Below are 72,089 nucleotides of genomic sequence, written 5' to 3'. Positions count from 1 at the left end.
TTGCCCATATCACTCGCAGAAACTGGCCAAATCACTCGCAGAGACAAACTGGACAGACTCACAGAAAGCGATCGGGGCAGATAGGCCAAGCGATCTGCCCAAATCACTGCCCCTATCACTTTGACAGCAGAAAATACAGCAGAAGCGGGAAAAGTGCAGAAAGTCAGATTTTAATTTGGAGAAGTCCAAATCCATCTCAAACACCACCAGATCAGTCCCAAGAGCCACGCCCTTCACTTAGAGAGTTCCATTCTCAATCAAACACAAAATCCAAGGAGGAATCAAAGACTACAAAGAAGACCAAATCAACTTGGGATTTGAAAACCCTAATCAAATTGGAATTGGGAAAAACTCCAGCTATAAAAGGGAAGCATTTACATCATACCGGGGGATCTCAAAAAAACTTCAGAAATTCTCCAGCACATACAGCAGCTTTCTTTCTTCTTTATTTTGTGTATTTTAGTCACCATGAGTGGCTAAATTAATTCTTTTCTAGTTGAAGTTGAGAATATTCAGATTTGTGATGAATTGGGAGGTTTAATACTCCATTGTTGAACTCTTGTTGGTTTCAATATTTATGCAATCTGATCTTTTCTATAATTATTACTTTGTTTTTAGAATCAATAAAGGCCCAGTGGTTTTAAATTGCTTGAGTGATAAATTGTTTGAATGATTTAGGTCCGTAATTGCTTAAATTATTTGAACATAAATATAATCAGTTGCATAACCTAGCCTTGACCACGCGGTTGGCAAGGATAGAATTGGGTTTCTCTAAGTCTTAATGCGGTCAACGGTTGTTCGATGCTAAATGCCCCAAGGACGTTCCTTGGCAACTTGTTGATTAGTGTTTGATTAGCGAACGTTTCCTAATCAAACTAGAAATAAGGAGGAATTTGGATTGTGAGAAGCGTCTTCCACAACCAAAACTAATTTATTGAAATCAAATAGGAGTCTTTAATAATCAATGATCAATTCTAAACAAACTGAATTAGACTCACACTTCGACTATAATCTCTTTCTCATTGAAATTCCCTTTTTATTAAATTATTGTTCTCTTTTGCTTTTTAGATTTACAGAAATCAAAACAAACCCCCCTCTTTTACTTATTTGTTAGTACTTGCCTTAGTCATTATTAGGAAAATATTTGGTGTCAATTCCCTGTAGTTCGACCCTATTGCCACTATCTGCAAATTTATTTGTTGATTGATCATAGGTTATTTTTGACGGCTTCGACAACCGTTATCAACAAACATTAGCATCATATGGTTCATTTGGAAACACATGAACCCACACATACGTAGCATATCATCAATGCACATGCATAAAATTATGGCATTTCACATCATCATCAAGACAGGACTCTACATCCTATCCTAGTGGACATGATTTTTCCTATTGTGCTTGCCCTTCTATGACCTCTATGAGCCCGACACAATCTAGGTCTGACCATATGAACCTAGGGCTCTGATACCACTCTGTAACGACCCGAAATCGGACCGCTACCGGCGCTAGGATCCAGATAGACTTAAGGTCGCCGGGACCCGTAGCAAGCCTAACATACAACCTGTCCTACCTGATAAATCCCATACATAATCACACATTTTCATAAAAACTTTAAACTTTCACATATACCAATCTTGACCTGTGCATGCACTATACTGTAAACATAAAACCCCTTACTGGAGCCCTCATCAAATGCTCCAGTTGGGTCAACATCTCATACATCAAGCTTGGTTCAACATACCATAACATTAAAACATTTACATCAAGATCATGTACAACAGGGATTAATTATAAACATTAGGGCCAAGCACAATACTAATCATCATTACATTACTTTATATTACATCATTTTACAATTCTTTACATTACATGTCTTTTCATCATGTCCACTACTATTCTATTACATAGACACCTCTTTTACTCTTGACGACTTCCCGGTCTATCCTGAACCTGCAAACCTGGGGGTTAGGGGAAAGGGGTGAGCTACTAAAGCCCAGTGAGCATAACAATAAAAATAATTTATAAAGATATGCCACAATGAAATGCGTCACATCACAAGTAAATCACTTTAAGATGGTATTGTCACCAATAGCCCTCTACATATCCAATAAATGCCCAGCTCTCGACGGAACTCCTCAGGACTTCCTCTTAACATAACATAACATGTCCAACTGTGCCAGGGGTGATTAGGCCACACCTGGTCTTCTCTTACACTGTGCCAGGGGCAATTAGGCCACACCTGGTCTTCTCTTACTCTGTGTCAAGGGCGATTAGGCCACACTTGGTCTTTCCATCTCATATCATATCATATCATATTGAGGACTAATGGATCATCCAATGTCCATCCACAACAATAATAAATAATGCAATGCATCATATTCGTGAATTCTAATGCAAAACAACCTAATACATATCATGGCATTCGTGATGCATGAGTCATGCTAAAAAGATTTCATTTCTTTAAAATAAACAAGTTGTGTTCTACTCACCTCTGGCTGACGCTTTACTGACTCTGTAGCAGCTAGCTCACTGCTGTCCTCTTCGGTTTCTCAGGTCCGATCCTACATAGGTGGAGTCAAATGAGGGACCAAACATACTCTAACATAACTCTAAACATCTCCCCAAAAACCCCCTAAAACACCACAAAACGACCATAGAAAACATGCAAAGGAAGGCTGGACAGGACACTTTCGGCGGCATGTTCGGCGGCCGAAAGTCCCTCCAGAGTCGAAACTCAGGCACCTTCGGTGGCCGAAAGTTCCTTTCAGATCCGAAACTCATGCACTTTCGGCGGCAGGTTCGGCAACCGAAACTCCCCTCCAGAGCCGAAAGTCCAACTTTCGGGGGCGAGTTTAGGCGGCCAAAACATGCCACCACAGGCAGGTTCGGCGGCCGAACATAGCTTCGGCTGCCGAACCTAAGTTCTTCCAGAATGGGAGAACTCAAGCCTCACACACACACATTTGCCTCCCAATTCTCTAAACTCATAACAACACTCCCAAGCATGCATAAACATGTATTCAAGCATTTAGGGGCTTAAAACTAGCCTAAACCCCAACAAACATTAACATAGCAACACATTTACCATAAAGGGTACATAAACCCTAACACTTTAGATCTACTCTAAACATACATCATATACCCTTAAAACCCCTCAAAACTTATTTAAAACATAAGAGAGGGTGAGGATCTATTCTTACCTCTTGAAGATCGAGAGGAGAGGCGATCCAAACTTGGAGATGTAGAGAAACGAACTCCTGAGGTCTCCAAGCTTCAAAACCTTGATCTTAGCTTTAAAATCTTCAAAACATGGTAAAAACTCATAAAGACTCTGAGAGATTTGAAGGAAAACATCAAAACTAACCATGGTAGAGCATGGACTCATCTTTGCTCGAAAATGAAGAAAACTCGCCCATTTTTGGACATGGGGCCTTTTATAGGTGGCTGGCCAGACCACCTTCGGAGGCCAAAGGTGCTTCCACAACTCCACCACGTTCGGCGGCCGAACTTGACATTCGGCGGCAGCAAAAGGGAGCCACTTTCGGCTGCCGAGCATGAGGTTCGGCGGCCGAACCTAACATTTCCCTTCAAAACTTTCTTTTCTTTCAAAACTCAATTTTCTTTCTTGATCAAACCATAAAAACATGTAAAAACATTTTAGAAGACCTTTATTTTACCCTTCTAGAAGATTTCGACATCCAAGAAATTCCGGATTCCAACAGAGATTCCGCCAGAAGGTAGGAATTTCGGTGCCGGGGTCTAGCCGGGTATTATAATGGCCTTGTATGATAACGACGTGTTATACTGTGGCAGAACTGCAATTACGCATCACTAAAGGATAAAAGGGAAAAGAATAAAGGAAGGAAGGTATGAACCATCCAGACTAAGTTCACACATATACACCTTAATCCTACCCTTTACTGAATAGTGTTAAAGAAGCAGTTGGATAGTGTTAAGAAGAATTGGGCTGCCGAGCTACATAGCGTTCAGTGGGCATTCCGAACTACGCCTCGGACGCTAACAGGGGAGACACCATTCGCGTTAGCGTTTGGAACAAAAGCTATAGTCCCTATAGAGCTACAGATTCCTACTCACCGAGTCCAATTCAGTGATGAAAGCACCAATGGGGAGAAGTTGAGAAGCAATCTAGATGTCTTTGAAGAGATTAGAGATGAGGCCCAAATAAGAACAGCTGCCACAGAAGGCAGCCTAGCATTACAAACAAAAAGTCCGAGAGAGGAACCTGAATGTTGGAGACCTGGCTTTGAGGAGATTGGAAGCAACGGGAAAGAGGGCAGCTGTGGGGAAGCTAGCGCTAACCTGGAAAGGCCCCTTCCAAATCACCAAGGTAAGCAAACTTGGGGTGTACTGAATTGAAGACCTGCAAGGAAATCTGAAGCCTCACGCCTGGAACATCCAACACTTGAAGAGGTATTTCCCATAAAGGCATGCAATGTAACCTACTATTTTTTGGAAGCATGAATAAAATTGCCATCTTTCTCTTCCTATTAGTATCTCTGAGCAGGTACAGAAGCCCTCACTAAGGTAGGTAACCGGTCTTGGAAAATGACCGCTGGCACCACAAAATCTGTAACGACCCGAAAATCGAACCGCTACCGGCGCTAGGATCCAGGTCGGCTTAAGGCCGCCGGGACCCGTAGCAAGCCTAACATGTAACTTGTAAACCTGTTTAATCCCATACATGATCAACAACATACATAAAAATTAAAACTTTTCTTTCATACATTCTCACATATACCAACCTCAACCTGTGCATGGACTGAACATAGTCATAACTATACACATTGACCCCTCTGTGGGATCTCATCAATGCCCCAATGGGCGATACATCATAAGTTGAGTTGGTTTACATAATCATCATAAAACATCTAGGATCATGTATTAAAAGGGATACCTTATACATAAAGTCAAGCACAACCTCTAAACCTTAATATCATTACACATAACATGACTATTCAACTTTACATCATCTTACAATTTATCATGTCCACTTTCTATCTATTACAAACATATGACTTTACTCTTCTTGACTTCTCTGTCTAGCCCGTACCTGCAATCCTGGGGGATTAGGGAAAAGGGGTGAGCTACTAGAGCCCAGTGAGCAGAATAATGAAAAACAACATTTAAAATCTCATGCCATCATGTAATGCAACACATCACAATAAATCACATATCGGATGGTATTGTCACCAATAGTCCTCTACATTCCAAAGTGCCGGGACGTAGAATGGGTACAACCGGTCTTTCTCTTAACATAACATATCATAACATTCCAATGTGCCAGGGACGTAGAATGGGTACAACCTGGACTTTCTCTTACATAGTGCCAGGGACGTAGAATGGGTACAACCTGGACTTCCATACCATATCATGCCATAACATCATCATACCATATGAGGACTAAAGGATCATCCAATAACCAATCCACATCAACATCATAAATGCAATGCAACATATTCGTGAATTCTAATGCAAACAACCTAATTCATCACATGGCATTCATGATGCATGAACATGCTAAAAACTTTATAATTTATTCGCTTTAAAACGTAAAGGTTTATTCTACTCACCTCTTGGATAGCTCTGACAATGACTGAAGCAGCTGACTCACTGCTGGGGTCCTCGGTTCCTCGAGTCCGAACCTACACAGGTGGACTCAAATGAGGGACCAAACAACTAGAACATAACTCTAAAAACATCCCCCAAAAACCCCCTAAAATACCTCAAAACAATCATGTAAAAACATGCAAAGGAAGGCTGAACAGGGCACTTTCGGCGGCAGGTTCGGTGGCCGAAAGTCCCTCCAGAGCCGAAAGTCAGGCAGGTTCGGCGGCACCTTCGGCGGCCGAAACTCCCAGACAGAGGCGAAACTCATGCATGTTCGGCGGCACTTTCGGCGGCCGAAACTCCCAGACAGAGACGAAAGTCTCCTTTCATGGGCAAGCTTCGGCAGCCGAAGGTTGCTTCCATAAGCATGTTCGGCTGCCAAAAGTTCCTTCGGCTGCCGAACCTGGTTTCTCCCCTAGTGGCAGAAACTCAGCTCTTCTATGCATAAACGCCTCCCATTCCATCCAAACATGCATAAACCTATTCTACAATACACATACACAAGCATACAAGCTCCTAGGGGCTTCAAACTATCTTAAACCCATCTACAACACATCAAACATGCATTGGCAAGCCACATTGTTCAAAAACACAACATAAACTCATAACCCTAACTATAAGCTAAACATGCATTCTACCCCATAGATCTTCATAAAACTTACTTAAAACATGGAATGAGTTCAAGATCGGCCCTTACCTCTTGAAGATCGAGAGAGGGACGACCAAAACTTGGAGATGGGAGATTTTCAACTTCCTTGGATCTCCAAGCTCAAAACTTGCTCAAAGCTTGAAAATCTTCAAAATAAGGTGAAAACTAGTGAAAAACTTGAAAGATCTGAAGGAAGAACTCAAAGATTGGTGAGGAACGGCGGAGAGCTTACCTTGGCCGATAATGGGGAGAAAAGCTCGCCCGTTTTCGGCTAAGGGACCCTTTTATAGTGGCTGGCCAGGCCACGTTCGGGGGCCGAACGTGCCTCCGCATGCATGCCATGTTCGGCGGCCGAACTTGAGGTTCGGCGGCCGAACTTGAGGTTCGGCGGCCGAACCTGGACTTTCCTCAACCTATGCCTTCGGGGGCCTAAGGCACACCCGAAATGCCTGCATGTTCGGCGACCGAACTTGAGGTTCGGCGGCCGAACCTGGGTTTTCCTCCAAGGTTGTTTTTGTGCAAAAACTCATTCCCATCTTGCTTTAAAACCATAAAACACATTAAAACATTTTATGAAAACATGGTCTTACCCTTCTAGAGGTCTCCGACATCCGAGATTCCACCGGACGGTAGGAATTCCGATACCGGAGTCTAGCCGGGTATTACATTCTCCCCCCCTTAAGAACATTCGTCCCCGAATGTTCCTCAACTAGCACATAGCATGGCATACACATATCATACATATGAAGCACATAAAACTCACAAGGAACAAACCTCAGAAAAGATAAGGGTATTGCTGGAGCATGGACTTCCGTGTCTCCCAAGTGCACTCTTCCAAATTGTGGTGGTTCCACAGGACTTTCACCATCGGGATTTTCTTGTTCCTTAGCTTTCCGATCTGGGTGTCTATGATCTGTACTGGCTGTTCAACATAGGTGAGATCCTCTTGGACCTCCACATCAGGCTCACTAAGAACCTTGCTCGGATCTGACACAAACTTCCTTAACATTGAAACATGGAAAACCGGATGGATTCTTTCCATTGAAGTAGGCAAATCTAGCTTGTACGACACATTCCCAATCTTTTGCAAGACTTCAAAGGGTCCGATGTATCGTGGGGCCAGTTTACCTTTCTTCCCAAAGCGAACCACTCCTTTCATAGGAGACACCTTGAGCAATACCAGGTCCCCCTCCTGAAACTCTACTTGACGTCTGCGGATGTCTGCATAACTCTTCTGTCTGCTTGCAGCAGTCTTGATCCTTTCCTTGATTATGGGTACCACCCTGCTGGTAATCTCTACAAGCTCAGGCCCTGCCAAGGCCTTTTCTCCTACCTCTTCCCAGCAAACAGGTGATCTGCACTTCCTCCCATATAAAGCTTCATATGGAGCCATCCCGATGCTAGCATGATGGCTGTTATTGTAGGCAAACTCCACCAAAGGTAGATGCTGCCTCCAAGAACCGCTAAAATCCAGCACACACATTCTGAGCATATCCTCGATAGTCTGGATGGTCCTTTCTGACTGTCCATCAGTCTGGGGGTGGAAGGCAGTACTGAAATCCAACCTGGTACCCATGGCATTCTGCAGACTCCGCCAAAACCTGGAGGTGAACTGGGGCCCTCTATCAGACACTATTGAGACAGGAACCCCATGCAGCCTGACGATCTCATCAACATACACCTGCGCCAACTTGTCCACAGAATAGCCACTTCTGACAGGGATGAAGTGAGCAGATTTGGTGAGTCTGTCCACAATCACCCATATGGAGTCCAATCTGTTGGACGTCGCCGGTAACCCCACTACGAAGTCCATAGCTATATTCTCCCATTTCCACTCTGGAATAGGTAGCGGGTTAAGCATTCCAGCCGGCTTCTGATGTTCCAGCTTCACCCTCTGACACACTTCGCAGGCTGACACAAACTGTGCCACTTCTTTCTTCATAGCTGGCCACCAATAAACTTTCTTCAGATCTTGGTACATCTTGGTGGCTCCGGGGTGAACGCTGTATCTTGCATTATGAGCCTCTCTCATAATGTCTCCTTTTAGCCCTATGTCATCTGGTACACAAAGTCTGCTCCCACAGCGGAGGATCCCCTCATCCTGTTTTCTGAAAGGCAGCACATAACAAGCAAACATTAGCATCATATGGTTCATGTGGGCACACATGAACCCTCATCACATATCATTAATGCACATGCATATAATCATGGCATTTCACATCATCAATCAAGACAGGACTCTACATCCTATCCTAGTGGACATGATCTTCCTATTGTGCTTGACCTTCTATAACATCTATGAGCCCGACACTCTAGGTCCGACCATATGAACCTAGGGCTCTGATACCATTTTGTAACGACCCGAAAATTGGACCGCTACCGGCGCTAAGATCCAGGTCGGCTTAAGGCCGCCGGGACCCGTAGCAAGCCTAAAATGTAACCTGTAAACCTGTTTAATCCCATACATGATCAACAACATACATAAAAATTAAAACTTTTCTTTCATACATTCTCACATATACCAACCTCAACCTGTGCATGCACTGAACACAATCATAACTATACACAATGACCCCTCTATGGGATCTCATCAATGCCCCAATGGGCGATACATCATAAGTTGAGTTGGTTTACATAATCATCATAAAACATCTAGGATCATGTATTAAAAGGGATACCTTATACATAAAGTCAAGCACAACCTCTAAACCTCAATATCATTACACATAATATGACTATTCAACTTTACATCATCTTACAATTTATCATGTCCACTTTCCATCTATTACAAACATATGACTTTACTCTTCTTGACTTCTCTGTCTAGCCCGTACCTGCAATCCTAGGGGATTAGGGAAAAGGGGTGAGCTACTAAAGCCCAGTGAGCAGAATAATGAAAAACAACATTTAAAATCTCATGCCATCATGTAATGCAACACATCACAACAAATCACATCTTGGATGGTATTGTCACCAATAGTCCTCTACATTCCAAAGTGCCGGGACGTAGAATGGGTACAACCGATCTTTCTCTTAACATAACATATCATAACATTCCAATGTGCCAGGGACGTAGAATGGGTACAACCTGGACTTTCTCTTACATAGTGCCAGGGACGTAGAATGGGTACAACCTGGACTTCCATACCATATCATGCCATAACATCATCATACCATATGAGGACTAAAGGATCATCCAATAACCAATCCACATCAACATCATAAATGCAATGCAACATATTCGTGAATTCTAATGCAAACAACCTAATTCATCACATGGCATTCATGATGCATGAACATGCTAAAAACTTTATAATTTATTCGCTTTAAAACGTAAAGGTTTATTCTACTCACCTCTTGGCTAGCTCTGACAATGACTGAAGCAGCTGACTCACTGCTGGGGTCCTCGGTTCCTCGGGTCCGAACCTACACAGGTGGACGCAAATGAGGGACCAAACAACTAGAACATAACTCTAAAAACATCCCCCAAAAATCCCCTAAAATACCTCAAAACAATCATGCAAAAACATGCAAAGGAAGGCTGAACAGGGCACTTTCGGCGGCAGGTTCGGCGGCCGAAAGTCCCTCCAGAGCCGAAAGTCAGGCAGGTTCGGCGGCACCTTCGGCGGCCGAAACTCCTAGACAGAGGCGAAACTCATGCATGTTCTGCGGCCGAAACTCCCAGACAGAGACGAAAGTCTCCTTTCGAAGGCAAGCTTCAGCAGCCGAAGGCTGCTTCCACAAGCATGTTCGGCGGTCGAAAGTTCCTTCGGCTGCCGAACCTGGTTTCTCCCCTAGTGGCAGAAACTCAGCTCTTCTATGCATAAACGCCTCCCATTCCATCCAAACATGCATAAACCTATTCTACAACACACATACACAAGCATACAAGCTCCTAGGGGCTTCAAACTATCTTAAACCCCATCTACAACACATCAAACATGCATTGGCAAGCCACATTGTTCAAAAACACAACATAAACTCATAACCCTAACTATAAGCTAAACATGCATTCTACCCCATAGGTCTTCATAAAACTTACTTAAAACATGGAATGAGTTCAAGATCGGCCCTTACCTCTTGAAGATCGAGAGAGGGACGACCAAAACTTGGAGATGGGAGATTTTCAACTTCTTTAGGTCTCCAAGCTCAAAACTTGCTCAAAACTTGAAAATCTTCAAAATAAGGTGAAAACTAGTGAAAAACTTGAAAGATTTGAAGGAAGAACTCAAAGATTGGTGAGGAACGGCGGAGAGCTCACCTTGGCCGACAATGGGGAGAAAAGCTCGCTCGTTTTCGGCTAAGGGACCCTTTTATTGTAATACCCGGCTAGACTCCGGTATCGAAATTCCTACCGTCCGGTGGAATCTCGGATGTCGGAAGCCTCTAATAGGGTAAAACCATGTTTTTATAAAATGTTTTAATGTGTTTTATGTTTTAAGCATGAAAGAAAATGAGTTTTTGCATGAAAATAGCATTGGAGGAAAACTCAGGTTCGGCCGTCGAACATGCATGCGTTGCGGGTGTGCTTTAGGCCCCCGAAAGCATAAGTGAGGGAAGTCCAGGTTCGGCCGCCGAACCTCAAGTTCGGCCGCCGAACATGGCATGCATGCGGAGGCACATTCGGCCCCCGAACGTGGTCTGGCCAGCCACTATAAAAGGGTCCCTTAGCCGAAAACGGGCGAGCTTTTTCCCCATTTTCGGCCAAGGTGAGTCTCCGTCGCCCCTCACCCATCTTTGGCGTCTTTCCTCTAGATCTTTCAAGATTTTCATTTCTTTTAACTTTGTTTTGAAGATTTGAGCTTTTGAGCAAAGTTTTGGAGCTTGGAAGTTCAAGAACCCACTCTCTCCCACCTCCGAGTTTTAGGTCGTCTCTCTCTCGATCTACAAGAGGTAAGAGCCGATCTTAAGCTCATTGCATGTTTTAAGTAAGTTTTAAGTAGATCTATGGGGGTAGAATGCATGTTTAAGTTATGGTTATGTTTATGGGTATAAATGTATGTTCTTGAGCAATGTGGATGCTTGATGTGTTGTAGATGGGGTTTATGATGGTTTGAGACCTTTAGGAACATGTATGCTTGTGTATGTGTGTTGTAGAATAGGTTTGATGCATGTTTGTAAGGTTTGGAGGCGAAATGTGCAAAGGGAGCCAAGTTTCTGCCCTTTGGCAGAAACCAGGTTCGGCAGCCGAAGGAACTTTCGGCCGCCGAACATGGCTGGGGAGGCAGCCTTTCGGCTGCCGAAGCTTGCCCCCGAAAGGAGACTTTCGTCTCTGTCTGGCAGTTTCGGCCGCTAAAAGTGCCGCCGAACATGCATGAGTTTCGTCTCTGTCTGGGAGTTTCGGCCGCCGAAGGTGCCGCCCAACCTGCCTGACTTTCGGCTCTAGAGGGACTTTCGGCCGCCGAACCTGCCGCCGAAAGTGCCCTGTCCAGGCCTCCTTTGCATGTTTTTCTATGGTTGTTTCATGATGTTTTAGGGGGTTTTTGGGGAGTAGTTTAGAGATATGTTCTAGTATGTTTGGTCCCTCATTTGAGTCCACCTGTGTAGGTTCGGACCCGAGGAACCGAGGACCCCAGCAGTGAGTTCAACTGCTTCGGTGTTGTCAGAGTCAGCCAGAGGTGAGTGGAACTAAACTTAATCTTTTAAATTGAGAAATTGAATGTTTTATCATGTTTCATGCATCATGATTATGCAATAGGATGATTGCATTAGTTTTCACGAATATGCTGCATTGCATCGATTGTTGTTGATGTGGGTGAATGTTGGATGACCCAATTAGTCCATGACAGGAAGACCAGGACCCCATTCTACGGCCTGGCACAGAGTAAGGAAAGACCAGGACCCCATTCTACGGCCTGGCACGGTTATGGGACTCGAAGACCAGGAGCCCAGAGGAGGCCCTGGGGCAATGGTAAGTAATGTATGTTATGACAGGAAGACTAGGACCCCATGCTACGGCCTGGCACAGAGTTAGCTTGGACTAATTGGTGACAAGTTCACCCAACCCTTATGTGAATTGTTTGTGTTATGATGCATTTCATAGAGCATAGTGTTAATATGTTTTATAGTCCTACTCACTGGGCTTTTAGCTCACCCCTCTCCCTTTACCCCCAGGCTTGCAGGTACAGGATAGAAGAGGAGGTCGGTTAGAGTAAAGCTTGTGTATGTAATAGATAGAATGTGGACATGACAAATCGTAGAACGATGTAATGTAAAAGTACAATATAGTTATGTAATGATGTTCATGGATATTAGAGGTGTGCTTGACCATAGAGTGTTGTTATCCCTTCTAATACATGATCTTGGATCTTTTATGTCATTTATGCAATCAACTCAACATATGTTATGTCACCCTTTTGGGGGCACTGATGAGATCCCACAGAGGGATCAATGTTTATGATTTATGTTATTTACAGTGCATGCACAGGTTGAGTATGGTTGATGTGTATGGAAAGAAAAGTTTTAATTTTTATGTATGCTGTTGATCATGTATGGGATTAAGCAGGATGCATGTTAGGCTTGCTACAGGTCCCGGCGGCCTTAAGTGGACCCGGATCCTAGCGCCGGTAGCGGTCCGATTTTCGGGTCGTTACATTTATAGTGGCTGGCCAGGCCACGTTCGGGGGCCGAACGTGCCTCCGCATGCATGCCATGTTCGGCGGCCGAACTTGAGGTTCGGCGGCTCGGCGGCTCGGCGGCCGAACCTGGACTTTCCTCAACCTATGCCTTCGGGGGCCTAAGGCACACCCGAAATGCCTGCATGTTCGGCGGCCAAACTTGAGGTTCGGCTGCCGAACCTGGATTTTCCTCCAAGGTTGTTTTTGTGCAAAAACTCATTCCCATCTTGCTTTAAAACCATAAAACACATTAAAACATTTTATGAAAACATGGTCTTACCCTTCTAGAGGTCTCCGACATCCGAGATTCCACCGGACGGTAGGAATTCCGATACCGGAGTCTAGCCGGATATTACAAAATCGACTAAGGAGAAGACCCTAATGAGGTAGGTGACCGGTCTCAAAACATGACTGCCGGCACCACAAAATCAATTAAGGATAAGAAGACCCTAGTGAGGTAGGTGACCACTCTCGGAATATGACCGTCGGAACCTCAAAACCGAATGAGGAGAAGAAGACTCTATTGAGATAGATGACTAGTCTCGAAATATGACCGCCAGCACCACAAAACCGATTGAGGAGAAAAAGACCCCAGTGAGGTAAGTGACCGGTCTCGAAACATAACTGTCAACACCACAAACCAGCTGAGGAGAAGAAGACCTAGTGAAGTAGGTGACCGGACTCAGAGCATAACCGTCAGCACCACAAAACCGGCTAGGGAAATGAAGCCCTCAGTGAGGTAAGTGACCATTCTCGGAACATGATCGCCGACACCACAAAATCGGCTAAGAAGAAGAAGACCCTAATGAGGTGGGTGACGGGTCTCGAAAAATGACCATTGGTACCACAAAATTGATTGGGGAGTAAAGGCCAAAAATGAAGGCCCCAAGTCAACAAAGGATATAAGCCCAAAGAAGAAAAGCTGAGAAATACACAGCCGACCTAAGAAAGGACCTTGGCACGCATAAGGCTCAACAAACAGACAAAAACTTGGCTCTGACTTCACAAAAAGAGCTCGGATCATACAGAAATAACAAACAAGAACTTGGCTCCGACTTCACACAAAGGCTTGGATCACAGGAACACAAGTGAAAAACTCGAATCCGACCTCACTAGATGACGCATATTGCAATAATACCAATAGAAAGCTTAGCTCCGACCTAGTTAAAGGGCTAGGACCACTGGAAAATGAGATCCTGATCTCACAAAAAGGCCCAGCATATAAAGAAATTAACCTAAGGCATCATAATGCCCACTTCATAAAACAATATTGCCTACTAAAAAGCTAATTAAGGCTCACAGAGCCAAAGCGCCATGCCGACCTCAAAAAATGAGCTTGGTGCCCTTGAGGCCCATAGGCAAACGAAACCAAGGCAAAATTAAGAAAAATAAGCCTTATTGCTAAGCTCCTTAAAAAGGCACACGAATGATAGAAAAATACGCGAGGAAACACACGAAAACTTGAAGGCAATACTATTTGAGAATTAAAAGACTCAGTTAGCTAAAGGGCAGAACGAGCTGAAATAAAGAGCTGTAAGAAAACCAACCTTGCCCAGATAAAGGCTTCAAGAAAACAAAAAGCGAAAAACGCTAAGGCCTTCAATAAAAGGGAGAAATAACACAATAAGAAAGGTGCAGTACAGATAAAGTACGATTAACAAGCTAACAGCCCGACAAAGCTCACAAACTATATATATAAAAACAATCTAAGTATATAAATACAAACACATTACGCTAACGAGCTGCCAGCTCGGTAAAGTCCACAGGCTATTCACATAAAAACAGCCTATAACGACCCGGAAATCGGACCGCTACCGGCACTAGGATCCAGATCGACTTAAGGTCGCTGGGACCCGTAGCAAGCCTAACATACACCCTGTATACCTGTTAAATCCCATACATGATCATACATATACATAAAACTGTAAACTTTTTCTTTCATTTACCAAGCTTAACCTGCATACTCATAAATATAAACCTCACACTGGAGCCCTCATCAAATGCTCCAATGGGGTGATATATCATACATTAAGCTTGGTTTGCATAATCATCATAAAAACATTACCTAGATCATGTATAAAGGGGGTTAACTAAAAACATTAGGGCCAAGCACAACTCTAAACCTCAATATACATCATTTCATAACTTACAATACTATTCATTACATCACATTCTTTCTCATGTCCACTACTAACTATTACATACATAAAACCTCTCTACTTTAGCTGACCTCCCAGACTGTCTCTGGCCTGCAAACCTGGGGGTTAAGGGAAAGGGGGGTGAGCTAAAAAGCCTAGTGAGCAGAATAATAAAACATATACAAAAATCATGCTTTCATGGAATGCATCACAACACATACATTTCACATCACATATGAACTTGTTACCAATAACCCTCTACATATCCAATGTGCCCGGCCCTCGACGGAGCTCCGCAGGACTTCCTCTTAATCATAACATACAATGCCAAGACGCGTGGACATGGGCAGCCCTGGACTTTCATTAATCATCATACATATAAAATGCCAAGACGCGTGGACATGGGCAGCCTTGGACTTTCATTAATCATCATATATATTGAGGGCTAATGGATCATCCAACATTCATCCACATCAACAACATAGAATGCAATGCATCATATTCGTGAGATTCTAAGGCAACAACCTAAAATGCATCATGGTATTCGTGATGCATGAACATGCTCAAAACTTTGTTATTTTAATACATAGTTCAGTTCTACTCACCTCTGGCTGACTCCGATCTAACACTGAAGCGGCTAACACTGAGGGCCTCCTCGGATTCTCGGGTCCGATCCTACACAGATGGACTCGAATGAGGTGCCAAACAAACTCAAAATAACTCTAAACATCTCCCCCAAAAACCCCCTAAAACACCTTAAAACAATCATGGAAAACATGCAAAGGAAGGCTGAACAGGGCACTTTCGGCGGCAGGTTCGGCGACTGAAAGTCCCTCCAGAGCCGAAACTCAGCCACCTTCGGCGGCACCTTTGGCGGCCGAAAGTCCCTCCCAGAGACGAAACTCATGCATGTTCGGCGGCACCTTTGGCGGCCGAAAGTCCCTTCCAGAGACGAAACTCATGCATGTTCGGCGGCACCTTCGGCGGCCGAAACTCCCCTCCAGAGTCGAAAGTCCAACTTTCGGGGGCAGGGTTCGGCAGCCAAAAGCTTGCCTCCACAGGTAGGTTCGGCGGCCGAAAGTCCTTTGGCTGCCGAACCTGAGTTCTTCCATAGTGGCAGAACTCAGCCTCCTCATGCACATTTTGCCTCCCAAACTTCCCAAACATGCATTTAGCTATTCTACAACATGCACACACACTTCCATAAGCATATAGGGGTCTCAAACTATCCTAAATCCCAACAACAACACATATACAGCATACATTATCCATATACTCAACATTAATCCTAACAAAAAAACAACTAACCTAAACATGCATTTCTACCCCTTAAACATCATAAAACTTATTTAAAACATGGAATGAGCTAAAGATCTACTCTTACCTCTTGAAGATCGAGAGGGGAGGCGACCTAAACTTGGAGAAATGGAGGAAAATAGCACCAGGGTCTCCAAGCTTCAAATCTTGATCTTAGCTCCAAAAACCTTCAATACAAGGTTAAAACTAGTTAAAAACTTGAAAGGATTGAAGGGAAACCTCAAAACCAACCATGGAAGGGCATGAACTCACCTTGCCCGAAAATGGAGAGAAAACTCGCCCATTTTCGGACATGGGACCTCTTATAGGTGGTTGGCCAGACCACCTTCGGAAGCCAAAGGTAATTCCAAAACTCTACCAAGTTCGGCGGCCGAAGATGAGGTTCGGCGGCCAAACCTGGATTTTTCTTCCTTGGTGTTTTTCTTTCAAAACTCAATTTTTTTTGTTCATTAAACCATAAAAACATGTGAAAACATTTTAGAAAAACATATTCTTACCCTTCTAGAGCATCCCGACATCCGAGATTCCACCGGACGATAGGAATTCCGATACCGGAGTCTAGCCGGGTATTACATTCTCCCCCCCCCTTAAGAACATTCATCCCCGAATGTTCCTCAACTAGCACATGTAAAGCATATAACATAAACACATAACACTCACCTTAGAAGAGATAAGGGTACTGTTGGAGCATAGACTCTCGTGTCTCCCAAGTACATTCCTCGATGTTATGGTGATTCCAAAGGACTTTCACCATCGGGATTTCCTTGTTCCTCAACTTTCTGATCTGCGTGTCAAGAATCCGCACTGGCTGCTCAACATAGGTGAGATCTCCTAGGATCTCCACATCAGGCTCACTAAGAACCTTACCCGGATCTGACACGAACTTTCGCATAATGGAAACATGGAAAACTGGATGGGTTCTTTCCATAGATGCTGGCAAGTCTAACTTGTACGATACATTCCCAATCTTCTGCAAGATCTCAAAGGGTCCAATGTACCGTGGAGCTAGCTTACCTTTCTTTCCAAACCGAATCACCCCTTTCACAGGAGACACCTTGAGCAATACCAAATCTCCCTCCTGAAACTCTACATGCTTCCTACGGACATCTGCATAACTCTTCTGCCGACTCACAGCAGTTCTGATTCTTTCTCTGATAATGGGCACTACTCTGCTGGTGATCTCTACTAACTCAGGCCCTGCTAAGGACCTCTCTCCAACTTCTTCCCAACAGACAGGTGACCTGCACTTCCTCCCATACAATGCTTCATATGGGGCCATCCCTATGCTAGCATGATAGCTGTTATTGTAGGCAAACTCCACCAAAGGCAGATGTTGCCTCCAAGAACCGCCAAAATCTAGCACACACATTCTGAGCATATCTTCTATTGTCTGGATGGTCCTCTCTGATTGTCCGTCCGTCTGAGGATGGAAAGCAGTGCTGAAGTCTAGCCTGGTACCCATAGCATTCTGCAAAATCCGCCAAAACCTGGAGGTGAACTGGGGTCCTCTATCAGACACTATTGAAACAGGAGCCCCATGCAGCCTGACCACTTCATCAACAAACACCTGCGCCAATTTATCCACAGAATAGCCACTCCTAACAGGGATGAAGTGAGCAGATTTGGTCAGTCTGTCCACAATCACCCATATGGAGTCTAATCTGTTGGACGTTGTCGGTAACCCCACCACAAAATCCATAGCTATATTCTCCCATTTCCACTCTGGGATCGGCAGTGGGTTAAGCATTCCAGCCGACTTCTGATGTTCCAGCTTCACCCTCTGACAAACCTCGCAGGCGGACACGAACTGTGCCACTTCTCTTTTCATAGCTGGCCACCAATAAACTCTTTTCAGATCCTGGTACATTTTGGTGGCTCCAGGGTGAACGCTGTACCTGGCATTATGAGCTTCTCTCATAATGTCTCCCTTCAGACTTACGTCATCTGGTACACACAATCTGCTCCCATAGCGGAAGATCCCTTTGCTGTCAAATCTGAATTCTTCATTTTTTCCTGCTTGAACTGCTCTTGTTATCTTTACCAACTATGGGTCCTCATGCTGTTTCTGAGCCACTTGCTCTAGAAACCCGAGTGCCACTCTCATCTGAGCTATCAAAGCACCTGTACCAGACAACTCCATCTACAACCCTTCATTGACGAGCTTAAAGAATTCCCTCACCACCGGTCTCCTCTTTGCTGCGATATGGGATAGACTGCCGAATGATTTCCGGCTTAGGGCATCTACCACAACATTTGCCTTACACGGATGGTACTGAATTTTGCAATCATAGTCACTGAGCAGTTCTACCCACCTTCTCTGTCTTAGATTCAACTCTCTCTGACTCAAGATGTACTGCAAGCTCTTATGATCTGTAAAGATCTCACATTTCACCCCATAGAGGTAATGCCTTCACATCTTAAGTGCAAAGATCACAGCTGCCATTTCTAGGTCATGTGTAGGGTAATTCAACTCATGCTTCTTCAGCTGCCTAGAAGCATAAGCAATCACCCTTTTGTTCTGCATTAACACACAACCCAGTCCCACACGGGACGCATCACAAAACACTGTGAAGTCTTCATTACTAGTAGGCAGAGCTAACACCGGTGCTGACGTCAACCTTTTCTTCAACTCCTCAAAACTTTCTTCACACTGATCAGACCACACATGTAATACCCGGCTAGACTCCGGTATCGGAATTCCTACCGTCCGGTGGAATCTCGGATGTCAGAAACCTCTAGTAGGGTAGAAACATGTTTTCATAAAATGTTTTAAGGTATTTCATGGTTTTAAGTATGAAAATTAAATGAGTTTTTGCATGAAAAGTCTTTGGAGGAAAACCCAGGTTCGGCCGCCGAAAGTCAAGTTCGGCCGCCGAACATGCATGCGTTTTGGAGGCACGTTAGGCCCCCGAAAGCATGAGTGAGGGAAGTCCAGGTTCGGCCGCCGAAACCCAAGTTCGGCCGCCGAACATGGCATGCATGCGGAAGCACTTTCGGCCCCCGAACGTGGCCTGGCCAGCCACCTATAAAAGGGTCACTTTGCCGAAATGGGCGAGCTTTCTCCCATTTTCGGCCATAGCTAGCTTCCGACCTCCCTCTCCCCAGATCTCGTGTTCTTTCTCCAAATCTCCTCCATTTTTCTTGAGTTTTCACCTCTCATTGCAAGTTTTGAGCATTTAAGACAAGTTTTGGAGCTTTGGGAACTCAGGAGCTCATTTGCTTGGATCTCCGAGTTTAGGTCGTCTCTCTCTCTATCTTCAAGAGGTAAGAGCCGATCTTAAACTCATTGTATGTTTTAAGTAAGTTTTAAGTTGTTTTATGGGGTAGAATGGCATGTATAGGGTTGTATGAGTTTTTAAGCAAATGTTATGTTTTTGAACAATGTGAGTTGCTTGTGTGTTGTAGTTGGGGTTTTTGTTGGTTTGATGCCCCTAGGAGCTTGTATGTTTGCTTGTGAATGCTCGGGAATGTTGTAGAATAGGTTTATGCATGATTGGTTAGTTTTGGAGGCATAAATGCATTAGGGAGCCAAGTTTCTGCCCTTTGGCAGAAACCAGGTTCGGCAGCCGAAGGAGCTTTCGGCCGCCGAACATGGCTGGGGAGGCAGGCCTTTCGGCTGCCGAAGTTGCCCCCGAAAAGAGACTTTCGTCTCTGTCTGGGACTTTCGGCCGCCGAAGGTGCCGCCGAACATGCATGAGTTTCGCCTCTGTCTGGGAGTTTCGGCCGCCGAAGGTGCCGCCGAACCTGCCTGACTTTCGGCTCTGGAGGGACTTTCGGCCGCCGAACCTGCCGCCGAAAGTGCCCTGTCCAGCCATTTCTTGCATGTTTTTATGTAGTTGTTTTATGATGTTTTAGGGGGTTTTTGGGGAGTATATTAGAGTTATGTTTATGTATGTTTGGTCCCTCATTGGAGTCCACCTGTGTAGGTTCGGACCCGAGGAACCGAGGACCCCAGCAGTGAGCCAGCTGCTACAGAGTTTGTCAGAGCTAGCCAGAGGTGAGTGGAATAAACCTTAAGTTTTAAAATAAATGAAATATGAATTTTGAGCATGATCCATGCATCACGAATGCTATGAGATATAGTAGGTTGTTTGCATTAGTATTCACGAATATGTTGCATTGCATTTATAATGTTGATGTGGATTGGTTATTGGATGATCCTTTAGTCCTCATATGGCATGATGTTGTTACGGCATGATATGGTATGGAAGTCCAGGTTGTACCCATTCTACGTCCCTGGCACGATGTAAGAGAAAGTCCAGGTTGTACCCATTCTACGTCCCTGGCACATTGGTATGTTATGATATGTTATGATAAGGGAAAGACCGGTTGTACCCATTCTACGTCCCGGCACAGTTGGACTATGTAGAGGACTATTGGTGACAATACCATCCGAGATGTGATTAGTTGTGATGTGTTGCATTACATAATGGCATGAAATTTTAATATATGATTTCACTATTCTGCTCACTGGGCTTTGTAGCTCACCCCTCTCCCCTAACCCCAAGTGTGCAGGTACAGGGTAGACCAGGAGGTTAGCCAGAGTTTTGAAGTATGTTTATGTAATAGTTAGATTGTGAACATGACAATTGTACTATGATGTAATGTAAGAGATTACAGTATGTTATGTAATGAGGTATATTGAGGTTATAGATGTGCTTGACCCTATGAGTATTGTAATCCCTTGTTGATGCATGATCTTAGATATTTGATGATACAGATGTTAGCCAACTCAACGCATGTATATCGCCCATTGGGGCATTGATGAGATCCCACAGAGGGGTCAAGTTTATGATTATGCTTTAGTGCATGCACATGTTGAGTTTGGTATATGAGAAATGAATGAAAGAAAAGTTTAAATTTTTATGCATGTTGTTGATCATGTATGGGATTATACAGGTTTACAGGTTATGTGTTAGGCTTGCTACGGGTCCCGGCGGCCTTAAGCCGATCTGGATCCTAGCGCCGGTAGCGGTCCGATTTTCGGGTCGTTACAACACAAACCTCTGATTCTTCTTGGTTAATCTGGTCATAGGAGCGGCAATTTTTGAGAAGTCCTGAACGAACCTCCTGTAGTAACCTGCCAAACCCAAAAAGCTCTTGATCTCTGTCACTGTAGTGGGTCTAGGCCAGTTAGCTACAGCTTCTACCTTCTTGGGGTCCACTTCGATTCCCTGTTCTGACACAACATGCCCCAAGAATGAGATGCTCCTCAACCAGAATTCACATTTGGAGAACTTGGCATACAAGCCATGCTCCCTCAGGGTCTGCAAAACTGTCCTCAGATGATGGGCATGCTCCTCTGCGTTTCTGGAATACACTAAGATATCATCGATGAAGACAATAACAAAGTGATCCAGATATTGACTGAAAACTCTGTTCATGAGATCCATGAATGCTGTAGGGGCATTGGTTAGCCCGAACGACATTACAAGGAACTCATAATGCCCATATCTGGTCCTGAATGCCGTCTTCGGCACATCTTCTTCCCTTATTCTCAACTGGTGGTACCCAGATCTCAGATCTATCTTAGAGAAACAACTTGTCCCAGCTAGCTGGTCAAATAGATCATCTATCCTGGGCAATGGGTACTTGTTCTTGGTAGTGACTTTGTTCAACTGCCTGTAGTCGATACAAAGTCTAAAGGATCCATTCTTCTTTCTCACAAACAGCACTGGAGCACCCCAAGGTGAGGTACTCGGTCGGATGAAACCCTTATCTACCAGCTCTTGCAACTGATCCTTCAATTCTTTCAATTCTGCTGGTGCCATCCTGTAGGGAGGGATAGAGATTGGTCTGGTTCCAGGCATCAGTTCTATTTCAAACTCTATCTCCCTAGCAGGTGGTAGTCCTGGAAGCTCGTCTGGGAAGACATCTGGAAATTCTCTGACTACTGGCACTGAGGCTGGTTCCCTGACCTGTCTATCTAGCTCTCTCACATGAGCCAAATACCCCTAACATCCCCTCCTAAGCAACCTACGAGCCTGTAGGGCTGATATCAGACCTCTAGGTGTACCCCTCCTGTCTCCTCTGAAGACGACCTCTGACCCATCCTGACCTCTGAATCTGACTACCTTGTCCCTGCAGTCCAAGGTAGCACTATGGGTAGATAGCCAATCCATCCCTAGAATGACGTCAAAATCTGTCAAATCTAGAACCACTAGGTCGGCTGGAAGGCATCTATCCTCAACAAATATAGGACTAAACCGGCTGACTGACTCTGCCACTGATGGATCACACTTGGGCCCACTGACCCAGAGAGGACACTCTAACCCAGAGACCATCAAACCCAACCTCTCAACTGCTCTCGGAGCAACAAAAGAATGAGATGCACCAGGGTCCATTAATGCATACACATCTGAACAACCAATGATAAGATTACCTAACACTACGGTGTTGGATGTGTTCGCCTCCTGCTGAGTCATGGTGAAAATCCGTGCTGGTGCTGATGGACCTTCACCCTAGGAACCTGCCGAAGAAGAGGCTGCCCCTCTACCTCTGCCTCTACCACTGCCCTGAGTCGTGGCTGGAGCTACTGGTTGAGCTACACTACCAGAACCTGTCTGCTGGGACTGCGCCATTGACAGGAGCGGTTGTCGAAGCCGGTCAAAAATAACCTTCTTGGTTACCTACAAATACAACTGTAGACAGTGGTGAAGGATCGTATCCACAGAGAATTGATTACCTATTTATTTATCTTAATCAAGACCAATCAAACCAATGGAAAGCACAAGTGAAGGCAGTAATTGCAAATAGAACAAAAGTAAAGTGCAAGGAAAGTAAAAAGGGGGGTTTTGAGATGATTTGATTAACAACTAATGAAAGCAATTAAAACAGCAAGTAACTAAAATAAAAGAGGAAATCAATAAGAGAAAGGTCTAGTTGAAGATATGGATCCACTTAGGTTGTTTGGGTTGATCATTGAAACATGGTAATCTTGATTAACTCAATAGGTTGGTTATGGGGGTGGAAGACGCTTCTCACCACCATGTCTTTCCTTATGAACAAATTGATTAGGGAACGTCCTCTAACCAATTACTAATCAACAAATTGCCAAGGAACGTCCTTGGGCCATAGGCATCAAAACAATTGCCAATTGCATGAAGAACAAGAAAGATCCAAACCCTAACTACTCAAACGCATGAGATGATGTTAGATCATGCAATTCCTTGGTTTTTACACCAAGTGTTCTTAGATCAGAATATTTCCAGCAATTACGGACTAACAAATATCCTAACCAACAATCAATTAACTTTGCAATCAAGAATCAAGTGGCCAATTTGATCAAAACAACAAAGCAATCTTTATAATTAAGCACAATTGCATGAATGTTGAATAAATCAAAAGCAAACACTTTATGTTCAGATCTCACAACCTTTTAAACAACCTTAGTTTCAACCAAACTTCAACTAGAAATAGGGTTTCAGCCACTCATGGCTGAACCAAAATAGAAAATAAAAGAAAAGAAGAAAGAAGATGAAGAACTAAGGTGAAGGAGCCTTTGGAGAGCCTTGATCAATCCCTTGATGGATGATTATGATTCTTGGTCTTCTTGAGGCCTTTAAATAGATCTTGAGAGGCTGCCTTTTTCCTTTTTAGTGTCCATGTATCTTTGAGTGATTGCCCCATAGTGCCCTTGAGTTTTCTTTGTGCATGTGTGGAGTTGCAAGCCCTTTTTGGTCTTTTGATTGATGTCCAAGGTGTGTCTAAGAAGATTCATGCACTAAAGAGGAAGGTGGAGCCTTGATTTGAATTTTGAATGAGCATGGCACTATGTAGGAAACATGTGATCTTCAAGATTTGGCTTATTAAATAGGGAAGAGCATGTTCGGGGGTAAGTTCGGCCGCCTAAGTTAAGTTTCGGGGGCAGGACTTTCGTCTCTGGAGCCAAGGTTCGGCGGCCGAAGGTGCCCCCGAAGGTGGGTGACTTTCGCCTCTGGACTGGACTTTAGGCCGCCGAAAGTGCCCCCGAAAGTGGGTGACTTTCGGCTTCCGAAAGTGCTTCTGAAGGTGCCCCCGAAAGTGGTTGAGTTTTGGCTTCCGAAAGTGCTTCCGAAGGTGCTTCCGAAAGTGGCTGTTTTTGGGCATTCTTTGGCACTTTTAAGAGCATTTTCTTCAAATTGTTTCTTCACACCTAATATTTACAAAACATGATTAAAACCACAAAATTAGGTAGAATAGGTGCAAATAAACATCAATAAGATCATGAAAATATGGAATAAAATATGCTCTATCAGCCATAAAAGCTGTTCTAGGACACTCCCGAGCCATGTGTCCTTCTTGCCCACATCTGAAACATGCAGTCGTCCCAGCCCGGCAGATTCCTTTGTGTGGCTTACCACACTTCATACAAGCAGAACCGCCCGAGCCAGAGCTTGAGCCACCTCCCATTCCCAGACCGGACTTAATCCTGTTCCAGAACTTGTTCTTCTTGGACTTGGATCTTTCCATCTTAACACTGCTCGGAGTCTTGGAACCTGAAGGCTGTGCCACTGACTGTTTAACTTTCCCCTCGATGATTGCACTAGCCTCCATTTTCCGGGCCATATCCACAATGGCATGGAAACTCTCCCTTTCTGCTAACTGGATCAAGGAGGAATACCTGGAATGAAACTTCATGATATACCTCCTAGCCTTCTTTCGGTCGGTTTCATAAGCTTGCCCTGCAAACGGCAACAGCTCCAGAAATCTGTCAGTGTATTCATCTACACTCATCTCTTCCGTCTGCCTAAGCTGCTCGAACTCAATCATCTTCAGCTCCCTAGAGCTATCAGGGAAAGCCCATCCTGCAAATTCATTTGCAAATTCCTCCCAGGATAAACTATCCACCCTTGGGTCCACATAGTTCTTGAACCAATCCCTGGCTTTCTTACATTTCAGCGTGAAACCCGCCATCTGAATGGCTCTACTCTCACTTGCTCCCAACTCATCAGTTATCATTTTCACCGTTTTGAGGTACTCAAACGGATCATCACCAGTCTCATACTTGGGAGCATCCAGTTTAAGGTAATTAGTCATCTTCACCTTATCCCCCCAGAAGAGCTAGGTTTGGGAATTTGGACATTTGGGGTAGCTGGCTCTGCTGGTGGAGGAGGAGGTGCAACATTCCCTGGGGTAGGGTTTGCTGGATTTGGATAGAAGGGTGGGGGTGGATACATGGGGTACTGAGAGTATGGTGGGTAAAAGGGAGGGTATGGCATGTAGGAAGGGTATGGGTTAAAGCTAGAGTAATCCGATGTACCTCCCATCGGATACCCTGAGCCCTGAGAAAAGGGCGGATATTGGGGTGGATAACCAAACCCCGAGGCCTGAGCGCCTCCTTGTGACTCCCTTGTACCTTCCTCAGACATGCTTACACCCAAGCTTCCATCTCTTCTCTGATCCACATCCATATCTTCCCTCACATCAGCTGAACTTCCACCCTGATCTGTACCCCTTCTACTAGCATCAAAAGACCTTCTAGGGTCTCTTGACACTCTTTCTCTACCGGTTCTGCAAGACATTGCCCTTGGCAATGCAGGAGGACGGGCATCCATGCCCTCATTCTTTGGTGGTACTCCAGTCAATTGTGCAGATCGACGAGTGCCTCTCATCCTGATTCTGAAAGCAACACAACATACACATAAACATCAGTATCAAATGGTTCATGTTGAAACACATGAACCCTCACATACATAGCACATCATCAATGCGCATGCATAAAATCATGGCATTTCACATCGTCAACAAGACAGGACTCTACATCCTATCCTAGTGGACATGATTTTTCCTATTGTGCTTGCCCTTCTATAACATCTATGAGCCCAACACACTCTAGGTCAGACCATATGAACCTAGGGCTCTGATACTAATCTGTAACGACTCGGAAATCGGACCGCTACCGGCGCTAGGATCCAGATCGACTTAAGGTCGCTGGGACCCGTAGCAAGCCTAACATACATCCTGTATACCTGTTAAATCCCATACATGATCATACATATAAATAAAACTGTAAACTTTTTCTTTCATTTACCAAGCTTAACCTGCATACTCATACTCATAAACATAAACCTCACACTGGAGCCCTCATCAAATGCTCCAATGGAGTGACATATCATACATTAAGCTTGATTTGCATAATCATCATAAAAACATTACCTAGATCATGTATAAAGGGGGTTAACTAAAAACATTAGGGCCAAACACAACTCTAAACCTCAATATACATCATTTCATCACTTACAATACTATTCATTACATCACATTCTTTCTCATGTCCACTACTAACTATTACATATATAAAACCTCTCTACCCTAGCTGACCTCCCGGACTGTCTCTGGCCTGCAAACCTGGGGGTTAAGGGAAAGGGGCGTGAGCTAAAAAGCCCAGTGAGCAGAACAATAAAACATATACAAAAATCATGCTTTCATGGAATGCATCACAACACATACATTTCACATCACGGATGAACTTGTCACCAATAACCCTCTACATATCCAATGTGCCCGGCCCTCGACGGAGCTCCGCAGGACTTCCTCTTAATCATAACATACAATGCCAAGATGCGTGGACATGGGCAGCCCTAGACTTTCATTAATCATCATACATATAAAATGCCAGGACGCGTGGACATGGGTAGCCTTGGACTTTCATTAATCATCATATATATTGAGGGCTAATGGATCATCCAACATTCATCCACATCAACAACATAGAATGCAATGCATCATATTCGTGAGATTCTAATGCAACAACCTAAAATGCATCATGGTATTCGTGATGCATGAACACGCTCAAAACTTTGTTATTTTAATACATAGTTCAGTTCTACTCACCTCTGGCTGACTCCGATCTAACACTGAAGCGGCTAACACTGAGGGCCTCCTCGGATTCTCGGGTCCGATCCTACACAGGTGGACTCGAATGAGGTGCCAAACAAACTCAAAATAACTATAAACATCTCCCCCAAAAACCCCCTAAAACACCTTAAAACAATCATAGAAAACATGCAAAGCAAGGCTGAATAGGGCACTTTCGGCGGCAGGTTCGGCGGCCGAAAGTCCCTCTAGAGCCGAAACTCAGCCACTTTCGGCGGCACCTTCGGCGGCCGAAAGTCCCTTCTAGAGACGAAACTCATGCATGTTCGACGGCACCTTCGGCAGCCGAAACTCCCCTCCAGAGCCGAAAGTCCAACTTTCGGGGGCAGGGTTCGGCAGCCAAAAGCTTGCCTCCACAGGCAGGTTCGGCGGCCTAAAGTCCTTCGGCTGCCGAACCTGAGTTCTTCCATAGTGGCAGAACTCAGCCTCCTCATGCACATTTTGCCTCCCAAACTTCCCAAACATTCATTTAGCTATTCTACAACATGCACACACACTTCCATAAGCATATAGGGGTCTCAAACTATCCTAAACCCCAACAACAACACATATACAGCATACATTATCCATAAACTCAACATTAATCCTAACAAAAAAACAACTAACCTAAACATGCATTTATACCCCTTAAACATCATAAAACTTGTTTAAAACATGGAATGAGCTAAAGATCTACTCTTACCTCTTGAAGATCGAGAGGGGAGGCGACCTAAACTTGGAGAAATGGAGGAAAAGAGCTCCGGAGTGTCCAAGCTTCAAATCTTGATCTTAGCTCCAAAAACCTTCAATACAAGGTTAAAACTAGTTAAAATCTTAAAAGGATTGAAGGGAAACCTCAAAACCAACCATGGAAGGGCATGAACTCACCTTTGCCCGAAAATGGGGAGAAAACTCGCCCATTTTCGAACATGGAGCCTCTTATAGGTGGCTGACCAGACCACCTTCGGAAGCCAAAGGTGACTCCAAAACTCTACCAAGTTCGGCGGCCGAACATGAGGTTCGGCGGCCGAACCTAGATTTTTCTTCCTTGTTGTTTTTCTTTCAAAACTCAATTCTTTTGTTCATTAAACCATAAAAACATGTGAAAACATTTTAGAAAAAATATATTCTTACCCTTCTAGAGCATCCCGACATCCGAGATTCCACCGGACGGTAGGAATTCCGATACCGGAGTCTAGCCGGGTATTACACAGCCTAAGTATAGAAATATGAATAAATTAAATTAACAAGCTACCTGCTCGGTGACATTCACAGGCTATACAAAAACAGCTTATATATAAGCATACAAGTAAATTCAATAAATATTAAAAACAAAAATAGACAGAGGGAAAATAATAAAAGATAAATCTTTATTAATTATTGGAGTGAGTTATAGAGGCAGCAGGGGAGGGGGAATAAGAGCTAACTAAATCATTTACAGGATTGTTTACAGTATCCTCCTCCCGAGGTCCAGAAGGCAAGCGAGGAGCATTTTTGGACAAAGGGTTGTCATCCTCTCTGTAGCACACCTTCTCGTCGTCAGAGTCCACTTCAGGGGCTCACAGGTCTGCCAACGGAGTGGAGGGGGCATCCTTAACGCCCTGATTGTAGCCTGAAGTGAACATGTGCAAGGCCTCATTGTACATTGTTTCTTTCATCTCCGCAGATGCCTTATACTCCTCCAGTCGTGCTTCACAGGCCTACTGGATCTTGCTTTTTAGCTCCGCAGAGTCATTATACTCTTGCAAACGCTCCTCATAAGCCTGCTGGACCCTATTCTCTACAGCTCGGGCATCCCTTAATAGTGCAAAACACCTCTCCTCTTAGAGCAGTGACATCTTGACGGAGTTGTTATTGCTATAGATGAGACTCCTCCGCTGCCGAAGCCATGCATTTCAAGTCCTTATCATGCTGGGCCCTAGCCTCATCGCGTTGACGGCATGACTCCTCTAAAGAGGGCAGTTGTGCTAAGGCCTTGTCCTACTGGGATTCAACTGCAGAAACTTGTTAGGAGGCCTAGACAACCTCCTCCTTCGTCTCCCTTAGTTGCTTGGTGAGGTCCTCAATAACCCCTTTGAACTCAATGATTTGTCTGCGGGCCTCAACAGTGGCAACGATGTTTTCATCTCGACGCTCCTCAGTAATGCGCTGTTCCACCGAGCTCTAAAAAGACCGGTTCCAAGCATCAATCTCAAGGAATACCCCAAAGGCCCGCCACAAGAAAAGAAAAACAAAGTTAAAAAAGCCAAAGAAGCTAGAAATACCCTTGAGAAAAATAGATGACTTACCATGAGGAACATCTCCCTCAAGCTATCCTCGAGGTCATCCAAATAACGAGTGTTGAATGCCACATGTTGCTTGGTGGAGCAGGCAAGGTGGCTGATGAGAGCCAGGAAATGAGGATCCAAAACATCCAGAGTCCACCCCAAACATTTTATCGCAGAGCATCTTGGTTGTTGAAGCCGGCATAGACTCAGGAGTCACTTCGGTAGCGTTTAAGAGCTCGTTGTCAGGAACTGAGGAAAACTGCTCCACTACCTTCTTCCCTTTGTCAGCAGAGGGGGGAGGGGCTGTCTTTGTAGGCTCCGTATTACGAGCTCACTTGGTAGCTCTGCCTTCAGTAGCAGACTCTGAGGTCTGGGCTCGCTTGCTAGCTGTTCCTCCAATCACAATGGCCCCCACAGCTTGGAGAGGTGGGACATCCAAAGGGGAAACCCCAGTGCCCTCCTTTGAACCGCTCTCGGCAGATTCGCTAAGGGAAATAGGCTCTTTGGAGGTCGGTTTAGGAGCTATCAGAGTTTTGGCTTGAGCCAATGTTTTAGCAGGGATGGAAGCCCTCAAAGTTGCATATCGAGAACCCCCTGAAGTAGGTACCAACGCCAAAGTCGAGGCAGGTACCAATGCCAAAGTCGGGGCAAGAGCAGTAGTTTGGTTCGCAGGGGCCACGGCTTGAAAGACCTCCCAAGTCACATCTGCCACTATCTTGCCAGCCTTGAAGGCGTCTAGCGTGGCTTTCATGCTTTCCCGGGATAAGGAGAAGTTATTCGAAAGCTAGATGTTATCCATAGGAATAACAAAAGTTGAAAAAGAAATGTCAATCCGATTAGACTTTAGAATAACAAAAGAAAATACAACAAGAAAGGCAAAAATATAATAGTGCCAGCTTTCTGGCAGTCCCGGAGGTTGGACATGAACATACACTTTTCGATGTCATACTTCTTCCATACAGAGGTCAGTCAAAGAAGGCAGACTTGGTCTAATAGGGTCAACCTAGGGAAGTCATTACAACCCTGAGGGACTTCCCCCCAAGAGAGATCAACATCCCAATTGATCCCTGAGCTCTCTTTCAACTTGACTACCATAAAGTCCTCAACCTAGCCCTTTATCGAGTCTTTATACCCAGCAAAAATGGACAACCCTCCCCGGTGATCAAAATAATAAAACTCATTATTGGATCTAACAAAGTGGAAGAAGGTAGAGAACAACGCAATAAAGGGGGCGAAACCCCAACACAAATAGACAGACTCAAAATAGCACATAAAGATAATAGAATTGGGGGACAACATACGGGGGGTCACTCCAAAATGACGGAAGACCTCGATGAAGAAAGGGGTGAAAGGGAATGTCAACCTGAAGTCGCGCTGCTTAACAAAGAAGACTAAGCTAATCCTCGCTGGACGTTTATTAAGCCCGCCGGAGATAGATTGGGAAGGACAATCCTTTCATTAGGAAAGGGAGCCCTAATCCCATAGATAGTGGTATCAACATACTCATAGGAGAATAAATTGGAAAGGGAAGATGGGTTAATGGAGGACACAAACCCACGACATCAGGGATTCTAACGAAATCCATGAGAAGAGTGAGACATGCCTTGAATCGGGAAAGTAGAGATTACAGAGAAGAAAGAGAGCAAGTTAGCAGAAGCAGTGCAAGAAGAAAAACCAATAATAAAATCAAAAGTATAAATTTGAAATGGGTAAAGGGGAAGAGAAGAAGTTTTGACAAAAACACTCCTAAAACCGCATAGTAATAATTGGGGTTTCAGAATTTACCCCTTCATTAATCATGGAATAATTAATGAGAGGGTAAAGAGGCACTTGATAACCGTTGAGTCTCAGATATCCAGGCCACAATTGAGCCCATGGGGGAAGACTAAGCAGCAACATCCATGTAAGCGCGGTCCAGATCTCTTCTAAGTAGGCTGGACAGAGCAAGGCTTGGGCCCAATTAAGAGGGATCCAGCTTAGCTGACTTGATAGGTCAGTGGGGCAACAGACCCCTGTACATCCAGGATCAGGTCTGCACAGGCGCCGGAGGAAATTAAATGGCCGCCTGACGATGGGAAAGGACACAGTACGTCCATACGTACGACCCTATATGATAATGACATGTTGTACTGTAGCAAGACTATGATTACGCGTCACTAGAGGATAAAAGAGAAAAGAATAAAGGAAAGAAGGCATGAACCATCCAGACTAAGTTCACACATACACACCTTAATCCTAGCCTTTACTGGATCTCAGAAAATCAGGCAACATTGATAATTACTCGAAAAGTGAAGTTTTTTTTTTTCCTTTCCCAACAAAAAGGGAAAATGACAACGTAATGAGCATATGCAACAAATTGATTTGCCCAATTAGTATGCCATTCCCACTGTAATCATGAATCAATCTAGGTTTACATAGAAATATATCGCCAAATAAATATATTAGTCACGAGCATCTATATTATTGCACACAAATCAAGTATAAATATAAATTCAAACAGAGAATTAAAATCCCATAAACAAATATTAAGATTCTAGGCTACCTAAAAAATTTTTAAAAAATCCTACTAGTGAATTCAAGATTCGAACATGTAAATTTGTAAAGAAAAGATAAAAAAGAAAAATAAAATTAAAATAATGAGTAAATATGAGATTTACTTGAGATAGTACAAAAAGGATGTAAAATGACATAATAACATATGGGAAAGAATGATTTTATTGCTTATGAATTATTCCCTTATATATACCTTCATGCAGTTCTCTAGAATTCAAAATATAAAATAAAACAATATTTAAAATACAAATATTGATACCAGCTATTTCATAACAAAATTGACAGCTATCCTATTCTACTTTTACAACTATGGAAATCAAAGGTGACATTAACAGCATGCTCTGGATTGAATTTGGAAAAGGATTGAAATGACAATGTATAGACCATCTCTTTAAAACTCTCCATTTCATTTAAATGTGATGTTATCTCCCTTTCAAATATTTCATTCCACTACTGTCTTCTTCATTTCCCTCCTTACGTTGGAGACGACTATAAGACACAAAGTCTCATCTTGCTTAGAGCTGTGAAATACTGAAGCTCCCAGAGATTTAGTCAATAGATCTATGAGTTAATTTTTCACGGAAGCATAAACTATTCTAATTAATACCGTAAAACCTGTTTCTTATTATATGATAATCAATTTCCAAGTATTTAGTTCATTGCTAAAACACGGGATTTGCTAATATGTGTTATGTGGCTCTGTTATCACAATAAAGCTTTCCAGACATAGAAGGTTTCAACTGACACCCTCGAAGAAGGTAAATAAGCCATTGTATCTCACATACCGTAGATGCCATATTATGGTACTCTTCCTCCATAGACGAACGACTAGCTGTATTCTATTTTTCGTCTTCCAAGAAACTACTGAAGGACCAAGGAATAAGCCACTACAAGAAAAAGGTTCATTAAAGAAAGAAAAATTTATCGTTAAATATTAAAAATTGATCATTAAAAATTATAAATAACCATTTTATTCGATCATCATCACTACGAACAAAAAGTGATTTAGTGATCAAAATTTTGATAGCTAAAAATATAAAAAAAAAAATTGATTGCTTTTTAGAAATAACGACTGTTCAACAACCAACACAGTGCTCGATGTTTAGCCAATCGCTAAATTTTTAGTGATCAATTTGCAATTAGTCTCAAAATTAACAACCAAGCAACGACCAATAGTTGGTCATTAATCTGGTATCATGACAAATTCGATATCAAAAATTGTAGTCGCTAAATTCATTATAAATTTATCATTGAAAATTGGTCGCAAAATGGTTGCTATAGAGTCTCTAATTCATCAGTAAATTAATTGTTGTATGAAAGATAAATATTATCATTTGGTTGCTCTAACGACCCGAAAATCGGACCGCTACCGGTGCTAGGATCCAGATCGGCTTAAGGCCGCCGAGACCCGTAGCAAGCCTGACATGTAACCTGTAAACCTGATTAATCCCATACATGATCAACAATATACATAAGAATTAAAACTTTTCTTTCATACATTCTATCATACACTAAACTCAACCTGTGCATGCACTGAACATAGTCATAATCATAAACTTGACCCCTCTGTGAGATCTCATCAATGCCCCCAATGAGTGGCATAACATGTGTTGAGTTGGTTAAACATCCACATCATAAACATCTAAGATCATGTATTAAAAGGGATAACAACATCCATAGGGTCAAGCACAACTTCTATTCCTCAATATTATTACACATAACATGACTATTCAAACTTTACATCATCTTACAATTTATCATGTCCACTTTCTATCTATTACAAACACGTGACTTTACTCTTTTTGACTTCTCAGTCTAGCCCGTACCTGCAATCCTGGGGGATTAGGGAAAATGGGTGAGCTACTAGAGCCCAGTGAGCAGAATAATAGAAAACAACATTTAAAATCTCATGCCATCATGTAATGCAACACATCACAACAAATCACATCTCGGATGGTATTGTCACCAATAGTCCTCTACATTCCAAAGTGTCGGGACGTAGAATGGGTACAACCGGTCTTTCTCTTAACATAACATATCATAACATTCTAATGTGCCAGGGACGTAGAATGGGTACAACCTGGACTTTCTCTTACATAGTGCCAGGGACGTAGAATGGGTACAACCTGAACTTCCATACCATATCATGCCATAACATCATCATACCATATGAGGACTAAAGGATCATCCAATAACCAATCCACATCAACATCATAAATGCAATGAAACATATTTGTGAATTCTAATGCAAACAACCTAATTTATCACATGGCATTCATGATGCATGAACATGCTAAAAACTTTATAATTTATTTGCTTTAAATCGTAAAGGTTTATTCTACTCACCTCTTGGCTAGCTCTGCCAAAGACTGATGCAGCTAACTCACTGCTGGGGTCCTCGGTTCCTCGGGTCCGAACCTACACAGGTGGACTCAAATGAGGGACCAAACAACTAGAACATAACTCTAAAAACATCCCCCTAAAACACCTCAAACAATCATGCAAAATCATGCAAAGGAAGGCTGAACAGGGCAGGTTCGGCGGCACCTTCGGCGGCCGAAAGTCCCAGACAGAGACGAAAGTCTCTTTTCGGGGGCAGGCTTCGGCAGCCGAAAGGCTTGCCTCCCCAGGCCATGTTCGGCGGCCGAAAGTCCTTCGGCTGCCGAACTTGGTTTCTGCCAAAGGGCAGAAACTTGGCTCCTCTATGCACATTTGCCTCCAAAACTTCCAATCATACATAAACTTATTCTACAACACACATACTCAAGCATACAAGCTCCTAGGGGCTTCAAACTATCTTAAACCCCATCTACAACACATCAAACAACACAAATCCAACATACATTGTCCATAAACCAACATAAACCCAAAAACTCATAAAACCCTACACATGCATTTCTATTTCAAGAATCAACTTAAAACTTGTTAAAAACATGTAGTGAGCTCAAGATCGGCCCTTACCTCTTGTAGATCGAGAGGAAGACGACCCTAGCTCGGAGATGGGAGAGATTTGAGTTCTTGAACCTCAAAGCTCCAAAACTCGCTTTAAACTCGAAAATCTTCACAACAAGATGAAAACTCATAAGAAAAACATGAAAACTCGAAGGGAGAAGCTCAAAACAGAGGAGGGGCGGTGGAGAACTCACCTTGGCCGAAAACGGGAAGAAAAGCTTGTCCGTTTCGGCCATGGGGTCCTTTTATAGGGCTGTCCTTACCACCTTTCGGCGGCCTAACGTGCCCCCACAACGCATGCAAGTTCGGCGGCCGAACATGAGGTTCGGCGGCCGAACCTTGGCTTATTCAAACAAGGCTTTCGGAGGCCAAAAGCGCTCCCAAAACCTCCCCATGTTTGGCGGCCGAACATGACTTTCGGCGGCCGAACCTGGCAAAGTCTCCAAAGCCCTCTACACTCAAAACTTGGATTTATTTTCATTAAAAACCATAAAATACATCAAAACATTTTATGAAAACATGGTTTTACCCTTCTAGAGGTCTCCGACATCCGAGATTCCACCGGACGTTAGGAATCCCGACACCGGAGTCTAGCCGGGTATTACATTCTCCCCCCCTTAAGAACATTTGTCCCCGAATGTTCCTCAACTAGCACATAGCATGGCATACACATATCATACATACAAAGCACATAAAACTCACAAGGAACAAACCTCAGAAAAGATAAGGGTATTGCTGGAGCATGGACTCCCGTGTCTCCCAAGTGCATTCTTCCATATTGTGGTGGTTCCACAGGACTTTCACCATCGGGATTTCCTTGTTTCTCAGCTTTCTGATCTGGGTGTCTATGATCCGCACTGGCTGCTCAACATAGGTGAGATCCTCTTGGATCTCCACATCAGGCTCACTAAGAACCTTGCCCGGATCTGACACAAACTTCCTCAACATTGAAACATGGAAAACCGGATGGATTCTTTCCATTGAAGCAGGCAAATCTAGCTTGTACGACACATTCCCAATCTTCTGCAAGATTTCAAAGGGTCCGATGTATCGTGGGGCTAGTTTACCTTTCTTCTCAAAGCGAACCACTCCTTTCATTGGAGACACCTTGAGCAATACCAGATCCCCCTCCTGAAACTCTACCTGTCTTCTGCGGATGTCTGCATAACTCTTCTATCTGCTAGCAGCAGTCTTGATTCTTTCTCTGATTATGGGTACCACCCTGCTGGTAATCTCTACTAGCTCAGGCCCTGCCAAGGCCTTCTCTCCAACTTCCTCCCAGCAAACAGGTGATCTGCACTTCCTCCCATACAAAGCTTCATATGGAGCCATCCCGATGCTAGCATGATGGCTGTTATTGTAGGGAAACTCCACCAAAGGTAGATGCTGCCTCCAAGAACCGCCAAAATCCAGCACACACATTCTAAGCATATCCTCGATAGTCTGGATGGTCCTCTCGGACTGTCCGTCCGTCTGGGGGTGGAAGGCAGTACTGAAATCCAACCTGGTACCCATGGCATTCTGCAGACTCCGCCAAAACCTGGAGGTGAACTGGGGCCCTCTATCAGACACTATTGAAACAGGAACCCCATGCAGCCTGACGATCTCATCAACATACACCTGCGCCAACTTGTCCACAAAATAGCCACTCCTGACAGGGATGAAGTGAGCAGATTTGGTGAGTCTGTCCACAATCACCCATATGGAGTCCAATCTGTTGGCCGTCGCCGATAACCCCACTACGAAGTCCATAGCTATGTTCTCCCATTTCCACTCTGGAATAGGTAGCGGGTTAAGCATTCCAGCCGGCTTCTGATGTTCCAGCTTCACCCTCTGACACACCTCGCAGGTTGACACAAACTGTGCCACTTCTTTCTTCATCGCTGGCTACCAATAAACTTTCTTCAGATCTTGATACATCTTGGTGGCTCCGGGGTGAACGCTGTATCTTGCATTATGAGCCTCCCTCATAATGTTTCCTTTTAGCCCTATGTCATCTGGTACACACAATCGACTCCCATAGCGGAGGATCCCCTTGTTGTCAAATCTGAACTCACTATCTTTGCCTGACTGAACAGTCCTGGCAATCTTCACTAACTCTAGGTTCTCATGCTGTTTCTGAGCCACTTGCTTCAGAAACACAGGTGTCACTCTCATCTGGGCCACTAAAGCACCTGTACCAGACAACTCCATCTGTAGACCTTCATCAATGAGCTTGTAAAACTCCTTCACCACTGGTTTCCTCTCTGCCGTGATGTGGGATAGACTGCCTAGTGACTTCCGGCTTAGGGCGTCTGCAACCACATTCGCCTTACCCGGGTGATACTGAATCTTGCAATCATAGTCACTCAGCAGCTCTACCCACCTTCTCTGTCTCAAGTTCAAATCTCTTTGACTCAAGATGTACTGCAGGCTCTTATGATCTGTAAAGATCTCACATTTTACCCCATAGAGGTAGTGCCTCCACATCTTGAGTGCAAAGATTACTGCTGCCATCTCAAGGTCATGTGTGGGGTCATTCAACTCATGCTTCTTTAGCTGCCTAGAAGCATAAGCGATCACCCTCTCATTCTGTATTAGTACACAACCCAGTCCCACACGGGACGCATCACAAAAGACTGTAAAGTCTTCATCACTAGATGGCAGAGCTAACACTGGTGCTGAAGTCAACCTCTTCTTAAGCTCTTCAAAACTTTCTTCGCACTGGTCGGTCCACACAAACTTTTGATTCTTCCTGGTTAACCTGGTCAGAGGAGCTGCTATTTTCGAGAAGTCCTGAACGAACCTCCTGTAGTAACCTGCCAAACCCAAGAAACTCCTGATTTCTGTCACTGAAGTGGGTCTAGGCCAGTTAGCCACAGCTTCTACCTTCTTGGGGTCCACCTCTATCCCATTTTCTGACACTACATGCCCCAAGAACGAAATGCTCCTCAGCCAGAACTCACACTTAGAGAACTTGGCATACAAGCCATGTTCCCTCAAGGTCTGCAGAACCAACCTCAGATGATGGGCATGCTCCTCTGCATTCCTGGAATACACCAAGATATCATCTATGAAGACAATAACAAAGTGATCTAGGTATTGGCTAAACACTCTGTTCATGAGATCCATGAATGCTGCAGGGGCATTTGTTAACCCGAACGGCATTACAAGGAACTCAAAATGCCCATATCTGGTCCTGAAAGCTGTCTTCGGCACATCTTCTTCTCTGATCCTCAGCTGATGGTACCCCGATCTCAGATCTATTTTGGAGAAACAACCTGCTCCGGCTAGCTGGTCAAATAGATCGTCGATCCTAGGCAACGGGTACTTATTCTTGGTAGTGACTTTGTTCAACTGCCTGGAGTCGATACAAAGCCTAAGGGAGCCATCCTTCTTTCTCACAAACAAAACTGGTGCACCTCAAGGTGAAGTGCTCGGTCGGATGAAGCCCTTTTCTACCAGCTCTTGCAACTGTTCTTTCAATTCCTTCAACTCAGCTGGAGCCATCCTGTAGGGAGGAATAGAGATCGGTCGGGTTCCAAGCATCAGTTCTATCTCGAACTCTATCTCCCTAGCAGGTGGTAAACCTGGCAACTCGTCTGGGAAGACGTCTAGAAACTCTCTAACCACTGGCACCGAGGCGGGCTCTCTAACCTGACTGCTAAGCTCTCTCACATGAGCCAAATACCCCTGACATCCCTTCCTAAGCAACCTACGAGCCTGAAGAGCTGATTTCAGACCTCTAGGTGTACCCCTCCTGTCTCCCCTGAAGACAACCTCTGACCCATTCTGACCTCTGAACCTGACTACCTTGTCCCTGCAGTCCAAGGTAGCACCATGGGTAGATAATCAGTCCATCCCTAGAATGACGTCAAAATCTGTCAAGTCTAGAACCACAAGGTCGGCGGAAAGGCATCTTCCCTCAACAAAGACTGGACTGCACTGGCAGACTGACTCTGCCACTGATGGATCACACTTGGGTCCACTGACCCAGAGAGGACACTCTAACTCAGAGATCATCAACCCCAACCTCTGGACGGCTCTCGGAGCAATAAAAGAATGAGATGCACCAGGGTCCATCAAGGCATACACATCTGAACAACCAATGACTAAATTACCTGCCACCACGATGTTAGATGCATCTGCCTCCTGCTGAATCATTGTGAAGATCCGCGCTGGAGCTAATGGACCTTCACCTCTGAAACCCGCTGAAGAAGAGGCTGACCCTCTCCCTTTGCCTCTGCCACTGGCCTGAGTCGTGGCTGGAGCTGCTGGCTGCGCTACACTACCTGAAGCCGTCTGCTAAGACTGTGCTCCAAAAGCTGCCCTAGGACACTCCCGAGCCATGTGTCCCTCTTGCCCGCATCTGAAGCAGGCTGCTGTCCCAGCCCGGCAAACTCCCCTGTGTGGCCTACTACACTTTGCACAAACTGCATTATCCGCACCAGAGCTCGAGCCACTCCCTAGTCCCAGACTGGATTTGACCTTGTTCCAAAACTTGTTCTTCTTGGGCTTCCTAGTGGTGTTACTCCACTTTTTGCTACCTGAAGCTGCTGCACTCAGAGAAGAAGAGCCTAGGGTCTTGGAACCAGAAGACTGTGTCACTGACTGTCTGACTGTTCCCTGAACGATGGCACTGGCCTCCATTTTTCGGGCCATATCCACTATGGCATGGAAGTTCTCCCTATCTGCTGACTGGATCAAGGAGGAATATCTAGAGTGGAGTTTCATGATATACCTCCTTGACCTTTTCTGATCCGAGTCAAGATTTTGCCCTGCAAATGGCAACAGCTCCAGGAATCTGTCTGTGAACTCCTCTACACCCATCTCATCAGTCTGCCTCAACTGCTCAAACTCTATCATTTTCAGCTCCCTTGAACTATCTGGGAAAGCCCATCCTGCAAACTCGTTTGCAAACTCCTCCCAAGACATGCTGTCCACCCTCGGGTTCACATAATTCTTGAACCACTATCGTGCCTTCTTGCACTTAAGCGTGAACCCGGCCATCTGAATGGCTCTACTGTCATCAGCCCCAATCTCATCTGTGATCACCTTAACCCTTTCAAGATACACAAATGGGTCATCCCCTTTTTCATACTGAGGAGCACCCAATTTCATGTAGTCGGTCATCTTGACCTTACTCCCACTGGCTGAGCTAGGTCTAGAAGGTTGAGTAACTAGGGCTGCTGGTTCTGTAGGTGGTGGAGGTGGTACAACATTTTCTGAGGTAGGGTTTGCTGGATTTGGATAGTAAGGTGGGGGTGGATACATTGGGTATTGTGAATATGGTGGGTAGTAGGGTGGGTATGGCATCTGTGTGGGATAAGGGGTGAAACTAGGGTAATCCAATGTACCTCCCATCGAATACCCGGGGTTTTGTGAGAAGTGTGGGTAGTGGGGTGGCTGAACAAATCCCGAGGCCTGAGTGCCTCCTTGGGACTCTCCCATTCCCTCTTCTGACATGCTAACTCCCAGACTGCCATCCCTCCTCTGCTCTACATCCATATGATCCCCCATGTCTTCTGACATTCCTCCCTGAACTGTTCCCCTCACTGATATGCTCCTACCCAGATCCAGAGACCTTCTAGGGTCTCTTACTGCTCTTTCTCTGTTAGACCTACTAGACATTGCCCTAGGCAATATAGGAGGACGGGCGCTCATGCCCTCATCCTCAGGTGGCACTCCAGTCAATCGTGCAGATCGACGAGTTCCCCTCATCCTGTTTTCTGAAAGGCAGCACATAACAAGAAAACATTAGCATCATATGGTTCATGTGGGCACACATGAACCCTCATCACATACATCACATATCATTAATGCACATGCATATAATCATGGCATTTCACATCATCATGCAAGACAGGACTCCACATCCTATTCTAGTGGACATGATCTTCCTATTGTGCTTGACCTTCTATAACACCTATGAGCCCAACACTCTAGGTCCGACCATATGAACCTAGGGCTCTGATACCATTCTGTAACGACCCGAAAATCGGACCGCTACCGGCGCTAAGATCCAGATCGGCTTAAGGCCGCCGGGACCCGTAGCAAGCCTGACATGTAACTTGTAAACCTGATTAATCCCATACATGATCAACAATATACATAAGAATTAAAACTTTTCTTTCATACATTCTATCATACACCAAACTCAACCTGTGCATGCACTGAACATAGTCATAATCATAAACTTGACCCCTCTGTGCGAGCTCATCAATGCCCCCAATGGGTGGCATAACATGTGTTGAGTTGGTTAAACATCCACATCATAAACATCTAAGATCATGTATTAAAAGGGATAACAACATCCATAGGGTCAAGCACAACTTCTATTCCTCAATATTATTACACATAACATGACTATTCAAACTTTACATCATCTTACAATTTATCATGTCCACTTTCTATCTATTACAAACACGTGACTTTACTCTTCTTGACTTCTCAGTCTAGCCCGTTCCTGCAATCCTGGGGGATTATGGAAAAGGGGTGAGCTACTAGAGCCCAGTGAGCAGAATAATAGAAAACATTTAAAATCTCATGCCATCATGTAATGCAACACATCACAACAAATCACATCTCGGATGGTATTGTCACCAATAGTCCTCTACATTCCAAAGTGTCGGGACGTAGAATGGATACAACCGGTCTTTCTCTTAACATATCATAACATTCCAATGTACCAGGGACGTAGAATGGGTACAACCTGGACTTTCTCTTACATAGTGCCAGGGACGTAGAATGGGTACAACCTAGACTTCCATACCATATCATGCCATAACATCATCATACCATATGAGGACTAAAGGATCATCCAATAACCAATCCACATCAACATCATAAATGCAATGCAACATATTCGTGAATTCTAATGCAAACAACCTAATTTATCACATGGCATTCATGATGCAAGAACATGCTAAAAACTTTATAATTTATTTCCTTTAAATCGTAAAGGTTTATTCTACTCACCTCTTGGCTAGCTCTGCCAAAGACTGATGCAGCTAACTCACTGCTGGGGTCCTCGGTTCCTCGGGTCCGAACCTACACAGGTGGACTCAAATGAGGGACTAAACAACTAGAACATAACTCTAAAAACATCCCCCAAAAACCCTCTAAAACTCCTCAAACAATCATGCAAAATCATGCAAAGGAAGGCTGAACAGGGCAAGTTCGGCGGCACCTTTGGCGGCCGAAAGTCCCTCCAGAGCCGAAACCCAGGCAGGTTCGGCGGCACCTTCGGCGGCCGAAAGTCCCAGACAGAGACGAAAGTCTCTTTTCGGGGGCAGGCTTCGGCAGCCGAAAGGCTTGCCTCCTCAGGCCATGTTCGGCGGCCGAAAGTCCTTCGGCTGCCGAACCTGGTTTCTGCCAAAGGGCAGAAACTTGGCTCCTCTATGCACATTTGCCTCCAAAACTTCCAATCATGCATAAACTTATTCTACAACACACATACTCAAGCATACAAGCTCCTAGGAGCTTCAAACTATCTTAAACCCCATCTACAACACATCAAACAACACAAATCCAACATACATTGTCCATAAACCAACATAAACCCAAAAACTCATAAAACCCTACACATGCATTTCTACTTCAAGAATCAACTTAAAACTTGTTAAAAACATGTAGTGAGCTCAAGATCGGCCCTTTTACCTCTTGTAGATCGAGAGGAAGACGACCCTAGCTCGGAGATGGGAGAGATTTGAGTTCTTGAACCTCAAAGCTCCAAAACTCGCTTTAAACTCGAAAATCTTCACAACAAGATGAAAACTCATAAGAAAAACATGAAAACTCGAAGGGAGAAGCTCAAAACAGAGGAGGGGCGGTGAACTCACCTTGGCCGAAAACGGGAAGAAAAGCTTGTCCGTTTCGGCCATGGGGTCCTTTTATAGGGTTGTCCTTACCACCTTTCGGCGGCCTAACGTGCCCCCACAACGCATGCAAGTTCGGCGGCCGAACATGAGGTTCGGCGGCCGAACCTTGGCTTATTCAAACAAGGCTTTCGGAGGCCAAAAGCGCTCCCAAAACCTCCTCATGTTCGGCGGCCGAACATGACTTTCGGCGGCCGAACCTGACAAAGTCTCCAAAGCCCTCTACACTCAAAACTTGGATTTATTTTCATTAAAAACCATAAAATACATCAAAACATTTTATGAAAACATGGTTTTACCCTTCTAGAGATCTCCGACATCCGAGATTCCACCGGACGTAGGAATCCCGACACCGGAGTCTAGCCGGGTATTACAGTTGCTGTTTTATCGCAAATACAGGCAGTGATAATGAGACAACGGGCTTCCTTATTGATGCCTTAATCAGCTAATCTCCATTTATCTCATGGATCCCCTGGTGATTTACATATAGATTAAGATGAGATTCGCTTTTCACTGGCTTGATATATTTTATGATATAAATTTATTATTTAACTGTTTTACTTTTTAGTACTTCTTAAATGCTTAAATTTCTTGACACTATTTGAATCTATTATGTATTTTTAATATTTTATGCTTTTTAATATTGGATTATATTGGTGTTTTGGTATTTTAGATTGCAGAATTATGGAATATAAATTTATTAAAGAAAAAAAAAAAGAGACAAATCATATTCAAATACAATCATTATTAATTAATGAGCAATCCATTAGAGACCAATTTAGTGGCCAATCATCCATAAATGTGAGGGGTTTCTTGGGTCTAGTTGGGTACTACAGACGGTTTGTGAAAGTGTTTTCACTTATAGCAGCTCCACTGACTAAGTTATTACATAAAGATGTTAAGTATGTTTGGGATGATAAATGTTAGGCAAGTTTTGACAGATTAAAGACTATGCTCACTGAAACACCTATACTTACACAACCTATTTCGGGCAAGGAATTTGTCATATACAGTGACGCTTCTCACAATGGACTTGGATGTGTTTTAATGCAAGAAGGTAAAGTGATTGCCTATACTTCTAGACAACTGAAGCCACATGAGAAAAACTATCCTACCCATGATCTAGAGTTGGCTGTCATAGTTTTTGCACTAAAGATATATAGACATTACTTATACGGTGAGAAATGTTACATCTATATATATCATAAAAGTCTGAAATACTTACTCACACAAAAGGAGTTAAACCTGAGACAGAGTGAATTGATTATGCCATAACTAATTATGTACTCAATGAAATTAGTTAAGAAAAGTGCCAAATGAATCTTAAGAAAAATACCTAAAACTTTATAAAAGACACTTAAACTTGAATTTGTATGAAAATGCATGAATCTGATATGTTTTGTGATACTATAAACAAGTACTAATACTGGACTGATTAAGACCTTATTGAGCAGTTTGTAAAGAAAAATTCATAACTTAAGATAGAGTGATCAGATTTGCATGAATTATACTTTGTTGGAAAGATAAGACATAAATGTACATTTGTTATGGATAAACTGAAGTCAAATTGTAATTCTAAACTACTTGAAAAGTTTATGCAATATATGGCAGATATAGTTCTCTCAAATTTGAATGCATAAAAATTGACATGTTTGCTTAATTGGTAAGAATTACACACGTGCTTGCTTATCGTACTTTATTTTTTCAAGTCCTTGATAATAACACCTATTTGTGCATAATGATTTGAGTAAAATTGTCATTTTTTACTTGTTAATATTATGATATGCAAGAAGTGACTTGACTTGACGTAATATTGGAATGTTAAGTCGACAAAGTTTTGCACTATTTGCCATGAGTTCCTCATCTTGTTAAACTTGGCATATGATATATGTACTTTGCAAATGATTTCAAGTAGTTTCAAATGACATGCATTTACATTGAATAATTAATATATTGAATTAATGATACTTGGTCATGGTAAACTTAATAGGAGTCGATGTTAGCTTAAGGATATGACATGTCATATAAACATACAGAGTTCGCAGTACTGCTACCGATACATGATCTATATTTGAGGTTACATATCAAGTACCTTATAACCATGGCCACAGAGCCTTGCTATCATAGTTTTGGCCTCTGAGCCTACTGTTTGGTACCCTGTGCCTACCGCTATAACTTCTTATCTACCCAGTTGACCCTACTATGTGTTTATAATGGCTAAGAACCTAATTAATATTGATACTTGATTTTGTGAAATTATCAGTGGATATTAACATGTCTGCATCTATTGCATACATTGAGCTATGGTGATTTGCTATAAATATAAAATGTGCAATAAAGGCAAAAGAAAATATTTTTATTGAATGTGAAGGAAATTCTTGTCATACACAAGGATACATATGTCACTCATATTTTATACCAACAAGTTTGACAAATATGTTTTGTATCATGTTAACTACATTTGACAAACTTGTAATTGTTTACTTAATTATTTATACACATGAATATATTTTCTCTATTTTATTATTTGTTTGCAATCATCCACTGAGTATTAGCTCAGCATACTAATTTTTATTTCATGCAGATTATAGATAAAGTACACACAGCGGAGGTCATCAGACATCAAGGCCATTATCATAGCTGATTGTTTTAAGTCTCCGAGTCATAGTACATTTATATTTTCGCATGTACATATTAAATAGAGTGGGTTATGTAAATCAAATAATGTAATTATGTATGCATAAAGAAAAAGAGTTAAGTATTTACATAAGATGATATCCATGGAAAAATAAGTGGTGATGTTATGAAATGTGTGCTAAATTAAAGAATAGTAAAATATCAAATGACAGTTGATGGTATAATTATAAGTGTGATTTTCATATGTATTATAGGTTAAAATGCTAATGAAACAGAGAAAACTCTGCCAAAATTTTGGTTTAAAATCTCACATTTACTTTAATCACTTTATGAAATTTACTTGAACTACCTAATAACTTAGTAATTACATATAAAGGAAATTGTTTAGTTTTGATATATCTAAAAAGATATAGTTTGTGACGGTTCTTGCTCTGTCTACACTTTGATAGGGTAAGGAGCGTAACAATTAGTGGTATCAAAATAAAGGTTTAGGCGATTCTAGGTGATAGTATATATATGTATATGTGTAATATATGTACATGTCAAAATGAGTTACAGTTATGATGTGGTTCTGATGCAGATATCTTCTTTGTGTCTTTATGTCTGATAGAAGATGTCATCTAAGTCACAAAGAGCAGTAGATGAAGAGGTAGAGAGTCATGCTCCCTCTGAGGCAGCTGCACCTGCTGCTGCTCCTCCACCTGCTGCTGCTGGCGAACCAGGACAGGATGCATTATTTCAGCAAATAGCTGAGTTGCTTAAGAGGGTTACACAAAAATGTGCCAAAGGTACCACCACCACCACCTATAGCAGTCCTTGTTCCCCTACCTGGTGTAGCCCAGGCACAATCTAGGCCTCCAATAGAAAAACTCAGGAAGTATGGTGCCACAGAGTTTAGAGATAAAAAGGAAAATGATTCTTTAGCTGCAAAATTCTGGTTAGAAAGTACAGAAAGGGTTTTACAGCAGCTACAGTCAAATAGTTGAGTTGCTTAGAAGGGTTATACAAAATGTTCCAGAGGTACCACCACCACCTGTTGTAGTCTAGGTTCGCCCATCTGTTGTATCCCAGACACAATCTAAGCCTCCAATTGAAAAATTTAGAAAGTATGGTGCTATAGAGTTTAGAGGTAAAAAGGAAGATGATCCTGCAGCTGCAGAATTCTGGTTAGAAAGTACAGAAAGGGTTTTACAGCAGTTATAGTGTTTACCAGTAGAAAGTTTAATGTGTGCAATATCACTACTAAAAGATGAAACCTATAGAGGTAGACAACATTAATACAGACAGTTCGACCAGAGCAGCAAACTTGGAAATTCTTTTTGACAGAGTTTAAGAAGAAATACGTTGGGGCCTTATATATAGAGGAGAGAAGGAGGGAGTTCTTATATCTCAGACAGTACAGGCTTACAATAACTGAGTATGAGCGAGAATTCTGCAGACTTAGTAAGTGTGCTACAGAGATAGTTCCTACAGAGGAAGAAAAATGTACACGTTTCGAGCAAGGATTACATGCTGATATCAGGATGTACCTCACAGCTATGCACATTAGGAACTTTCAGTTTTAGTGGAGACAGCCCACAGTTTGGAGCGAATTAAAGAAGAAGAGCAAAGTAGAAAGCAGAAAGGCAGTAGAAGAAGGGCCAAAGCCAGTATCAGGGACAATCCTCTGCATCTCAGACAACTAGCAAGAGACAGAGGGATTTTTAGCAGAAAGGGCAAAGAGGGCCACCTAGGCAGAGTCAAAGACCTGGGCAAAGTTCAGTAATGAGGCCTGGACAGCAAATTATCTCAATATCTAGTACAAGAGGACCAAGTAGAGAATTGCCACCAGTATGTGAGCATTGTGGCAGGAGACATGGCGGAGCATGCAGGAGATTAACTGGGGATTGCTACTTATGTGAAAGCACAGATCACTTTATGAGGGATTGTCCTAGAGGCCGGTCATTATTGTCTATGCAGACAGATAGATCTATGCCGACAGGGCCTAGGGGCAGGGGTAGAGGTGAATATAGTAATGTTTAGAGTTACTGAGTATCAGAGATAGTAGACAGACCAGACACTAGAGCACCTGCCAGGGCATATGTTATTCATGCAATGGAAGACCAGGACAAACTAGATGTTATAACTGATAAATTTTCCATCTTTGGTAATTATGTTTATGCATTAATTGATCCTGGTTCTACACATTCATACATCAGCATACCCATCATTGATGAGAAGGGAATTCAGGTAGAATCTTTAGAACATGACATAGTAGTGACCAATCTCTTAAGACATCTTGTGATTGTCAATAGAGTTTACAAAGATTCTCCTATATGTGTGCAAATCCAAGATGTTCTAAGGGATTGGTCATTGCTATATCATGTTCTAAAGGTTCTACCTGAATTCCCTTCTCATTAGTGATGGATATGTAGATGTATGAATGTGTAGAATCAAAATCAATTAATGCATTAACATATTTACTAAAGATGGAAAAATTTACTAGTTATAACATCTAGTTTGTCTTGGTCTTCCTTTGCACGAATAGTATATGTCCTGGCAAGTGCTCTAGTGTCTGGTCTGTCTACTATCTCTGATACTCAATGATTCTGAACATTACTAGATTCACCTCTACCCCTGCCTCTAGGCTCTGTCGGCATAGATCTCTCTGTCTGCATAGACAACACTGACCGGCCTCTAGGACAATCACTCATAAAGTGATCTGTGCTTTCACATAAGTAGCAATCCCCAGTTAATCTCCTGCATGCTCTGCCATGTCTCCTGCCACAATGCTCACATACTGGTGGCAATTCTCTACCCGGTCTTCTTGTACTAGATACCGAGGTAACCTACTGTCTAGGCCTCATTACTGAACTATGCCCAGGTCTTTGACTCTGCCTAGGTGGCCCTCTTTGCCCTATCTGCTGAAAATCCCTCTGTCTCTTGCTAGTTGTCTGAGATGCAGAGGATTGTCCCTGATACTGGCTTTGGCCTCTCTTCCGCTGCCCTTTCTGCTTTCTACTTTGCTCTTCTTCTTTAATTCGCTCCAAACTGTGGACCGTCTCCACTAAAACTGAAAGTTCCCTAATGTGCATAGCTGTGAAGTACATCCTGATATCAACATGTAATCCTTGCTCAAAACGTGTACATTTTTATTCCTCTGTAGGAACTATCTTTGTAGCACACTTACTAAATCTGCAGAATTCTCGCTCATACTCAGTTATTGTAAGCCTGCATTGTCTGAGATATAAGAACTCCCTCCTTCTCTCCTCCATATATAACGCCCCAACGTATTTCTTCTTAAACTCTGTCAAAAAGAATTTCCAAGTTTATTGCTTTGGTCGATCTGTCTGTATTAATGTTGTCCACCATCTATAAGCTTCATCTTTTAGTAGTGATATTGTACACATTAAACTTTCTACTGGTAAACACTATTACTGTAAAACCCTTTCTGTACTTTCTAACCAGAATTCTGCAGCTGCAGGATCATCTTCCTTTTTACCTCCAAACTCTATAGCACCATACTTTCTAAATTTTTCAATTGGAGGCCTAGATTGTGTCTGGGCTACAACAGATGAGGGAACCTAGACTACAACAGGTGGTGGTGATACCTCTGGTACATTTTGTATAACCCTCCTAAGCAACTCAACTATTTGACTGTAGCTGCTGTAAAACCCTTTCTGTACTTTCTAACCAGAATTCTGCAGCTAAAGAATCATTTTCCTTTTTACCTCTAAACTCTATAGCACCATACTTTCTGAGTTTTTCTATTGGAGGCTTAGATTGTGCCTGGGCTACACCAGGTAGGGGAACAAGGACTACTATAGGTGGTGGTGGTGGTACTTTTGACACATTTTTGTGTAACCCTCCTAAGCAACTCAGCTATTTGCTGAAATAATGCATCATGCCCTAGTTCGCCAGCAGCAGCAGCAGGTGGAGGAGCAGCAGCAGGTGCAGCTGCCTCAGAGGGAGCATGACTATCTACCTCTTCATTTACTGCTCTTTGTGACTTAGATGACATCTTCTATCAAACATAAAGACACAAAGAAGATATCTGCATCAGAACCACATCATAGTTGTAACTCATTTTGGCATGTACATATACTACACATATACATATATATACTATCACCTTGAATCGCCTAAACCTTTACTTTGATACCACTAATTGTTACGCTCCTTACCCTATCAAAGAGTAGACAGAGCAAGAACCATCACAAACTATATCTTTTTAGATATATCAAAATTAAACAATTTTCTTTATATGTAATTACTAAGTTATTAAATAGTTCAAGTAAATTTCATACAGTGATTAAAGTAAATGTGAGATTTTAAACCAAAATTTTGGCAGAGTTTTCTCTGTTTCATTAGCATTTTAACCTATAATACATATGAAAATCACACTTATAATTATACCATCAACTGTCATTTAATATTTTACTATTCTTTAATTTAGCACACATTTCATAACATCACCACTTATTTTTCCATGGATATCATCTCATGCAAACGCTTAACTCTTTTTCTTTATGCATACATAATTACATTATTTAATTTACATAACCTTCATAATCCACTCTATTTAATATGTACATGCCAAAATAAAATTGTACTATGATTCGGAGACTTAAAACAACCAGTTATGATAATAACCTTAATGTCCGATGTACACCCCTCTGATGACCTCCGCTATGTCTACTTTATCTACAACCTGCGTGAGATAAAAACCAACACGCTAAATTAATACTCAGTGGGTGATTACAAACAAAAAATAAAAGAGTAAACATATTCATGTATATAAATAATTAAATAAACAATTACAAGCTTATCAAATATAGTTAACATGATACAAAACATACTTGTCAAACTTCTTGGTATAAAATATGAGTGCCATATGTATCTTTGTGCACGACAAGAATTTCCTTAACATTTAATAAAAACATCTTTTTTTCCTTTTATTGAACATTTTATATTTATAGCAAACCACCATAGTTTAGTGCATGTAATAAATACAAACATGTTAACGTTCACAAAATCAAGTATCAATTTTAATTAGGTTCTCAGCCATTATAAACACATAGTAGAGTCGACTAGGTAGATAAAAAGTTATAACGGTAGGCATAGAGTGCCAAACGGTAGGCTCAGATGCCAAAACTGTGATAGTAGGACTCTGTGGTCATGCTTATGAGATACCTGATATGTAACCTCATATATAGATCATGTATCAGTAGCAGTATTGCGAACTCTGTATGTTTATATGACATGCCATACCCTTAAACTACCTCGACTCCAATTAAGTTTAATAGGGCCAAGTATCATTAATTCAATATATTAATTATTCAACGTAAATACATGTCATTTGAAACTACTTGAAATTATTTCCAAAGTACATACATCATATGTTAAGATTAACAAGATGAGAAACTCATGGCAAATAGTGCAAAACTTTGTCGACTTAGTATTCTAATATTGTGTCAAGTCAACTCACTTATTGCATTTCATAATATTAACAAGTAAGGAATGATAAATTTACTCATACCATCATGCACAAATAGGTGTTATTATCAAGCAAGCACGTGAGAAAATCAAGTATGATAAGCAAGCACGTGCGTAATTCTTACCGATTAAACAAGCATGTCAATCTTTATTCATTCCAATTTGAGAGAATTACATCTGCCATATATTGCATAAACTTTTCAAGCAGTTCAGAGTTACAATATGACTTCAATTTCTCCATAACAAATGTACATTTATGTCTTATCTTTCTAACAAGGTGTAATTCTTGCAAATCTAATCACCCTATCTTAAGTTATGAATTTTTCTTTACAAACTGCTCAATAAGGTCTTAATCAGTCCAGTATTAACACTTGATAGTATCACAAAACATATCAGATTTATGCATTTTTATACAAATTCAAGCTTAAGTGTCTTCTATAAGGTTTTAAATATACTTCTTAAGATTCATTTGGCACTGGTCTTAACTAATTTCTCTGAGTAGATAATTAGTTATGGTATAATCAATACACTCTGTTCTAGATACTCTATCACTGTGTCCAATTTAGATTTACTTGCAATTTACTCAATCCTTCCCTAAAAAATAAATTGATCTAGGTGAAGGAATATCAAATGGAAAGCAGATACCTAGAGAGTAGAAGTGGAAAAAAAAGAGAAAAATTCAATAAAGGTTGAACAACTGAACAACTTCATAACTTATTGTATAGTTATTGAAATTAGGCCTAAAATATACAAAATGAAACCTGAGACAGAGCTAAAACTTTCATGAATTGAGTAAATTCTGAATCTATAGATAAGATGAGATGAATTGTAAGTGAATCTAAACTTGACATAGTGATAGAGCATCCGAAATAGTGTATTGATTACACCATAACTAAATATGTACTCAATAAAATTAGTTAAGACCAGTGCCAAATAAATCTTAAGAAATATACCTAAAACTTTGTAGAAGACAATTAAACTTGAATTTGTATGAAAATGCATGAATTTGATATGTTTTGTAATACTATAAACAAGTACCAATACTTAACTAATTAAAACTTTATTGAGCAGCTTGTAAAAAAAAATTCATAACTTAAGATAGAGTGATCAAATTTGCATGAATTATACCTTGTTGGAAAGATAAGACATAAATGTACATTTGTTATGAAGAAATTGAAGTCAAATTGTAGCTCTAAACTGGTTGAAAAGTTTATGTAATATATGGTAGAATATAGTTATCTCAAATTAAAATACATAAAAATTAACATACTTATTTAATCGGTAAGAATTATGCACGTAATTGCTTATCATACTTAATTTTCGCACGTGCTTACTTGATAACAACACCTATTTGTGCATAATGATTTGAGTGAAACTTATCATTCTTTACTTATTAATATTACTTATTAATATTACGAAATGTAAGAAGTGAATTAACTTGACGCAATATTAGAATGCTAAGTCAATAAAGTTTTGTACTATTTGTCATGAGTTTCTCATCTTGTTAACCTTGACATATGATATATATACTTTGGAAATGAATTCAAATAACTTCAAATGACATGCATTTATATTGAACAATTGATACATTGAATTAATGATATTTAATCCTGATAAACTTAATAGAAGTCGATGTTAGATTAAGGGTATGACATGCTATATAAATATACAGAGTTCGCAGTACTGCTACCAATACATGAACTATATTTGCAGTTACATATCAGGTACCTCATAAGCATGGCCACAGAGTCCTGTTACCATAGTTTTGGCCTCTGAGCCTATTGTTTGGCACCTTGTGCCTACCGTTATAACTTTTTATCTACCTAGTCGACCCTACTATGTGTTTATAAGGGTTGAGAACCTAATTAAAATTGATACTCGATTTTGTGAAATTATCAGTGAATGTTAACATGTTTACATCTATTATACTAAAAAGTTTGACAAGTATGTTTAGTATCATACTAACTACATTTGACAAGTTTGTAATTATTTACTTAATTATCTATATATGTGAACATGTTTGCTCTATTTTATTATTTATTTGCAATCATCCACTGAATATTAGCTCAGCGTGTTGGTTTTCACCTCACGCAGGTTGTAGATAAAGTAGACACAACGAGGTCGTCAAAGATCTACATCAAACTTCAAGTCCATTACTATAGCTAATTGTTTGAGTCTCCACGTCATAGTACAGTTATATTTTTGGCATGTACATATTAAATAGAGTGGATTATGAAAGTTATGCAAATCAAATAATATAATTATGTATGGATAAAGAAAAAGAGTTAAGCGTTTGCATGTAATGATATCCACGAAAAAATAAGGGGTGAAGTTGTTATGAAATGTTTGTTAAATTAAATATAAAATATCAAATGACAGTTGATAGTATAATTATAAGTGTGATTTTCATATATACTAGAGGTTGATATGCTGATGAAATAGAGGAACTCTGCCAAAATTTTGATTTTAAATCTCACATTTACTTTAATCACTTTATTAAAATTTACTTGAACTACCTAATAACTTATAAACAGAGGCCTTTGCTGTTGTCGAGCTGAAAGAGAGCTCAGGAATTAATTGGGATGTTGATATCTCTTAGGGGAGGTCCCTCAGGTCTCTCTTGGGCGAAGGCTGGGCGGAGGCCTTTGCGGTTGTCTGCCTTCTACTACTAACCTTTGTTAAAAAGAAATATAACGTTGAAAAGTGTATGTTTATGTCCAACCTTCGAGACTGCCAGAAAACTGGTATTATTATTTTCTCATTTTTCTTCCTTGTTGCATTTTTTTTTTTGTTATTCTGAGTTCTAACTGAGTCGGTATCTCTTTTATCAACTTTTGCTGTTTCTATGGAGAACATCAAGCTTTCGAAGAACTTTTCTTTGTCCAAGAAAACATGAAGGCGACCTTGACAGCCTTCAAGGTCAATAAATCAGTGGCCGATGTGACTCGAGAGGTATTTCAAATGGTGGATTCAGTAATCGTTCAATGCCCCTGCCCCTACTTCGGCGCTGGTACTGTGAGCCTTGAGTTAGCTTTTTCAAAATAGAACATCGAGCTCATTTTTGAGATCGGCACAACATCTTCGCTTTATGAGCCTTAAATTAGCTTTTTCATAGGCAAAGTCGTTTTTGCGAAATGGCCATTAGGATGGATTAGGTTAGTTTTTCCATGCCGAATTCTATTGTGAAGTCGGTCATAACATTTCAATTTTTAGGCCCATTTTTCTATATGTCGGGCTCGTTTTTGAGGTCATCGTCTCATTTTCTACGGTCTGAGCTCATTAGAGAGGTCGTTCTCCTATTTCTTTTTACTCGCATCCCTATAATCTGAGCCTTTTTATGAGGCTAGAGTCTGACTCTTGTTTGTATTCTTTTATGATCCGAGCTCTCTTGTATGATCCGAGCTCTCTTGCGAGATCAGAGCTATCTTTTGTTTGTTTTGCTGAGTCTTACGTGTGTCGAGATCCCTTCTTAGGTCAGCAGCACCTTTCTCATTTCGTTTCTTTGGGTTTATAGCCTCGCTGGCATTGAGCCTTCATCCTGAGTCTTTATTTTCCCAACCAATTTTGTGGTTATTGGAGTCTTCATCTCCTCAACTGATTTTGTGGTGCCGATGGTTATGTTCTGAGACCGGTCACCTACCTCATTGAGAGCTTCATTTCTCCAGCCGGTTTTATAGTGCTGACAATCATATTCTGAAATCGATCACCTATCTCATTAAAACCTTCATTTTTTCAACCGATTTTGTTGAACAGTCACCTACCTCACTGGGGTCTTCCTCTCCTCAACCGGTTTTGTGATGTCGGCGGTCATATTCCGAGACCGATCACTTACCTCATTGAGAGATTCGTTTCCCCCGCCAGTTTTGTGGTGCCGGCGGTCATGTTCCGAGACCGTTCACCTACCTCACTGAGGAATTTGTTTTCACAGCCAGTTTTGTGGTGTTGGCGGTCATGTTTCGAGACCGATCACCTACCTCACTAGAGTCTTTCTCTCCTCAATCGGTTGTGGTGCTAGCAGCCATATTCCAAAATCGATCAACTACTCATTGAGGGCTTCGTTTCTCCAGCCGGTTTGGTGGTGCCGACGGTCATATTCCGAGAACGGTCACCTACCTCACTGGGATCTTCTATACTTGCTCAGAAATACTAATGGAAAGAAGAAGATAACAATTTTATTCACGTTTCTTAAGAGATAGTAGGTTACATTACATGCCTTTACGGGAAATACCTCTTCAGGTGTTGAATATTCCAGGCATGAGGCTCTAGATTTCTTTGCAAGTCTTCAATTCGGTATACTCTAGGTCTGATTATCTTGGTGATTCTGAATGGCCTTCCCAGATCGGCGCTACCTTCCCAGATCGGCGCTACCTTCCCCACAACTGCTCTCTTCATCAACTCTGCTAAAGTGGCGGGCGGCTTTCTGCACAACAATTCGAAAAACTTTGGGGAGGTGGTACCCTTTTGTATGGCTTCCACCACTCTGGCTTCATCAAGCTCGAGGATTTGTAGAGCCTCCAAGTTAAACCTGACCACATACTCCCTCAGCAACTCGTTCTTCCTTTGTCGAACTGTTTTTAAGTAACTTGTTTTCCTCTCAACTGAGATCCCGGCTATAAACCTGCTGATAAACACGTTGGCCTCTATGCTCCCTGCTTTTAGGCTGTTAAACCATGCCCGAATTGATCCAGTAAGAGTGGTAGAAAAAATTTGCACAACAGAGTATCTGAGCGGGTCTACAACTCTATAAACGTCTTATAATTCAGGACTTGCTACCTAGGGTTCCTGTGCCGTCATATGCGACCACTGTTGGCATCATGAATTTTTTGATATAGTTTCCTGTTGTACTCTTCTCACGAACGGGGATGAAGTTGGCAGCAAAGGACTACTGTTGTCTCGTGCCCCCAGTTTTGTCAACAGTTGCTCCTTCAACCTCTCCAACTTCTAATCTACATCTTCCTCTTCTCTCCTTGGTCTTTTCTCTAAATGATAATTTCTCTCCAACTCTTCACTTTCAGATCTTTCCGTCAGCTCGAAAGAGTAGCTTTCAGCCTCGTCATTTTTTATGAACTCTCTTACTACCAGGCCTCGTGTCCTGGCTATGAGCTCATTTTTTCCTACTAGCCTTTCCTTCTCCATCACCCGTCCTCCTACTGCTTTGTTGATGGGTTTGGTGATTTAGCATGGGTTGAGACTCGTTGGCAGTGAATCCTTCAACTATCAATAGTGCGCTCAATGGGGTATTGAGTCCCCTTTAGCATCTGCTCTAGTCAATGAACAATGTTTTAGAGTTGAAGAGTCATGCTTTGTAGCTCCTAATCAGATATAGTGATCCAGGACATGGTTCCTGTCGAGCTCGGCAAGAGATTAAACAACACAGATGGTTAGTTTAGTGGGACGATAGAACTGGAAAATGAAAACCGTTGTCATTTCTAAATAGAACTCAAATCATTTGGAGTGTTTTGAATGTGATTTTTGTCGTGATTAGCCATGTGGATCTCAGTGGATATGATGAGGATGAGAATTTTGGTGACGAAAAAATCTTCCTTCATTTTCCACAGACGATACGAATCGATGATGTGAAATCCAATCAATAGTAGAATTAGAGTATGTATGTATGAATTTAGTTCCGTTAGTTCTCCTTCCCTCTCTTTATTCTTTTTCTCTTTTTTTCATCTAGCAACATATAACCATCATCCTATATCCCTGTCATTTCCGCACATAGCCATAAGTATAGAAGTATTATCTCCTTTTCATCATCATATCTCATTTTCATTATCAACAACTATTTAATATTTTTCGGCAAATATGATTCCGGATGTTCAGAGTCTATTGTTCCGCATATCCATCACTTCTAATAAGCCAAACCTCCTTTACATGAATTTTTCCTCGCTTGGTCAAACGAAATCTAAACTGCTTGCTAATGGTCCGGCCTGCATATTAGATTTGTATGGACTATAATTTAACCATTTCGAGTTTCGCGGCCCTAATATAAGAGCTCAGTGATTATCAACCTTCATTTTCTACCTCATTTTCTCCATTTCAATCTGTCTATTTAAAAACTAATTTAATAGACCCTAAAGTTTTTTTTTTTTTTTCGCATATCCATCCGAAAATCCAGATATTCGAATTGGGTTCTTGAAGAATGGAAAATCCATTCATCTTAAACATCGTCAAGAAATCACCATATCCAAAAATCCCAAATACAACTTGAAATTAAATTTTCTTGCATACCTGAGACAGAGCAGTAGATGATGGAGGCTCAGGGCTAAATCGAAGGGAAGCATGCGGCTATGGAGACGCTGACCTGCTCAGGGAACGCGATGCTGGAGATGATGACCTGCCCAAGGAGAGCGGCGCAACGATACTTATCAATCCCGCTCAGGGAACAAGCCACGCGGCGGGAGCGATGAACTTTAGAGGAGGCATTGGTGTGGACTGAGGAACGCGGTGGGAAGGGTTGTGTGGGGAACGCAGTGGGAAGGGTTTTGTAATGACCGTAGGGCAGAGCAATTTTGTTAGGTACAAACTGCGTAGTTTTTGTCCAAAACTACGTAGTTTCATTCAATAGATTTAAAAAATAATTTTTATAATTGAGTTATTTAATTTAAAATTAAAATTACATGATTTTATTTAAACTAAGGTAATTCTTTTATTGGATTTTAAATATATTTTATAATAAATTATTAATATATTATAATTTAATTTTACTTTAAAAACATATTATTTACATTCAGCCATTAGTATATTGATATATTAAATTATAATATAAACTTTAATTAATGAAAATTATTAAGTAATATTTAATATGAAAATAATCATATTGATTGATTAGTCACGATGTCAAAGATGAAACAATCATAATAATATATTATTTTATTACTATTTATAATATCACAGATTAAACAATCATAATAATATATTATTTTATTATTATTTATCGATTTTATAATATTTAAATATTGATAACCGAGTAATTTTCATATAAAAGTATCTTTTTATTGTGATCGGTTTTGAATGATGGTTGATTGGTCACTATTTCACAACCATTTAGTGACTAAATCTAATAGTGAGTGTTCAATGACCACTATTTGATCGTTGATCTTTGTAATTTTGTATTTTTTCAAATATTTAGCGTCGAATATATAGTTGTTGATTCGTCACCTAAGATTGGTCACAAAGTGGTCACAAAACTATGGTGTCGTACTCCTGCCATGAATATGCATAGTCGCTAAATTAGTCATTGGCGTTTCACGCCACTTGTTTTTATGATACTTAGCGACCATTTAGTGTTTTATTGCTATTTAGCACTAGATAGCTACCAACTATTGGTCGTTGTGATGTTTTTAAAAAACAATCAATCTATTCAAATTGCATTTAGATGGTAGCTGATTGGTCGCTATTTAGCAATTACAATATTTTTATTGCTAAAATTAGTTGCTAATTTATGATTTTTTTTATAGTGTATTAAGTTATTGTTAGAGGTACTATTGTTAAAAAGTTTTAATGAAGACATTATACATTAGTCGTTGGGCATTGTACATTAAGCGTTAATACTACTACGATGATACTATAATCAGTTGTTAAAACTATAACAGTAATGACAAATTTTTAATGAGGACATTATACATTAGTCGTTGGACATTATACATTAATCATTAATACTACTACAATGATACTATAATCAGTCATTTAAACTATAACATTAATGACAAATTTGTCTTTTATTAATGATAATTAATATAGTCGCAAAAAAATTTAATAACAATAATGAAAATCGTTGTTAAAATTTATATAAAATATTATTATTTTTCTATATAATAATTTTAAAATAGTATAGTAATTGAAAATAATTAAATATTAATAATAATTGAGTACACAATATTTTAGATAAAAATAAAAAGTTTAATTTGTACTAATTGTAAGTTATATGATCTATAAATCATATTACTTGTTAATTTATAGTGTGACTTAAAATAATACCCTATTCCTTCTCTTTTCGAGGTGGGATTTAGAAAAAAAAAATTATACTTGCACTTTAACTACCAATAATCTCATTTTTAATGGGAATATTTTACGACAGTCGTTAAAATTTAATATAATAACGACCAATTATATTATTGGGTATTATATATATATATATATATATATATCATTAACGAGTACAAGTTAAATTAGTCTTTTTTTTTTTTGTCGTTAAATGCTATATTTTTTATAGTGAGCAATAACTAATGATGGATTTTCTCAACACTAGACAAACAGCCTAGTCGGCATCATAATAAGCACAAACAGTCAAGGAATTATTAGTAGGAAAGAAAATACATTTATGGAGACTATTCTTTAAGGTCTTTAACAATGTGCAAGATAACAAAACAAGAATATTTTGCAATAAACTTGTGTGTCCTTTGACTTCTATTATATATATACACACACTAATAGTACAATATGATATTCCTTAATTACAACAAATCAATCTCCCTAATTTAGACAATAAATTAGTTTCCTAATTATAAAAAATCCTATTCTCTAATTACAGCAGATCCTATCATATATTTACAATAATTATAAACTTGATAGCTGATCTTAACACCCCCCTCAAATTGATGTTGTTGATTCAAGCAGCATCAATTTGTTTATAAAAAATTGATGTCGAGCAATTGGGAGAGGTTTGATGAGAATATCTGCATTCTGTTGAGTTGTATAAATGTGTGGAAGAGTAATAAAACCATTATCAAAAGATTCTCAAATTGAATGGCAATCGATTTCAATGTATTTGGTACACTTATGGTAGATAGGATTTGTGACAATCTGAATAGCACTAGTATTATCAGCATGGAAAGGCGTAGGATCGATTTGTGTGTAACCCAATTCGGAAAGCAAACCATGTAACCATGTAATTTCCAAACATGTGGCAGACATGGCCCGATATTCCGTTTCAGTTGAAGACTTGGAAACTCTGTCTTGTTTCTTGCATTTCCAAGAGATCAAAGACTTGTCTAAGTATGCACACCATCCTGTTGTAAAATAATGGGTATTCGGACATCCCACCCAATCCGAGTCACTATAAGCAACAAATGTCAAAGGCCGATGGCAAAAAAGACTCAAAAGAAGTACCAATTTCAAGGGCGTCAGGTAGAGAGGGAAGAACCGCAGGTTGCTGATTTTGCTCATCATCACTACTTCGTCTTGCATAAAAAAAATATCAGGATAAAACCACGTGATTGGAGTAGAAGTGTTTGGTGGAGAGCTAATAGATGTTTCCTCAAAGGCTGGAAGGAAAGAATGATAAGATTCATTGGAAGTAGCAGAGGAAGAAGGGTAACAATTTTAATGATCAAGAAAAATAACATTACAAGAAATACAAATTCGTTGGGTGGTAGGATCAAAACACATAAAGCCCTTTTGATTTTGTGCATAGCCAAGGAAGGCACATTTTAGTGATTGTGGAGAAATTTTGGTGCATTCTTAAGGAGGAATGTAACGACCCAAAATCGGACCGCTACCGGCGCTAGGATCCAGATCGACTTAAGGTTGCCGGGACCCGTAGCAAGCCTAACATACAACCTGTCATACCTGATAAATCCCATACATGATCATACATTTACATAAAAATTAAATCTTTTCATATACCGAGCCTGACCTGTGCATGCACCATAACTATAGACATAAAACCCCACACTAGAGCCCTCATCAAATGCTCTAGTGGGGCAACATATCATACATCAAGCTTGGTTTAACATTTCTTAACATTAAAACATTTCATAACGATCATGTACAAAAGGGGATTTATATTACATTAGGGCCAAACACAATACTAAACCTCATTACATTATTGTACAATATCTTACATTACATCATTTTAAATTCATGTCCACTACTAGACTATTACATATACATAACTTTTACCCTTGACGACTTTTCGGTCTATCCTGAACCTGCAAACCTGGGGGTTAGGGGAAAGGGGTGAGCTACTAAAGCCTAATGAGTAGAACAGTAAAAACAGTTTAATAATTACATGCTTTCATGGAATGCATCACAACACAAGTAAATCACCTTAAGATGGTATTGTCACCAATAGCCCTCTACATATCCAATAAGTGCCCGGCCCTCGACGAAGCTCCTCAGGACTTCCTCTTAAACATAACATAACATATCCAATTATGCCAGGGGCGTAGAATGGGCCTCGACCTGGACTTCCGTACCATACCATATCATATCATATCGAGGGCTAATGGATCATCCAATAACCATCCACATCAACAATAATTAATGCAATGCATCATATTCGTGAATTTTAATGCAACAACCTATAAACATGGCAATCGTGATGCATGAACATGCTTAACATTTTAGTTACTTTGAAATAAAATAGAGTTGTATTCTACTCACCTCTGGCTAACTCTGAGACAGCTAACTCTGTTGGCCTCCTCGGTTCCTCGGGTCCGATCCTACACAGGTGGACTCAAATGAGGGACCAAACAAACTCTAACATAACTCTAAACATCTCCCCAGAAACCCCCCAAAATATCATAAAACATTCATAGAAAACATGCAAATGAAGGCTGGACAGGGCACTTTCGGCGGCAGGTTCGGCGGCCGAAAGTCACCCACTTTTAGGGGCAAGTTCGACGGTCAAAACTCCCCTCCAGAGCCGAAAGTTCAAACTTTCGGAGGCGAGTTTAGGCGGCCTAAACTGCCTTCCCTGGCAGGTTCGGCGGCCGAACCTTGCTTCGACGGCCGAACCTGGATTCTTCTGAGTGGCAAAACCCGATTTTGCCATCCCTCATTCAGCCATCCCAACTTCCCAACATGCATTCAACTATTCTAAAACAAGCATAAACACATTTCCAAGTATATAGGGGCATAAAACTAACCTATACCCCAACAAACATCACATTTAAGCATACATTTATCATTTAACTAACATAAATCCTAACATTATCCATCTACTCTAAACATGCATCCAACACCCTTCAAATCCCTCAAAACTTACTTAAAACATAAAAGACGAGAAGGATCTACACTTACCTTTTGAAGATCGAGAGGAGATGCGATTTCTAACTTAGAGATTGGGAGAAATCGAGCTTCGGGGTCTCCAAGCTTCAAAAACTTGATCTTTAGCTCAAAATCTTTAAAAACCAAGTAAAAACTCATTAAAACTTGAAGAAATTGAAGGAAAACACAAAATCGAACAAAGGAAGGCAAAATCTCACCTATGCCTGAAAATAGAGAGAGAAAACTCGCCCATTTTCGGACATGGGGCCCTTTATAGGTGGCTGGCCAAACCACCTTCGGGGGCCAAAGGTGCCTCCGCAAGAGGCCAATGTTTGGCGGCCGAACTTAAGGTTCAGCGGCCGAACCTGGCATTTTCCCTCTTGGTCTTTTCTTTCAAAACTCAATTTCTTTCTTCATTAAAACCATAAAAACGTGTAAAAACATTTCATAAAAATATAATTTTACTGACAGGAGCGGTTGTCGAAGCCGGTCAAAAATAACCTTCTTGGTTACCTACAATTCACAACTGCAGATAGTGGTGAAGGATCGAATCCACAGAGAATTGATTACTTATTTATTTATCTCAATCAAGACCAATAGAACTAATTGAAAGCACAAGTGAATGCAAGTTATTGAAAGTAGAACAAAGATAAAGTGCAAGAAAAGTAAAAAGGGGGGTTTTGAGATGATTTGACTAACAACTATTAAAAGTAATTGAAACAGCAAGTAATCTAAAATAAGAGAGAAATCAATAAGAGAAAGGTCTAGTTGAAGATATGGATCCACTTTGGTTGTTTGGGTTGATCATTGAAACATGGTTATCTTGATTGATTCAATAGGTTGGTTATGGGGGTGGAAGACGCTTCTCACCACCATGTCTTTCCTTATAAACAAACTGATTAAGGAACGTCCTCTAACCAATTACTAATCAACAAATTGCCAAGGAACGTCCTTGGGCCATAGGCATCAAAACAATTGCCAATTGCATGAAGAACAAGAAAGATCCAAACCCTAACTACTCAAACGCATGAGATGATGTTAGATCATGCAATTCCTTGGATTTTTACACCAAGTGTTCTATGGACAGAATATTTCCAGCAATTACGGACTAAAAAATATCCTAATCCAACAATCAATTAACTTTGCAATCAAGAATCAAGTGGCCAATTTGATCAAAACAACAAAGCAATCTTAGAATTAAGCATCAATTGCATGAATATTGAATAAAATCAAAGACAAAAGTTTCTATTCAGATCTCACAACCCTTTAAACAACCTTAGTTTCAACCAATCCTCAACTAGAAAAGGGTTTCAGCCACTCATGGCTGAACCAAAACAGAAAATAGATGAAAAGAAAGCAAGAAGATGAAAAACTAAGGTGGAGAAGGGGCTGCCCTTGCTTGGCCGAATTTGGGAGGATGAATTCCACCTCTTCTAGGCTTCTTGAAGGCTTTAAATATGTCTTGGGAGGCTGCCTAGGGTTTCATAGCAGTCCATGAGTCTTTTAGAGGCTGCCCAAAGTGCCCTTGGTCCAACATGTGCCTTCTATGTGCATGTGTGAAGGGAAAAACGTGGAGCATGTCTTGAATTGCAAGTGGGGGGCTCTTTGGTCTTTTAATTACTGTCCAAGGTCTTCAAGATACTGCCCAAGGTGTGTCCAAGAGGCTGCCCACGTTTTTGGAGGCTGCCCATTCACTAAAGAGGAAAGTGGAGACTCCTTTTGAATTTTGAATGTGCATGGCACTAAGTAGGAAACATGTGATCTTTGGATTTTCTTTCCTTAATAAGGGGGATCTTGAAATCCAATATCTGAATATGAATCTTGGAGATTTGAATTTCAAAATACTTTCCTTCTTTGGCTCTTCAATTATGGCAGCCTGAGATGTGGCTTCTAGAATAAAGAAAAGGCAACTTGCTGATTTGAAATTCGAATTTCAAATTGCTTTGGCTGAATGTTCTTTCCTTCTTTGCCACTTTCCTTATTTAGAACTTTCCATATTTAGTTTGACTTGATTTTAACTTGGCAGGCTTGCTCTCCTTTGCTCCAAATAAGGCAGTTTTAGGGGTATTTTCTCCAAAGTGTCCTTTTACACCATTTTCTGCAAAACAATGCCAAGAACACTAAATTAAGCAGAAATCACGTAAATAATCATCATTAATATCAAGATAAAAAGGACTAAAATATGTTCTATCAAATACCCCCACACTTAGCTTTTTTGCTTGTCCTCAAGCAAATAAACATAGTCAGATAAGCTTTCTTACTCTAGATCCTTATTTCCACTTAAGCTCTTACTCAAGACACCTATTTTGAAGCATTGCAGTGAAGAATATATGCATGAAGATTACTTACCTCTTTTCCTTGTTTCCCTTTGCTTACCATGGCTAGGATTTGTTTTCCTTAAGAGAGACATGCACATTAATTTGTTAAGACTTTTTCTAGCTTTTGGATTGACTTGCCCTTACCTTGAAGTACTTTATTCAGGCTTTTGTACTTTAGATCTTGCTTGGAAAGGTCACCAACCTATTTTTGATGTCATGGTTTATATTTTCAGTTGGTCACCTATCCAAGTGGCTACTAGCCTTGTTCATAGTCTTTTGACCATTGAAACAATTTTTGAATTGTGCTTTTGAGGTCTTTGCCTTTGCTAAATTTTCTTTCTCTCAATGATTTGGGCAAATCAACACCAATTGCTAAATCAAGTCACATTAAATTCTGTAACGACCCGAAAATCGGACCGCTACCGGCGCTAGGATCCGGGTCGACTTAAGGCCACCGGGACCCGTAGCAAGCCTAACATACATCCTGTGAACCTGCTTAATCCCATACATGATCAACAACATATATAAAAATTAAAACTTTTCTTTCATTCTTTTTCTCATACACCAAACTCAACCTGTGCATGCACTGAACATAGCTATAATCATAAACTTAACCCCTCTGTGGGATCTCATCAATGCCCCCAATGGGTGGCATAACATGTGTTGAGTTGGCTAAACATAGTCATCAATAAACATTAAGATCATGTATCAAAAGGGATTACAATATCCATAGGGTCAAGCACAACTTCTAAACCTCAATCTCATAATCAACATATACATGACATAACTAATCATAACTTTTACATCATCTTACAATTCATCATGTCCACTTTCTAACTATTACAATTACAAGACTTTACTCTTCTTGACTTCTCTGTCTAGCCCGTACCTGCAATCCTGGGGGATTAGGGAAAAGGGGTGAGCTACTAGAGCCCAGTGAGCAGAATAATAAAACATTTGAAACATATGATAACATGAAATGCATCACATCACAGCTAATCACATCAAGGATGAATTTGTCACCTATAGTCCTCTACATGTTCCAACTGTGCCAGGGGCGTAGAATGGGCCTCACTGGTCTTTCTCTTACATAATCATAACATAGCATGACATAACATTCCATAATGCCAGGGGCGTAGAATGGGCCTCACTGGTCTTTCTCTTACATAGTGCCAGGGGCGTAGAATGGGCCTCACTGGTCTTTCGTACCGTATCATCGTCATATCATAACATACGAGGACTAAAGGATCATTCAACATTCATCCACATCATCAACATATTATGCAATGCAACATATTCGTGATTTCTAATGCAAACAACCTAAAATATCTCATGGCATTCATGATGCGTGAATCATGCTAAAATGGGTTTATTATTTAAAAGCATAAGAGTTATTCTACTCACCTCTAGCTGAAACTCTACTGACTCAGAAGCAGCTGAACTCACTGCTGGGGTCCTCGGTTCCTCGGGTCCGAACCTACACAGGTGGACTCAAATGAGGGACCAACCAAACATGAACATAACTCTAAACTACTCCCCAAAAACCCCCTAGAACATCATGAAACAATCATGCAAAACATGCAAAAGAAGGCTGGTCAGGGCACTTTCGGCGGCAGGTTCGGCGGCCGAAAGTCCCTCCAGAGCCGAAAGTCAGGCAGGTTCGGCGGCACCTTCGGCAGCCGAAACTCCCAAACAGAGGCGAAACTCATGCATATTCGGCGGCACCTTCGGCGGCCGAAACTCCCAGACAGAGACGAAAGTCTCCTTTCGGGGGCAAGCTTCGGCAGCTGAAGGCTGCCTCCACAAGAGGGTTCGGCGGCCGAAAGTCCCTTCGGCTGCCGAACCTGGTTTCTCCCAAAAGGGCAGAAACTTGGTTCAAACATGCACAAATGCCTCCAAACTCAAACCAACATGCATTTAGCTCAACCAAAACATGCATACAAGCTCCTAGGGGTCTCAAGCTACCTTAAACCCCAACTACAACACATCAAACATACATTTACAAGCCACATTGTTCATGAACATACATTTATACCCATAAACATAACCATAACCTAAACATGTATTCTACCCCCATAGATCTACTTAAAACTTACTTAAAACATACAATGAGCTTAAGATCGGCTCTTACCTCTTGAAGATAGAGAGAGAGACGACCTAAAACTCGGAGGTGGGAGAGAGTGGGTTCTTGAACCTCTAAGCTCCAAAATTTTGCTCAAAAGCTCAAATCTTCAAAACAAAGTTAAAACAGATGAAAATCTTGAAAGATCTAGAGGAAAAACACCAAAGATTGGTGAGGGACGGCGGAGAGCTCACCTTGGCCGAAAATGGGGAAAAGCTCGCCCGGTTTCGGCTAAGGGACCCTTTTATAGTGGCTGGCCAGGCCACGTTCGGGGGCCGAACGTGCCTCCGCATGCATGCCATGTTCGGCAGCCGAACTTGAGGTTCGGCGGCCGAACCTGGACTTCCCTCACTTATGCCTTCGGGGGCCTAAAGCACGCCCGAAATGCATGCATGTTCGGCGGCCGAACTTTGAGTTTCGGCGGCCGAACCTGAGTTTTCCTCTAAGGGTGTTTTTATTCAAAAACTCATTTCCTCTTTACTTAAAATCATCAAAAACATTAAAACATTTCATGAAAACATGGTTTTACCCTTCTAGAGGTCTCCGACATCCGAGATTCCACCGGACGGTAGAAATTCCGATACCGGAGTCTAGCCGGGTATTACAAGTTCATTCACACAAGTTTAATTTATTCTCAATCAATTGAGGGTCATCAATATATTTTTCACCATAGCAAACTCAAAGATTCAATTCAAAAGGCAATTCTCAAACATGAATACAACTCACTGCAATTGATTCAATATAAGTTTAAAGAGTTATCACATCAATGGGGTCATGGAAAGAAAAACTCATCTAACATAGTTCATCAGTTTGAGTAGAGCAAAACAAAAAGAAGAAGAAGGTTATGGTTGTGTGTGTTTTATTGAAAGCATAAAATGAAAAATTTTTCCTAATGCAAGCAAACTAGAGATTAAAGCAAACTAGAGATTAAAGCAAAAATAAACTTAAAAGTAAAAATTCAGATATATGCACCCCCACACTTAAATCATGCATTGTCCTCAATGTATAAGAAACATAAAAAAACAAAGGAAACTGAGTACTCCCCTGGGTGTGGTGTGCATGGTGCGATCCTCTTGATCAAGGCTCAAGTAATTGGGGAAGGGAAAAGCGTCCCAACTGTATTGAGCAAAAAGTGTAGCACTCCTTTTGATTTGGTCATGAACCATCCTACTTTCTCCATATACTCATGAAGTAACATGATGAGCTTCTCCTCTTTCAGATGAGGTGTGCCTCTAGCTCTTATGTTTGCATTTTTGAGCACTTCCAACTTCAATTGATATTTCTCTATAGGTGGCTGCAATTTGGCATCAAGTTCAAGCAAAACAAATTCTACCTTATCCGGAGGTTTGGGAAGGCATTGATCTGCAAGCTCCTTTGGTTTAGGTGCTTGGAACACCATTTGTTCCTTGTGAGCATTGGCTGTTTGCGTTGGAAGGCTGAAATGAGTTTCATATTGCTCCTTATGCGTAGGATCTAACTGAGGTGGAAGACTGATCGGTGTTGGAATCTGTGGAACAAGGTTCGGCGGCCGAAAAGTGTCTGAGTTCGGCAGTCGAAGGTCTTCAGTTTGCGGAGTGAACTGCGGCGATGGATTCGGCGTCTGAAGATTGATTGGGTTCGGCGGCAGAAAGATGTTCGGCGGCCGAAGGACGTCTTGCGCAATGTGTTCTTGAAGTGGTGCAATAGAATCTGGTGTTTGAAGGGCAGTAGGGTTCGGCGGCCGAAAGATGGTGGAGTTCGGCGGCCGATTGTCTCCTGTCTGCGCTTGGCTGCAGTCTACCTGTTGGATGCAACAGTCAGTTTCTTTCAATTCCGGCTCTTTCTGAGTCTCTTCCCTGTAAAGATCATCATTTAGCATATCATCTTGATAAAAAGCATTTTCACTCAAACAATCAATGATATCTAAATATTAACAGGCTCTGTTTGATCAGTTTGTTTGGACAAACAGTTTTCTGGTTGTGCCTCTTCAGCAGCTTGTTCTTGTACTTGCAAACTTTCATCATCTTCCTCATCATCTTGAAACTCTTCCTCTCTTCTCAATATGTTTGCATTTTCTGCGGTGGCAATCCGCTGTTCGAGGTTTTGTAAAGCACTTACCATGGACTCCATCATCTTTTCAAGGTGCTGGGTGGAATTTAGAGGTGCTGGTTGGGCTTGATATCCTTGATAATCCTAGTAGTTGTTAGCCTCAGCATAGCTATAGTTTGGTTGGTCTCCCCAATATGGATTGTATGTGTTATGGTAGGGATCATGTCTTGGCTGTTCATAGAATCCTCCATATGTATGAACTGGTTGGTCATCCTCATAAAGTGTAGGACATTGGGAAGTTAGGTGTCCCACATGTGCACAGATTCTACATGGCTGAGATAGCTTAAGTCGTCGAGCCCGTAGAGCTATGACATAGTCTTCCACAATAGAGGTTAGGTTAGGAATTTGAGAAGGGGGATTATATGTACTTACCTCATCCATGATTTAGAGATGTTCGGCCATTGGTGCAAAGTTCAGAGGCTGGAGTGAAGGACTTTCGGCGGCCGAATGTTGAGATGGTTCGGCGGCCGAAGGTTGGGCAGAAGGTTCTGCGTTTGAGGCTTGCTTCCCTAGCCTTCTGATGGTGCGTTCAATTTCTGGATCAAAGGGCAGAGTGTCCCTACTTTCAGATCTGGTCATGAAAGAAAAATAAACAAACAAGTAAAATCAATTCCCCGGCAACGGCGCCAATTTTTGACAGGAGCGGTTGTCGAAGCCGGTAAAAAATAACCTTCTTGTTTCCTAAAATTCACAACTGCAGATAGTGTTGAAGGATCGAATCCACAGAGAATTGATTACTTATTTATTTATCTCAATCAAGACCAATAGAACTAATTAAAAGCACAAGTGAAAGCAAGTTATTGAAAGTAGAACAAAGATAAAGTGCAAGAAAAGTAAAAAGGGGGGTTTTGAGATGATTTGACTAACAACTATTAAAAGTAATTGAAACAGCAAGTAATCTAAAATAAGAGAGAAATCAATAAGAGAAAGGTCTAGTTGAAGATATGGATCCACTTTGGTTGTTTGGGTTGATCATTGAAACATGGTTATCTTGATTGATTCAATAGGTTGGTTATGGGGGTGGAAGACGCTTCTCACCACCATGTCTTTCCTTATAAACAAACTGATTAGGGAACGTCCTCTAACCAATTACTAATCAACAAATTACCAAGGAACGTCCTTGGGCCATAGGCATCAAAACAATTGCCAATTGCATGAAGAACAAGAAAGATCCAAACCCTAACTACTCAAACGCATGAGATGATGTTAGATCATGCAATTCCTTGGATTTTTACACCAAGTGTTCTATGGACAGAATATTTCCAGCAATTACGGACTAACAAATATCCTAATCCAACAATCAATTAACTTTGCAATCAAGAATCAAGTGGCCAATTTGATCAAAACAACAAAGCAATCTTAGAATTAAGCATCAATTGCATGAATATTGAATAAAATCAAAGACAAAAGTTTCTGTTCAGATCTCACAACCCTTTAAACAACCTTAGTTTCAATCAATCCTCAACTAGAAAAAGGGTTTCAGCCACTCATGGCTGAACCAAAACAGAAAATAGATGAAAAGAAAGCAAGAAGATGAAAAACTAAGGTGGAGAAGGGGCTGCCCTTGCTTGGCCGAATTTGGGAGGATGAATTCCACCTCTTCTAGGCTTCTTGAAGGCTTTAAATATGTCTTGGGAGGCTGCCTAGGGTTTCATGGCAGTCCATGAGTCTTTTAGAGGCTGCCCAAAGTGCCCTTGGTCCAATATGTGCCTTCTATGTGCATGTGTGAAGGGAAAAACGTGGAGCATGTCTTGAATTGCAAGTGGGGGGCTCTTTGGTCTTTTAATTACTATCCAAGGTCTTCAAGATACTGCCCAAGGTGTGTCCAAGAGGCTGCCCACATTTTTGGAGGCTGTCCATTCACTAAAGAGGAAGGTGGAGACTCCTTTTGAATTTTGAATGTGCATGGCACTAAGTAGGAAACATGTGATCTTTGGATTTTCTTTCCTTAATAAGGGGGATCTTGAAATCCAATATCTGAATATGAATCTTGGAGATTTGAATTTCAAAATACTTTCCTTCTTTGGCTCTTCAATTATGGCAGCTTGAGATGTGGCTTCTAGAATAAAGAAAAGGCAACTTGTTGATTTGAAATTCGAATTTCAAATTGCTTTGGCTGAATGTTCTTTCCTTCTTTGCCACTTTCCTTATTTAGAACTTTCCATATTTAGCTTGACTTGATTTTAACTTGGCAGGCTTGCTCTCCTTTGCTCCAAATAAGGCAGTTTTAGGGGTATTTTCTCCAAAGTGTCCTTTTACACCATTTTCTGCAAAACAATGCCAAGAACACTAAATTAAGCAGAAATCATGTAAATAATCATCATTAATATCAAGATAAAAAGGACTAAAATATGTTCTATCATTTACCCTTCTAGAGGGCTCCGACATTCGAGAAATTCTGGATTCCAACGGAGATTCCGCCGGAAGGTAGGAATTCCGATGCCAGGGTCTAGCCGGGTATTACAAGGAAGGAAAATAAAACACACACACCTAAAAGGATGGAAATGATTATAATTAGGTGGATTTTGATGAAGCAGAAAATATGGTGTTTGGTTATTGAGTGTGGGTGAAAGGAGACGATTTATAAGGTGGACGACAGTGGATAAATCTTCAATCTGGAATTTTGGTGGAACAAATGATTCAATGAGTAAAGATCACACCACATCAAGTAAGTGGCGATTTTTGTAACGACCCGGAAACCGGACCGCTACCGGCGCTAGGATTCAGGTCGGCTTAAGGCCGCCGGAACCCGTAGCAAGCCAAACATACATCCTGTGAACCTGTTCAATCCCATACATGAACCAAAACATACATAAAAATTAAAACTTTTCTTTCATTTAAACATTTCTTTACCCAGCCTAGCCTGTGCAAGCATAACCATAACATAAACCCCTCATTGGAGTTCTCAACAAATACTCCAATGGGGTACATAACATATATCAGGCTTGGGTTACATAAACATCATAAAACATTTATCTCATGTATTCAAGGGATTACAACAGACTCTAGTCAAGCACACTATATAACTTACATTACATTACATAACATACTTTTACATTATGAATAAACCATGTCCACTTCTATGCTATTACAGAGACTTCTCTTACTCTTGCTGACTTCTCTATCTACACAGTACCTGCAAGACTGGGGTTAGGGGAGAGGGGTGAGCTAAAAAGCCCAGTGAGTAAAAAGTAAAAACATGATATTAATTCCTCCCTTTTTAGGTATTTTATTCTTAATTTTATTATTATTATCATTTGATTTAGTTCCACACTTTTTAGGTATATTATTATTCATTTTATTATTAACATTGAATAACTTAACTTTTACTTCACATGCTTTCATGAAATGCAACACATCACATTTAATCACATAAAGGATGGTATTGTCACCATTAGTCCTCACATCTCCAAGTGCCAGGGGCGTAGAATGGGCCTCGCTGGTCTTTCTCTTACATAACATACATATCATAACATTCCAAAGTGCCAGGGGCGTAGAATGGGCCTCGCTGGTCTTTCTCTTACATAGTGCCAGGGGCGTAGAATGGGCCTCACTGGTCTTCCATAACATATCATCATAACATAACATTAGAGGACTATGGATCACCCAATAACCATCCACATCAACATCAAATTATGCAA

At 41.4% G+C, this 72,089-nt stretch overlaps 2 long non-coding RNA genes across 2 annotated transcripts; both read right to left on the bottom strand.

The window, feature by feature from the left end:
* Positions 1-33,685: 33,685 nt before the first annotated feature.
* LOC122721350 lies at positions 33,686-34,416 on the bottom strand. Its single transcript, XR_006347963.1, has 2 exons — positions 34,355-34,416; positions 33,686-33,842 (listed from the first exon to the last, which is right to left on the bottom strand). It is a non-coding gene; the product is annotated as an uncharacterized LOC122721350 (long non-coding RNA).
* An 11,249-nt stretch (positions 34,417-45,665) lies between these two features.
* On the bottom strand, positions 45,666-57,461 carry LOC110607565. Its single transcript, XR_002486743.2, has 2 exons — positions 57,160-57,461; positions 45,666-50,143 (listed from the first exon to the last, which is right to left on the bottom strand). It is a non-coding gene; the product is annotated as an uncharacterized LOC110607565 (long non-coding RNA).
* Positions 57,462-72,089: the final 14,628 nt, after the last annotated feature.

The sequence above is a fragment of the Manihot esculenta genome, chromosome 12, assembly GCF_001659605.2.
Source record: "Manihot esculenta cultivar AM560-2 chromosome 12, M.esculenta_v8, whole genome shotgun sequence".
Classification (NCBI taxonomy): domain Eukaryota; kingdom Viridiplantae; phylum Streptophyta; class Magnoliopsida; order Malpighiales; family Euphorbiaceae; genus Manihot; species Manihot esculenta.
Note: the sequence above shows the minus strand (reverse complement) of the source record. Positions and strands in the feature narration are given on the sequence as shown.